This window comes from Cibotium barometz, chromosome 2 (genome assembly GCF_041138505.1).
Source record: "Cibotium barometz isolate CiBa-2024 chromosome 2, ASM4113850v1, whole genome shotgun sequence".
In the NCBI taxonomy this organism is placed as follows: Eukaryota; Viridiplantae; Streptophyta; class Polypodiopsida; order Cyatheales; family Cibotiaceae; genus Cibotium; species Cibotium barometz.
Genome location: NC_141047.1, coordinates 19,854,912 through 19,927,000, shown reverse-complemented (window position 1 = coordinate 19,927,000; position 72,089 = coordinate 19,854,912). Strand labels below are relative to the sequence as shown.

The window sequence follows — 72,089 nt, the reverse complement described above, 5'->3', positions numbered from 1 at the left end:
CAAGGATAGTTGCATTGGTATCATCATTTTCATTAGAAGATGTGATTCATTAGAATTCAAGCAAGTTTTGGGATGCTAAACATCCTCCTAAGTAGAATCAACTCCTCTACCATCCTCCTTAGGTGGAACCAACTCCTCTACAATGAGGTAAAGTGCATCCTCCTCCTGATGAGGTTCTAATTAGGTCTTGTCCACCAAATCTTTAATATTTACTTATAGTCTAGGATTGCCATCATAGTAATGACCCTATTGGCATCTTTATCTCTAAAGACCCCATTTGCTTATATCCTAGGATATTGACATCATATTAATGACCCTATTAGTATCTTTATCTCTAAAGAAAGAAATGAAATAAGGCTTTTACCTCTTGGGTGACTTGGTTTGTCCAATTGGCTCATAAAAGTATTATAGGGATGAAAAAATCTATGATGAGAAATATCCCCTTCTTTTGCAAACATTAGAGCCATTAGGTCAGTTTTGGATCAAATTCAGAGTCATGTACCTCTTCAACTTGTTCAAAAACAAGTTTAATAATATCTAACTATTTAGCCTCTTTGGTAACTTCAACATTTGGGAATACAATATCAGTTGCCTTAATAGCCTTTAGTCTTGCCTCAAATTTTTGCAGGTAACACTTGGACTAAGGCTTTAGCTTCCTTAAGCTTTTGGATTTCTTGCTTGGAGTTTGGGAATTCACCCACTCCGTGAGGTGCCATAGAGGTTAGCCTTTTGAACCTTCATAGGACTTTTGATCCTTTTATGCTAGGACCTACCTTGATTCCCCACATAATTGAATCATCTTCACTTGAGCTGAGTCGATCTTTTTTCTATGGTCCCTTCATCCACAACCATCTTGAATTCTGACCATAAATTCACCCCTACCCACCTTCTTAGCACTCCTTATTCAGCTTGGTTTAGATGTTGAAGCTATCATTTAAATGTATACCTTATCTTAAATTGCTCTATTATTCAGCTTGGTTTAGATGTTGAAGCTATCATTTAAATGTATACCTTATCTTAAATTGCTCTATTATCGGGTTTGGGCACGAGTTAGCATGGTCATTACTCATCCAAGTTGTAAACTCATCATGCGGAGACTCATTGCAAGATTGGAAAAAGATGAAAAATCTTCACTTGATTTAAATGGAAAATCCTTAACGAAATGGTCCACTCCACACTCTAAACATGTAAAGGATAGAGCTGCATCTAGTTTCACATGTGCTTATGGTTAGTTTGGTGTAATATTTTTGAGAAGCCAATCTGTTAATCAATGGGAACCATGGCAATCATAACATATCAATAAAGCCATCCTAACTTTAGAATTAATGTCACATCCCTTCCATTGTGCCATCGTCAAAAAAACTGTCATCTCTCGAACACCGATATACTAGTGTAGCACCTTTTATGATTAAAAGTTTGGAGAAGTATCTTGTGGCTCCCTCATATAACAATCAATATTATGTTTGGGATCATGAATAATCCCCTTCTTTGAGATGCTGTTGTAGATTTAGGTGGAGGTGGTAAGATCGGTGTACATTTAGGTGGAGATGGTAAGATCGGTGTAGATTTGCATGGTTGAGGTGGTAAGATCGATGATAGTATAAGAGCTTCATGTATTTTTTTTAATTTCCCTAGGTTCTACACATTCCATTGCACATTGGTCATTATTGTACATTGATCATAGTGGCATTCATAGGACCAGGTAAGTGTTGGTAAAGTTAAAGGTTTCCTTGGAACAAGCTATAGACTAGTGGTTGGTATTGAAACATGATGGTGTCATGATTTCCCAAGTGCATGTAAGCACAATAAAGAAATTATCTCTTAAATGCAGGCATTTAGTAGTTGTATTTGGTTTTACATATAAATCAAACACTATATTGTTGGAATTAGGGTTGCAAGAAAGCACACAAAGCTTGGAGAAGAAGAAGCAAGAATGCACACAACACAAAGTGTATTAGATTGTGTCAATGTACAAAGATAAGTTAGCCCTAGAATGATGGGCGTATATACAAGCCGGGGGAAAAAACCTCCTAAAGAGGGAAAAAGTACCCCGGTCGTCCTAAGTGTGTTCACACACATCACTGCCTATGTATATGGCAACAAATCCCCCCTGGGAGTGATGGTGTGAACGAGAGTTGGCACTCATGTATAGGGGAGTGCCATGCCCGAAGTAGATCAATCCACAAAGGGGAGCAAGCCCAAAGCTTTGCGAAAAGCTTCGAACTTCTCACGAGGAAGCGCCTTTGTGAAAAGATCGGCGAGGTTGTCCTGTGTTGGCACATAGGCCAAGCTGATCTCTCCTGCTGAGAGTCTCTCCCTGACATAGTGATAATGCACCTCAATGTGCTTTGTGCGAGCATGAAAAACTGGGTTTCTCGCAACTGCCAATGCGCTCTGACTGTCAGTGTAGATAGAGGTGGCAGACTCCTGTCCAACACCTAAATCAGCCATAAGCCGTCTGAGCCACACACACTCAACCGTAGCTCTGTGAAAGCTGCCCTGTACTCAGCTTCACAGCTAGAAGTGGCCACAGTAGGTTGCTTCTTGCTCAACCAAGATATGTATGAGCTACCGAGCATGAAACAAAAACCACTTGTGGACACTCTTGTGTCATAGCAACCAGCCCAATCTGAGTCCGAAAAAGCATGCAAATCTGGCGGCAACGATCCCCCCTTGGGATAAAACAACCCAAGATGTATGGTGCCACTCAAGTAGCGAAAGATGCGTTTAACTGCCTTCCAATGCTGAGACCCTGGGCTATGCATAAACCTGCTCACCTGTGAGACTGCAAACTGAATGTCCGGCCTCGTAAATGCATACATAAATGAGGCAACCAACAGCTGTCTGATAGAGTGTGACATCAAAGTGATCTCCAGCATCATGAAGACTCAACTTCAAACCTGTCTCCATTGGAGTAGCAATAGGCTTGCAGTCTTCAAGGCCAAATCTCCACAACAATGTCTCAATATACTTTGTCTGACACAAAGCAATACCTCCATCACACTGCTTAAATTGTATCCCCAAATAATGATGCAAATGCCCCAAATTTGACATCTCAAAAGAGGCATTCAAATCAGCCTTAAAATCAGCAATATGACTTTCATTTGGTCCTGTGAGCAGCATGTCATCGACATAGAGAGCAATGATTAGATGTACACCATCCACACGTTTAACATACAAAGTGCTTTCTGTTGGACTATTCTGAAAACCATGTACAATCAAATATGCATGTATCTTTTCATACCAAGCTCGTGGAGCTTGCTTTAAACCATATAAAGCCTTTTTCAACCTGCACACTCTGTTTTCCTGCCCTCTTTGAACAAAACCACGAGGTTGCGATACATACACCTCCTCATGCAAATCTCCATTCAAGAATGCAGTCTTGATGTCCAATTGATGTACATTCCAACCATTATGAGCTGCCAATGCACAAATGCTACGAATGGTAGTCATACGACAAGTGGGAGCAAAGGTCTCATCAAAATCAATGCCCTTTTCTTGAGCATAACCCTTTGCAACAAGCCTAGCCTTATAGCGATCAACACTGCCATCTGGCTTTCGTTTCAACTTAAAAACCCACTTACATCCAATGGCCTTTTTACCAATAGGCAAATCACACAAAGACCATGTACCATTCTTCATTATAGCATCATATTCATTTTGCATTGCAGCCAACCAATTTTCTGAATTTTGTGCCTCATCAAATGAAAGAGGTTCTTCCTCTTCACACATACTAGACACAGCCAAAGCATAACAATCTGATGTATAAGAGGCATGTTGAAAACCTAAACGAGTGTACGACTAGTCATAGGTGCATCAATCTTACTATCACGCAAGGTACCAGCCATTTAGGCATACCTCTAGCCTGCTCATTTTTAGCCCTATCCTCATGAATTACATCCTGTAAATCTGCATCAGAAATAGGTTGATCTATGATGTCGTTTGAAATCTGCATAGGCTAAATATTTGCCTCATTAGGACTTACATTTGAATTCCCACCTGTAAAGAGAGGCAACAACGTATCAAATACATCCCGTGAGCTCACACCTGTCTCTTTGGTACATGATAACAAGGGCTGCACAGCATCTTCCACAAATTCAACATCTCGACTAATCAAGATACGATTTGACTGCGGATAATACAATCTGTAACCCTTGCTCTCAGCACTGTAACCAACAAAAATGCATTTGACAGCCTTATCATCCAATTTTCTGCGTTGTTGCACAGGAACTAAAGCATAGGCCAAGCAACCAAAGATATGCAAGTGACTAATAGAAGGCTTCCTGCCATGCCAAGCTTCGTATGGAGTAATAGACTGCAAGGCCTTAGTGGGACACCTGTTGAGTACATATGCAGCACACATGACAGCCTCAAGCCAAAACGCATGTGGCAAAGCTTGGCTCTTGACCATACATCGTGCCATCTCCATAAGTGACCTGTTTTTCCTCTCAGCAACACCATTTTGCTGAGGGGTATATGGCACTGTACATTGGTGTTTTATTCCACGACTAGCCAGAAATGCATCAAACTCTTTAGACATGTACTCCCCCCCTCGATCAGAACGGAGGGTGCCCACAGTACAATTGGATACATTTTCAACCATAAGAAAAAACTGTTTAAAGTACAAAAACACTTCGGACTTTGCCTTCAGTGGATACCCATGCATGCCTTGAGTAATCATCAATGAAAGTCACGAAGTACAAGTGGTTACCAAATGACGGAGTTTGCATAGGCCCACATACATCACTATGTACAAGTTGCAATTTGCAAGTGGCCCGCACAGAACCATCCTTTGGAAATGCAGAACGCTGCATTTTGCCCAAAATACAACCTTCACAAACATGTTTCAATGGTGCCTCAAGAGGGGGCAATGAAGCAACCATATCAAATTTCTGCAAACGCAGCAAACTAGCAAAGTTCTGATGACCAAAACGAGCATGCCATAGTTTTGCATCTGAAACTGCCTTTTCATCAAAAACTGCATTTGCTGAATCTTCCACACACTTGTCATAAGAATTGAGCCTATACAGCCCACGAAACAAGGTGCCAGATACAATAATCGTATCACCAGAAGTCAAATCATGAATAGTACATCTGTCATCCACAAATTTGACTACAAATCCAAGTCTAGCAAGCGCAGAGACAGACAATAGATTCTTCTTTATCCCTGGCACATACAAAGCATCTGAAAGTGTGAAAGCGCTGCCATTTGCAGCAATAAGCATAATTTTACCAATGCCCTGCACTGGGTAAGAAGCATTATTGGCACATGTGACAGTATTCCCATTAGGGACAGCCTCAAGAGAAGTGAACATATCACGATGCGAGGTAATGTGCTTTGTAGCACCACTGTCAAAATACCATACATGAGAGTCAACAGAAACTGCCAAACATGCATCATGTACAGATGGGTCATACTGGCAATACACGCTAAACGCCCATTCTGTATCCTGCACAACATTTACAGAATCTGCATTTGTAGAAGCATCCGCTATTGTGGCTGCATTTGACTCTTTCTTCTTTGCCTCTTTAGCCTTTAGCTTAGGGCAATTCTTAACGACATGATCATTTGCCTTACAATAGTTGCACCTGGTCTTTTTCTTGCCTTTATCAAGAGCCTTCTCAGACTTATTGTTGCTACCTGTGGAAGGAGAAGAAGTTGCAGACCTACTAATAGGAGAAGAAACAGTGGGGAAGGGGCTGCCTTACCGCTTCTTCTCTGCTAAATGCTTGATCAACTGCACGCTGCCTGGCCCTATTTTGCCTGGACTGTGCTTCTTGCAAGAGTTTGTTGACTAAAGTATCATACTTGACAGCATCAGGTCTGTCCTCATTAAGAAGTCTCCACGTGGAAGCAAAAGTCTGATATGTCTCAGGTAAAGCATCAAGAACAGTCTGCACAAGAGAATGATCGGGAATAATCTCACCTGCAGAAATCAACTATTCTTTGAGATCTTTAATCTCAACAAGAAAAACATTCATGTCATCATCTTCTTGCATAATCTTCAATTCTAGCTCTTTACACAGGTAAGCGATTTTTGCCTCGTTATGACCTGCATACAAACCAGCTAGAATATCCCAAGCCTGTTTTGCTGTTTTAGCTGAACGAATATGTGGGGTGATGTTACATTTGACAGAAAGTGCAATCAAGGCATGAGCCTTCGCATCTTTACCATCCCAAAACGAGCTTGTTCAGCAGTGGATAAAACAGCACAACAGTAGAGCTGCTAGAACCTGCAACATCCTCAACAAATCCTACATCCACAGAACCTGGACGTACATCCATACCCTGCACAATGTTCCACACTCCTTTTGCAACCAAAACATGCTGCATCATGTATGCCCAAAGTGGGTAGTTGCTGTCTCCATCCAGTTTGTCTTCAGCAGACAACATGCGAAATACATCATTGCTGTTATCAGCCATGGCCACTGACTGAAACTGATGCAAAAGCTACCTGTAATGAAGCAAAGACTGAACAGAAGACAACTTGTGCTATGTAGCACGGTCCACAATAGAACACATATGCCTGTTTTACAGAAAACTGCACTGTCAAAATTTCTGCAAAAAATGACGAAAACACCTGTGCAGAACTTGAAATGCAAAAATGAAGCTCGAAATGACCTCAGATGCAAATTCTGAGAACGCTAAGCCTTACGGGCTTATTTGCAGAGTATAGGGACCTACAAGCGCTCGTGAAAACTCACCTCAATCGGAGAACGTGAGTCGGAGGGTGCTGGCGGCGTAGCCCTGGGAGCCGATGCCTGCTCTGATACCAATTGTTGGAATTAGGGTTGCAGGAAAGCACACAAAGCTTGGAGAAGAAGAAGCAAGAATGCACACAACACAAAGTGTATTAGATTGTGTCAATGTACAAAGATAAGTTAGCCCTAGAATGATGGGCGTATATACAAGCCGGGGGAAAAAACCTCCTAAAGAGGGAAAAAGTGCCCCGGCGGTCCTAAGTGTGTTCACACACATCACTGCCTATGTATATGGCAACATATATTAGCTCTCTTCTTGGATAAACATGCCCATTTCTTGGTGGATCTCTACTCTACTTTAGCTTTATCTTTTCCATTGGCCACTATGGAAAAGATAAACATGCTCATTTCTTGGTGGATCTCTACTCTACTTCACTTTATGTTTCCATTGGCTGCCTTAACTCATCACACAGTCATGTTTCTTACTTATTTATTATAAGCTCTTGTGAGCTCCTGAGTTGTGATGACTATAAAGATGGAGATTTGGGATCATTAGGCTATGGTAATTCCAACATGTTATCTTCAAAGCCAAAGCCAATTAGGTTATGGTAATTCCAACATGTATTCTTCAAAGTCTATGGCCAATTTGTAACATTCATTGACATTCGTAAGCATGGGAGCATCTATATTCATGCATTTTTATGTCACACACTCGCCTACAAAAACACGATAATAGTTGATCACTAGTCAACCTCCCCCAAAGTTAACATTATGAGTTTAGATGTTTTAATGAAGAGACATAATCTCTCATAGATTCATGCTCATGTTGTTTAATATTATGGAGTTGTGATACTGGATTTATTTATCACCACTTTTTTATGCAAAGCTCGATACCAAAACAATACATTGTTAAGCTTGGTAAAATTGACTTTACCCATGGTATAGCCTTCTATGCTCTCACCTCCCTTATATAAACTTTTGATTGTGTGTTTGAGTAGACTGAAGAGTGTCAACAAGCTTATGATAAACTCAAACAAGCGTTGCACTAATTTCATGTTGAGATTCTCAAATAAACATTGGCAAATACACCAATTTTACGAGTGCCACATTGGGATAAGTTTTTTTATTGCTACAATTTTATATGAGAACATCATTGCTCAATTTTCAAGTGTCCATTTGAACTAGTTAGTGAACACCATTTGCATTTTATTAATGAAATGGCGAAATGCCATGGTGGCTATAATTTTATATGAGAATGTCATTGCTCAATTTTCAAGTGTCCACTTGAACTAGTTAGTGAACAACATTTACGTTTTATCAATGAAGTGGTGAAATGCCACACACTACATGTCACCATATGGGCTAAATCTAAGGCTACACATAAGGAGAATGCAAGAACCCCATGACTACATTTTTATATGAGAATATCATTGCTCGGTTTGGTCATCCACACTTGATCTCAATGTTTACATTTTATCAATGAAGTGGTGAAATTCTTATTAGAAAAATTTCTAGTAGTTCACCGCAAGTCAATGCCCTAAGCAATGGTTTAACAAGTAAAGAGCATCAACAAAGACATTATGTAAAGAGAGTGGAGCCATTAGAAGTGATTGGAAGCATAAGCTTGAAAATGTCTATCAAAGAGATTAGCGACCCTTGAGAAGCTTGTGAAATAAGACTTAAGAGAGTTGTAAATTAAATGATTGTGATAATTGAGGCAGCACAAACAATGGTTTGAGCTGAACAATCTAAAAGATAAGGCTATCAACAAAGGAAACACAGTCCTTTTATAAACTATGTAAAAAGTTAAAGTACAAGGAACTTAAACCCTTTAGAGTCACTGTAGGGGTTGGTGAGAAAAAGATTAAGCTTAAGTGCTATTATTAAAGAAAAGGATCAAGAGCTTGATCTTAAAAGAGAAGCTTAATGAGAGGCTAAAGTTATGGAAGAGAGGTTTTCTGGACATGTCTCTCTTACAGTTAACAAGATCTTGGGTGTGATGACTTGGTAGTTGACTCACCAAAGTGATATTAATATCTAGTATAATCATGAACTCAATGGAGTGTATCCACTTTTTGACATAGGCGCCATATGTCTTATGAGACATGGATCAAAATTAGAGAGCCACCGCTTATGGAAACACAAGCATGTGTACAACATTGTTTGATAATGTGTAAATTAAAGGTGCCTTTAATCTCTCGTTCCTCATTAAATATAACCCCAAAATTTTATTCATGAATGTATGAATAATGAATGAGAAGGTAGGTTGGGATGGCAAATCACCAATGCTATATCCACTATAAGAGATAGCAAATTACATTACAGACCAAGGAGGGACAGAGAAGAGCTTCCAATGGAGCCTAAGGAACCTTATTCCCTTAGCGTATCCCAACCATTACACCTAATGCTAAATCCTCATCTTTAATTGAATCCTTATCCTCTTCCCCAATATAATTGTACCCTCTAACTCAGTTCACTCCAAACATGACACACATTTGGGAGTGATAGCTATAACACGACACACGTCTAGGAGTGACAACTAGTAGCCAAGAACCTACCCAAACTCATCATTCAAAGCTATATCTCACCCAAGCCTCTAAGGGTAAATAGTAGTGGGTACCAAAAAAGCTATTAGAAGCCCAAGTTTTCTACCATGGCAATGGTATTGTATGGTTGGTTTGCTAACGGGAAACCATGACCGTGCAAAATGGTAAGTCAACTCAAGTTGCCAAAGAAGCTCACAACATGCCACTAGTAGGAGGGCCATTTAAGTTCCAAAATAATTGTTATTAGCCCAAGGATTCTATCAAGGAAATATAGTGATTTGGGTACCCAAGGCACGCTACATCCAGCAAATACTACAATGAGCATAGTGATTTGGGTACCTAAGGCATGCTACATCACCTACAAACACTACAACATGTTACACTAGAACAATAGGAGGTAACCGCAATCGATAAGGCCTAGCTCAGCCTTCTCACATCCACAAAGGTTCATGTCCATAGTGAAAAACCAAGAGAAGGTTCAATAAAAAGAGGGCCATTTAAGTTCCAAAATAATTGTTATTAGCCCAAGGATTCTATCAAGGAAATATAGTGATTTGGGTACCCAAGGCACGCTACATCATAGCAAATACTACAATGAACATAGTGATTTGGGTACCTAAGGCATGCTACATCACCTACAAACACTACAACATGTCACACTAGAACAATAGGAGGTAACCACAATCGATAAGGCCTAGCTCAGCCTTCTCACATCCACAAAGGTTCATGTCCATAGTGAAAAACCAAGAGAAGGTTCAATAAAAAGAGTGGGTTGCTAAGGGCAAACAACCAATGCAACTGGAAAAAATAATTTCAACACCAAGGCATCAACAAGCGAAGGCCTCTTCAAACGAAGTAGACTAGAAGTTACTCCAACCTAAAAGGAGCCAACATAATGCAATGCCATCAAGGGCATCAGAAATACCACCAATCATCATCAGTTTTCTCATCTCTAGTAAGCCACTTGCCTATAAGTTAGATCCAAGGCATATCTATCAAAGCCTATAGTGGTAAATGATGCAAAATCTAGAAACACGTTTGAGGAGCAAGTATGAAAATCTCATAACACAACAACAACCATGTAAATCATCACAACAATCTGGCAACATAGTGGAGGAGCATATATGTCTATCTCAACAACCATGTATATCATTACATTACACTAAAAATGTTAAAGAAAGTAGTTAATTTGATGAAAGCAAGTTGATGGAGTAAATCTTGTCTAAACAAAAGAAAAATCTCAAGGAAAGACCAAGAAAGAGAAATGTCAAAGGAAGTAATTGAGTTGGAGTCAAAGGAAGTGGAAAAGTGTTGCAAGGAAAACAACTTGCTCATGGAGGACATGGGTAAGTTGGAGTGGATGAAGACGATCATGTGGCAAGCCACCTCCATCATCATCTTTTTCACCTCAAAGGTGAAGGTGCTTGCCATGTTCCGTGCACATAGCACCCTCGGGATAAAGAAGCCTTCCACTACACGTTTTGTGTACAAGTGGCTTCTCTTGGAGAGGCTATCTGATGCGAAGACACACCTCTGACCAAACGGTGGGGTCGGCTCGGACTAGATGGATTGGGATGAGAGAAAGAAAAGTGTCACAAACACAAAGGACATGCAAAAATTGTGCTTGCATGAGGCTTTTTGGGCTGAGGTATGGAGCATTGTCATCGCCATAACCCCCTTCTATAGGGTTTTGTGCATGACCGACATGGAGGGCGCTACCTTGGGCCTCTTGGTCCACTTCATGTGAGAGGCCACCATCGAGTTATGCGCTTGTTCTTCACTCGATGAGGACAAATGCGAAGATCTTTTGCACACTGTGGATAGGAAATGGAGGTGGATGAAAGGACCTATCCATGGTCATTGCATCCATTGTGGATAGGAGATGGAGGTGGAAGCAATGACCTATTCATGGTCCTATCGCCTTGCTGAATCCGGCCTACAAATTACCCGCCCTCTTCACCAACATTAAGGGATGTATGATGTGATGTGGTTCTAAGGCTTAAAAAGCAAGATGTTATGCATAAGGAGATATTTTGAAATCTTAAAACTAATTAGTTAGAATTACAACAAAAATACCTTTATAACATCATTTTAAAGTAGATATTCCTACATGACTAGGGTTTAAAATATTGTAGATTTACTGTAGAAATCTTGTCGATGATTCTTTTTTTAAAATATTGATAAACTTTAATGAAATGTTGTTCATTCTCAAGCTCAAATATTTAAACAATTGTTAACTTGGTTACTACACGTCTCACAACTGCCTTTCCTCATGGGGTAAAGCACCACTAGCCATGTATGTAGCAACAACAATGTTGTGGTAGTGGTGATAAAGACCTAAGGTGGTTTCTTTCTCTATTGATTATGATTAAGAAGAGATGGAATCCACTTTTTGCTTTCTCTAGTTTTTTGGTTTTACAATGTTTTAGTGGCTTTCTACACACACTCATCTTCATAGTTCCCTTGGGAATGGAGGCAATGTTTTACCAATAGAAAATACATATTGTGGGCTACAAATTCTAGAAGAAAGTTTGTTTATAATTCTCACTATTTATGTGTAACAATGCAACAAGAAGCAACTTTAAAATTTGGGAAATTAAGATCCACTTGAAATATTTGAACAAGACTTGGTGTGAAGGAGTAGTTACAACATGGTGTCTCATCAAGAGAAGGCCCTCATGAGCTTGACATTGTAGTACATAATTATCACCATGTCAAGTAAAAACCTCATATACAACATGGCTTCTCATCAAAAAGGTCCCTTAAGAGCTTGACATTACTGTACATAATTGTCACCATGTCAAGTAAAGACCTTCTCAATAGAGAGAGAGACACACACACACACACACTCTCTCTCTATATGTATATGTATATATATATATATATATATATATATATATATATATATATATATATATATATATATATATCACCTCTTAAACATTACCTCCTCAATGGTGGGCGGTGACTAGGTAAACTTGAACGGCCATATCACGAAGCGTGTAACCACCCATCCTTCACTCCTTTTTTACTCTTTTAGCACTCGGGTACATCATAATACGGATCACAAAGTGTGTAACCCATCCTCAACACTATCTCCCATGGGGTCTTAAAGACCCTTGTTAGGCGGCATCAATGGATGACATTGATCAAAATCGCGATGCCTTTTTGGGCCGTCGGTAAAGTAAACTCGAATAAGTAAACTATGTCGGTGCATTGCGAAGTAAACTGGGGATAAGAAACATAGAATATAATGGCTTGAAACCTCACGGTTTTGTTGCTTGAAGGTATAGTGTAGTGGTAAGATGTTTCCAATGGTGACCCAAGGTCTCAAGCTCAAATGCTCAATTGCACATAACATCTTGCTCCAAATCTTTCTAAATCCCAAACCCAGATTCACCCTCATCCTCATCCCATGATATAAACTACGAAGTATACTATGATTTGTTGAGTAAATTAGGACGTAAACTATGCCCGCTTAGTAAACTAGGAAGTGAACTATGCTTGCTTAATAAACTACAAAGTAAACTAGGAAGTGAACTATGCTTGCTTAATAAACTACAAAGTAAACTAAGATAAATTTTTCTTAATTTTTTTTTGTAGTTTACTCGACGTAGTTTACTTGTTCGAATTTACTTTATCTGACGACCCCAAAAAAAACATGGTGATTTTGATCAATGCCATCCATTGATACCACATAACAACGGACTGTGAGGGATAGTGTCTAGGGTAACCCGCCTTCACTCCTCTTTTACATGATCCGTATAAGCCTAGGCATTGTGATGTGAACATCAAAGCAATAAAAAGCTTCTCAGCGATGGTGCTAGCGATACCGACTGCTACTTGTACACCATGCCGGGCACTCCTGAGCCCTTCTCTCTCCACATCGCCTCTCATCAGGCGCTTTTCTTCAAGCTTGTTTTCTCTCCCCGGCAGAATCCCGATCACCAACAGTAGCAGCAAGAGCAGAACACATGGCTGTCCTCAACGTCTTCTTGTCCGAGCAGCAAGAGTAGAGTCTCGAACAGTGTCTTTAGCTTCTCGCGCTCCTGATTTCGAGGTTGGTGTGTGTGTGTGTGTGTTTTTTTTTTCCAAATGTAACGTTTCTATGTGCTCTAGCCTATAAACACTTCTTGTTGAACCACGTGCAGCTGACAGAGCCATTGACCGGGAAAACATGGAAGCTAGACGATTTTGAAGGTCATCCTGCCTTGCTGGTAAGTTTGAATCAAACAATTTTGTTAGAAAATTCTGAATTGACCTTGAATTAGTTTTCTCTTGTCTCAGGTAGATTTTGATGAGTCTTGATGAATAAGGATCCTTGTAGCAATGGTAAGTCTAGATGATTAAGGACTCTTGTGGCTACCACTGGACTGCATTCCTCCTACATCTTGATCACACGCTCTATGTACAAAACCTATCAAAATGGCTCAAGTTTGAAAACTGAAGAGAGAACCACTCAAGAAACAACCCATGTTGCACGAGAACCTATGTAAGTGCAAAGCAAATGTTGGCTGAGTATACCCAATCTGCAGGGAACCTAGGCTCTGATACCAACTGGAGAACACTTGTGCCTATGTGGGAGGGTTTCTAGAGATAGAGAGAAGAGTGCAGCAGAATCACACATACAACACACACAAAGAGTCCTAAACTACAACCCTATGTGACCTACTATTGTGTACACTCTTGGCTAGCATTTCGTCTATAGAGAAACACACTTTGAAGTCCAACGTTGAGGAAAGCTGATGAATATGATGATTTGGCTACCCACGTATATATATGCACCAATGCTCCTAGTCGGCTAGCAACATTGCTGTCGGCCAGCTGTACCCAAATGCCACGTCACCATCGCTTCGTCATCATTTCCATGTGGTAGTGCCAACCTCCGCTGTCCAAACTTTGCCTCATGAGCATGGTGAATATGCCATGGACTATGATACTTATGTGGTGCCCAATATACAAAGGCTGTGTGGATAGAATGCTCAACATAGTGCCCAATCTACAAAGGCTATGTGGACAGCATGCATTAATGCTCGAACAATTGTTTAGATGGTGCGTTGGGTAGATGAGTATATGTAGAAGTTGGTGTTAGAAATTGTGCATCTCAATGTGTTGTGTGGGACCGGACCTTTTATTTCATTGGCTAATGCGTCTTCATCTTCCTAGATGACATCCTTATCTTCTAAGGGACTACAGAGCAGCACGAGCAAGATGTGGCACAAGTTTTGCAACTATTACAAGACAATGAGTTGTTCATCAATGGCATGAAGAGTGAGTTTGGAGTATTGGAAATCCATTACTTGGGATATATCATCGGTTCGTCAGGTATTAGCCTCGATCTTGAAAAGATACAGGTCATTCTTAGTTGGGATATTCCCCACATATCCCAGGAAATCCGCTCATTTGGGGGTCTTTGTTAGGCCTACAACACGCATATGGACAAGTTTTATGACCTTGCAGTACCTCTCATTGACTTGCTCAAGGGCGCGAAGAATCGTCGCCAGAAAGTGTCCGTGTATGGGCAAGGCTTTAGAGGCATTCTAGGCAATGAAAAAAGGTTACGGGCAAGGCTTTAGAGGTATTCTAGGCAATGAAGAAAGTTGCCTTTGAGTCACCAGTTTTGAAGTTGGCATCATGGGATGATCCTTTGGAGGTGATTACTGATGCCAATAACCTAGCCATTGGAGCTGTTTTATAGCAAGATGGTAGGCCAATGACTTATTATAGCCGCAAGTTGAATAACTCCAAAAGGAATTATTCGGTGTATGACAAACAGCTTTTGGGGTTCTGACCTCGCTTAAACATTGGAAGCACTTCCTTTACGGGAGAGATTTCACAGTTAAGATAGATCACCACGTACTTAAATTGTTGCAAACCTTGCCCAGTGCCCAATGAAGTCCAGATGGAGTCAATTGTTCCAACAATTTAGGGGAATGATTGAATGTGTCTCTGGTAAGAACAATCCGGTTGCCGATACTCTCAACCAAAAAGGCACAATCCAAACATTACAGGAGTCCACTGTGTTGAAAATTCACGACAAAGACTTGGACAGCATGAAGGCACAATATCCGGATTCAGAAGAATTTGAGACTTAGTATTAGTTGGCCCTCAATTTAGAACCAGGCCACTACAGTATACAGGATGATTGGTTGTTTCTCAAGAACTGTCTTTGTGTACTAAAGTAAAAGCGCCAAGTTCTCCATGATGCATGATTTTCTTGTCTGAGGTTATAGGGGTATCAACAGTACCATGAAGAAGTTAGAGAGGCCATTCTATTGGCTTAAAATGTGATGGGATGTCTAACAACACGTCCAAGCATGTCAAATATGTCAAAAGATAAAAGTTCCTTATACAAAACAGGTAGGGTTACTTCAGCCTTTGCTTATTCTAGAGGGACCTTTTCACGACATTAGTATGGACTTCGTAGGCTCTCTTCTCGCCTCCGTCGGATCTAGAAATACACAATGTATGACAATTGTGGACATATTCAGTAAGTTTTGCATGCTCATTCCATGCAAGCAGACAGCCATTCAAGGGCATAGCTCGCTTGTTCGTTTGGTTTTGGTATCCCATTGGTGGTTTGCCATGGACAATCACATTAAATAGAGATCCTAAATTCACATCCCATTTTTGGAGAGCATTGTTTGACAATTCTGGGACTAAGTTGCAGCTGGTGTAATATGCAGGGGAAGTCTTTGCATTGGAAGATCCTGTCACACAAATGCTCACACCGTCTTTTGTATCTTGAGTTTCGTGAGTTTAGCAATCCACTTTAATACTCTAAACTTTAAAGTGAGAGATATATGAGAATTGTACACCACATTGGGTCCCGAATTACCCACTGAAGGGCCCCCTATTGTAACGGGAGGCGGACGCGTGTAATGGAATCGTATAAATGTGAACAAGATTCTGAGCACTTAACACTTGAGCATTACAACCACAAAGCTGAAAATGACAGTACACCACATAAAGGGGCCGATGATAGGCGTCAATGACCCCCCCCCCCCCCTTAGGTTATATTACCAAAAGAGTCTGCAAAGTACAAGATTACGGGTGCCTGGGGATCCACCACCAGCTTGCACCTGATTCTTCCAAATACATCATGAATGAATACATTTCAAACAAGAGAATCTGTAGGTACATCCCCCCTACACACAGGTACATCCGCCCTGCACAAGCCTCTTCACAGGTACATCCGCCCTGCACAAGAGTATCACAATCCTCACAGGTACTCCGCCCTGCACAAGATGTAAATGGATCTTTAGGCCCTGTTTCCACGCGAGAAACTGATCCAGAAACCTGTGTTCTCCGCGAGCAAGTGTTCCCAATGCTTGCCCTAAACACCTGTTACACCAGGAATCCTTGAGACACATCCATGCTCACATATTCCATTGCTGTCCGGCCTGTTTTGTGCAATAACCAGTCCAAAACAGCAACTTTCTATCGCGAGAAATCCACCTGTAAGGGGTCCTACAGCCCTGTGGAGGTCCCTAGAGCTGTCCTGTACTGTCCAAGTTGACTTTGGACACCTGTAACCAGCCCAAAACTCGCAATAACCAGAAATTGCAGGTCTGAAATTTACCAACCAGCCCTTTAGAAGAGTGTGGGGATCATTATCCAAGCTTGTGTGAGTCCGGGAAGCAAGCAACCAGCCGTGTAGCAACTCCCAAAGCTCCAACCAGCTCTCCAATGTGTTGAATGATAAATAAAACAGCCCAAAAGGCCTCTTGAAGGAGGCGCCTTTCTCCAGTGCCACCTAAGGGGCTTGGTGGGTACACATACAGGCTGACAAGTGTCCCCATAAGGTGTCCAGGTAGGTGTCCAGCCCATAGTGCTCCATTTGTCCTGTTTGTATAAGTTTAGGTCCAACCAAATGGGAAATGGCCATAAGTTGTCCGGACTTCATTAATTTTGATCCAACCAAATGCGAACGCATTATAAGTTGTCCGGCCACTTATTAATGAGTGTGGACCTACAAACCAATAAACTTTAGTAGTAAATGAAATAAGCTGTAAATTGAGTGTGGACGCACTTACCACCTGCAAAACCCATAAGCCCACAGTTTTAGGCCCAAACAGGAGTGCACACACGCGTCCCCAAGGTGCCCGGGCGTCCCCGGTCCCTCGGACTTCACAAGCCAAAATAACAAGCATTGTCCAGGCAGCAAGACAATGTCACACAAAGTAAAATAAAGTTATGGCATGCATCATTTATGCATTGTGCACATGTAAACTTGGAGAACCACCTATCATCATTCTTGTACTTGAAAATATTCCGCCTGCCATCATAACACACCATGTGTGCATGGCCGGAATCCACACGGGCACCGCCCGAAAGTCCACAAATGTCGTGCCATGTCCTTGGACTCATATGCATCCACTCGTATGATCCATACACATGCCCAGGTATAATACATACATGCATCCGCATGCTTCTAGGCCTGACACGCATCCGCATTCCCTAGAATATAGGGATTTGTGACATCCCCCCTGCTTCTAATCAGTTGACCGCAACTGAAAAGCCTCCAGATAGGCCTTCAAAAGATCTGGGTAATCCTCGAAGTAGGCCTCATCCATCCATTTCGCATCCAAAGCTGAATAATTCTTGAACTTCACAAGGTACCTACGAACAAGTTTGCCTCCCGCAAGCTTTCGTTCCTTGTGAAAAACAATCTGTTCAGGTTGAAGAATCTCTTCCAGCTCATCCACGTCGGGTGGGTCTTCCAAAACCAGCTCAAACGGTGTCGGTCCCACATAAGGCCTCAATAGGCTCACATGAAAAGCATTATGCATGTTCCAATGATCTGGGAGTACAAGCCGAAATGCAACATCATTGATCTTCTCCAAGGTCCATAATACCTGTTGGAAAGTTTAGGGTACTTTCCCTCTTTTCCTGGCCTCTTCCGAAGGCGTGCCTTTTCAAATTTCAGCAAGACCCAATCAGCTTGTTTGAATTGTACATCCCTTCTATGCTTATCAGCTGCCTTTTTATTCTTGGTTTGAGACCTCTCTATGGCTGTCCGTACCTGTGCAAATGCAGTATCCAAGTCTCTGACATACTCATCTGCTGCAAAAATCTCATCCTTTGTACGAAGGATGGGTGGTAGTACCACCTTGCCATAGATAATCTCAAAGGGCGCCTTGCCCGTAGAAGTATGTACCGTGTTGTTGTAGGCAAATTCCACAAGTGGTAAATACTTCTCCCAATCCGATTTGCGGTCGGATACATAAGATTTCAGCAAGTCGAGGACGGCTGAATTTGCTATTTCACTTTGCCCATCTGTCTGTGGATGGTAAGCTGATGAGAAGTTCAGCTTTGTACCCATATTGTCAAACAATGCGCGCCAAAATAAGCTTGTGGTTCTAGGATCTCTATCCCCCACAATAGATTTAGGCATGCCATGGTGTTTGAATATCTGTGCCAAAAACATCCTAGCCATATGATCTGGCTTTATTGTCTTGCGCACGGGAATGAAATGTGCCTGCTTGCTAAACCTGTCAATAATGGTCCAAATAGCATCATTTCCCTGTGGCGTCCTTGGCAAATCCATAATGAAATCCATAGCAATGCTTTCCCATGGTTCATTTGGTATAGGCAAAGGTTGAAGCAATCCAGGTGCTTTATGTCTGTCAAATTTGACCTTTTGACATACCATACATTCACGTACATATGCTTCAATATCCTTGCGAATATGTGGCCAAAAGAAATACCTCTCCAAAGCTTGTGCTGTGGCCAAAATGCCTCTATGACCTGCATATGGAGGAGCATGGCACTCATCCATAACCTTATGGCGAAGGTTCTTTACCACACACATACGATTTTGCATCATGAGATATCCATCTCTTATGGCATAAGATGGGACAGCAATACCCTCTTGCAAATCAGCCCATACATGTGCAAAATCCTCATCCAAATGATAAGTATTACGCATATCCGATAAGTCCTCATGGTATGCAACTGTAATAGCATGAACCTGTGGTGGTCTAGATAAGGCATCTGCCACCACATTCTTTTTCCCTGGAGTGTGTAAAATCTGAAAATGAAACATTGAGAGAAAATTTGCCCATCTCATATGCTTCTCTGAGAGCTTACTTTGAGTCAAAAAATATCTCAAACTTTGATGATCAGTTTTGACCATAAAATCAGCCCCTAAAAGATAGTGTTTCCAAATAGTAAGGGCATGAATTACAGCCAACAACTCCTTCTCATAAACCTGTAAGTGAAGCTCTGCATGTTGCAAGCGTCTGCTCTCATAGGCAATGGCATGTCCTTCTTGGTTCAAAACAGCCCCTATGCAGTCCCCACTTGCATCACATTCCACGACAAAAGGTTTGTGCAAATCCGGAATAATGAGTACCGGTCCCGAGATGATTGCACTCTTCAACTTTTGAAAGGCATCTCTCTCTTCTTGTGTCCATTTAAAGATTGCTTTCTTCTTCGTTAAATCATGTAACGGAGCGGCAATGAAAGCAAAATGCTTGACGAACCTCCTGTAGTAAGCACATAAACCAAGGAAGCTCCTGACTTCATGGACTGATTTCAGCTCTGGCCATTCTTGCATGGCTTGTATCTTTGCGGGATCCATGCGCACACCATCCTTTGATACAATGTGACCAAGATAGTGAATCTCTGGGAGGAAGAATTCACTCTTTTTTGCATTTATGTAGAGCTGATTTTCCTTAAGCTCTTTAAACACAATAGCCAGGTGCTCACGATGTTGGGCTTCATTCTTTGAGAATACAATAATGTCATCAAAGAATATACCTGTGAACTTTCTATGCTTTCTGAACACCCTGTCCATCATCCTGTTGAAGGTAGCGGGTGCATTTGTAAGGCCAAAAGGCACCACCAAAAACTCATAAAGACCAAAGGCTGTCCTGAATGCAGTCTTGTGTACATCTTGAGGTGCCACTCTCACTTGATGATACCCACTCTTGAGGTCTATTCGGCTGAAACATGCCGAACCTTCAAGCTTGTCCAAGATGTCATCAATACCCGGAGTGGGAAACCGATTCTTGATGGTTATGTTATTGAGGGCACGGTAATCAACACACATCCTGTAAGTACCATCCTTCTTTTGAACAAGAAGTACCGGCGAGCAATATGGCGAGGAACTAGGCCGAATCAAACCCTTTTCCAAAAGTTCATTCACCTGTGCCATAATCTCTTCTTGTTGACTAGCACTCACCCTGTATGGTGGCCTATTAGGTGGAGAGCTACCGGGAATTAGATCTATGCAATGATCTTCCGGCCTCTCTGGTGGCAACCTTGCTGGCAAAGCATTTGCAAAACAATCTTTGAACTCATTCAAAAAGTTAAGCTTGTCTTGATCTAATGCACTAACATCAACACTAGAATGTTCAATGGTATCACGTACAAAAACCAAGTAAGAACAAGCTGATTTCTTTATTGCCTTATTAATTTGTACATGGCTTACAAGAGGTATGGTACTTCCAGTAGTACCAGCATCTATAGAGTGCTCACGGCCTCTATGTACAAAGCTGATTTTCTTCTCTTTGTAAGCCTTAACAGGCTCTAAACGGTGATGCCAGGGCATCCCCAACAAAACATCACAACCTGTAAGAGGAGCCACTAGAAAGCTCTCATAGTCGAGGTAGTCCTGTATATGTACACGGAGCTTACCAATGACCGGAGTTACATCAACCTGTTTGCCCTCAAAGGCGGCATCTGCATTCATTTGCATTCCGATGTCTTCCACATTGAGACCTATGGCGGCAGCCATTTGTACGGATATAAAGTTATCTGTGGAAGCATCATCAAAAAGAAACAAAGCGGGCTGATCCTTCAATTTGCCCCAAGCCTTGCATATGACTCTACTCTTGGGCTCATGCCCTGTATTACCCTGCACATCGGGTACAACATTCACAAGAGGCTTTTGCACATTAGGCTCAGCATTCTTAGGATTCTGGGGGCATTTAGGATATATATGATCTTTACTGCCACACTTAAAGCATTTTCCAGCCTTCCTGTACTCTTCCAATTGCTGTTTTGAGAGCCCAAAATTGTGGCGTTTACCCCCCGGCTTCTTTTCGGAGTCATCCTTTGCATCTCGGCCATCTTTGGGAGCATTCTTAGGTGGCTGTCCACCCTTTTTCTGGTCATAACCAGCCCTGAATTTGCTCTTGTTTTGACCTGCAAATGGCTTATTTGTGGGTGCTTTTATGTGCAAGTTCTCCGCAATCATGGCTGAGTGTATAAGCTCTTGTATGGTCTTATTTGGGTACACTCCCAAGCTTTGTTGGATGATGTGATGGAGCCCCGATTCAAACTTTCTCTTCTTCTCGTCCTCTCCAATCTTCATGAAGGGGGTAACCTTGAGAAGGACTTTCCAAAACTTTGCTATGTATGAAGCAACGGACTCTCCCTCATCTTGGGACAGCCAGTCCCACTCCTTGCGTACATCCTTTGCAAAGTTTGGTGGTAAGAATTGATCATAAAACTGAATTTTGAAAGAAGACCAAGTTGGGGCAGCACTTCCATCAAGTATTTTTGCAAGCCACCAATCACTTGCCGTATCCTTGAGATGCATTCCCACATGCCTGAGCATAGACTTTTCCGAAAAGTCTTCATTGCACAAAGCTATCTCAAACTGTCTAATGAAAGCAAGTGCTTTGGTAGAGTCCATCCGTCCCTGAAAGTTTTCAAACTTTACATCCTTGTCACCGGACTTGAACTCTCGAGGCTTCTTCCTTCTATATGCATCCCTATGTACATCCTGTTCATCTGCATCATGATGATGCCGCGATGAAGATTCACGATCCCTCTTCGTTCTCTCTTGAGCCACACTCTCCAAATGAGTGGAAAGCTCAACACGAGAATGGACATGTCTTCTTGGAGTAAAGCGGGAATGAGTAGAGGATCCCTCATCCTTACTCTTCTCTTGACCTGCATCAAGCCTAGCACCAGGGACTCTTGTCCTTTCAGCATTTGGCACTTGCTGTGCTCTTTCTGCTTGTTGTGTATCATGTGCATCACCACGGGCAGCCATGAGGGGTGGCTTCTTGAAAGCCAAACTACCATCTGCTTCAGTGTATACATCACCCTTAACCATTAGGTATGCAAGTGCAAGCTCTCGGGGTTTCTCAACATCCATTTCCTTTGCAATTGCTTCAAAAGTGACTTCATGGACCGAAGCCTTTGCCTTCGCAGCCAACACCCTTTGTACATCCGGGTCATTTTTCAATGACCTAAGCTCTTCGGTTTTAGCCCTATAGCGTCGCACTTGACGCCTCAAAGATTCCAAATCAGAATGCATAGTGTCATGAGTACCTGCATCTCCATAGACATCATTGCCTGCAGCATCTCTTGCATCCCTTGTACCATGAAATTCACGGTCCTGTGTGTTCTCCACACTGTCAGAAATGTGGCTGTCCATGACACTCAAATCAGGTCACCACTTATGATTCCAAGCCTCAAACCGTTTTCCAATGAGGGGAAAAACTGAGCTCTGATACCAATGTAACGGGAGGCGGACGCGTGTAATGGAATCGTATAAATGTGAACAAGATTCTGAGCACTTAACACTTGAGCATTACAACCACAAAGCTGAAAATGACAGTACACCACATAAAGGGGCCGATGATAGGCTGACCCCCCCCCCCTTTAGGTTATATTACCAAAAGAGTCTGCAAAGTACAAGATTACGGGTGCCTGGGGATTCACCACCAGCCTGCACCTGATTCTTCCAAATACATCATGAATGAATACATTTCAAACAAGAGAATCTGTAGGTACATCCCCCCTACACACAGGTACATCCGCCCTGCACAAGCCTCTTCACAGGTACATCCGCCCTGCACAAGAGTATCACAATCCTCACAGGTACTCCGCCCTGCACAAGATGTAAATGGATCTTAAGGCCCTGTTTCCACGCGAGAAACTGATCCAGAAACCTGTGTTCTCCGCGAGCAAGTGTTCCCAATGCTTGCCCTAAACACCTGTTACACCAGGAATCCTTGAGACACATCCATGCTCACATATTCCATTGCTGTCCGGCCTGTTTTGTGCAATAACCAGTCCAAAACAGCAACTTTCTATCGCGAGAAATCCACCTGTAAGGGGTCCTACAGCCCTGTGGAGGTCCCTAGAGCTGTCCTGTACTGTCCAAGTTGACTTTGGACACCTGTAACCAGCCCAAAACTCGCAATAACCAAAAATTGCAGGTCTGAAATTTACCAACCAGCCCTTTAGAAGAGTGTGGGGATCATTATCCAAGCTTGTGTGAGTCCGGGAAGCAAGCAACCAGCCCTGTAGCAACTCCCAAAGCTCCAACCAGCTCTCCAATGTGTTGAATGATAAATAAAACAGCCCAAAAGGCCTCTTGAAGGAGGCTCCTTTCTCCAGTGCCACCTAAGGGGCTTGGTGGGTACACATACAGGCTGACAAGTGTCCCCATAAGGTGTCCAGGTAGGTGTCCAGCCCATAGTGCTCCATTTGTCCTGTTTGTATAAGTTTAGGTCCAACCAAATGGGAAATGGCCATAAGTTGTCCGGACTTCATTAATTTTGATCCAACCAAATGCGAACGCATTATAAGTTGTCCGGCCACTTATTAATGAGTGTGGACCTACAAACCAATAAACTTTAGTAGTAAATGAAATAAGCTGTAAATTGAGTGTGGACGCACTTACCACCTGCAAAACCCATAAGCCCACAGTTTTAGGCCCAAACAGGAGTGCACACACGCGTCCACAAGGTGCCCGGGCGTCCCCGGTCCCTCGGACTTCACAAGCCAAAATAACAAGCATTGTCCAGGCAGCAAGACAATGTCACACAAAGTAAAATAAAGTTATGGCATGCATCATTTATGCATTGTGAACATGTAAACTTGGAGAACCACCTATCATCATTCTTGTACTTGAAAATATTCCGCCTGCCATCATAACACACCATGTGTGCATGGCCGGAATCCACACGGGCACCGCCCGAAAGTCCACAAATGTCGTGCCATGTCCTTGGACTCATATGCATCCACTCGTATGATCCATACACATGCCCAGGTATAATACATACATGCATCCGCATGCTTCTAGGCCTGACACGCATCCGCATGTCCCTAGAATATAGGGATTTGTGACATCCCCCGGCTTCTAATCAGTTGACCGCAACTGAAAAGCCTCCAGATAGGCCTTCAAAAGATCTGGGTAATCCTCGAAGTAGGCCTCATCCATCCATTTCGCATCCAAAGCTGAATAATTCTTGAACTTCACAAGGTACCTACGAACAAGTTTGCCTCCCGCAAGCTTTCGTTCCTTGTGAAAAACAATCTGTTCAGGTTGAAGAATCTCTTCCAGCTCATCCACGTCGGGTGGGTCTTCCAAAACCGGCTCAAACGGTGTCGGTCCCACATAAGGCCTCAATAGGCTCACATGAAAAGCATTATGCATGTTCCAATGATCTGGGAGTACAAGCCGAAATGCAACATCATTGATCTTCTCCAAGATCTGAAAAGGTCCATAATACCTGTTGGAAAGTTTAGGGTACTTTCCCTGTTTTCCTGGCCTCTTCCGAAGGCGTGCCTTTTCAAATTTCAGCAAGACCCAATCACCTTGTTTGAATTGTACATCCCTTCTATGCTTATCAGCTGCCTTTTTATTCTTGGTTTGAGACCTGTCTATGGCTGTCCGTACCTTTGCAAATGCAGTATCCAAGTCTCTGACATACTCATCTGCTGCAAAAATCTCATCCTTTGTACGAAGGATGGGTGGTAGTACCACCTTGCCATAGATAATCTCAAAGGGCGCCTTGCCCGTAGAAGTATGTACCGTGTTGTTGTAGGCAAATTCCACAAGTGGTAAATACTTCTCCCAATCCGATCTGCGGTCGGATACATAAGATTTCAGCAAGTCGAGGACGGCTGAATTTGCTATTTCACTTTGCCCATCTGTCTGTGGATGGTAAGCTGATGAGAAGTTCAGCTTTGTACCCATATTGTCAAACAATGCGCGCCAAAATAAGCTTGTGGTTCTAGGATCTCTATCCCCCACAATAGATTTAGGCATGCCATGGTGTTTGAATATCTGTGCCAAAAACATCCTAGCCATATGATCTGGCTTTATTGTCTTGCGCACGGGAATGAAATGTGCCTGCTTGCTAAACCTGTCAATAATGGTCCAAATAGCATCATTTCCCTGTGGCGTCCTTGGCAAATCCATAATGAAATCCATAGCAATGCTTTCCCATGGTTCATTTGGTATAGGCAAAGGTTGAAGCAATCCAGGTGCTTTATGTCTGTCAAATTTGACCTTTTGACATACCATACATTCACGTACATATGCTTCAATATCCTTGCGAATATGTGGCCAAAAGAAATACCTCTCCAAAGCTTGTGCTGTGGCCAAAATGCCTCTATGACCTGCATATGGAGGAGCATGGCACTCATCCATAACCTTATGGCGAAGGTTCTTTACCACACACATACGATTTTGCATCATGAGATATCCATCTCTTATGGCATAAGATGGGACAGCAATACCCTCTTGCAAATCAGCCCACACATGTGCAAAATCCTCATCCAAATGATAAGTATTACGCATATCCGATAAGTCCTCATGGTATGCAACTGTAATAGCATGAACCTGTGGTCGTCTAGATAAGGCATCTGCCACCACATTCTTTTTCCCTGGAGTGTGTAAAATCTGAAAATGAAACATTGAGAGAAAATTTGCCCATCTCATATGCTTCTCTGAGAGCTTACTTTGAGTCAAAAAATATCTCAAACTTTGATGATCAGTTTTGACCATAAAATCAGCCCCTAAAAGATAGTGTTTCCAAATAGTAAGGGCATGAATTACAGCCAACAACTCCTTCTCATAAACCTGTAAGTGAAGCTCTGCATGTTGCAAGCGTCTGCTCTCATAGGCAATGGCATGTCCTTCTTGGTTCAAAACAGCCCCTATGCAGTCCCCACTTGCATCACATTCCACGACAAAAGGTTTGTGCAAATCCGGAATAATGAGTACCGGTCCCGAGATGATTGCACTCTTCAACTTTTGAAAGGCATCTCTCTCTTCTTGTGTCCATTTAAAGATTGCTTTCTTCTTCGTTAAATCATGTAACGGAGCGGCAATGAAAGCAAAATGCTTGACGAACCTCCTGTAGTAAGCACATAAACCAAGGAAGCTCCTGACTTCATGGACTGATTTCAGCTCTGGCCATTCTTGCATGGCTTGTATCTTTGCGGGATCCATGCGCACACCATCCTTTGATACAATGTGACCAAGATAGTGAATCTCTGGGAGGAAGAATTCACTCTTTTTTGCATTTATGTAGAGCTGATTTTCCTTAAGCTCTTTAAACACAATAGCCAGGTGCTCACGATGTTGGGCTTCATTCTTTGAGAATACAATAATGTCATCAAAGAATATACCTGTGAACTTTCTATGCTTTCTGAACACCCTGTCCATCATCCTGTTGAAGGTAGCGGGTGCATTTGTAAGGCCAAAAGGCACCACCAAAAACTCATAAAGACCAAAGGCTGTCCTGAATGCAGTCTTGTGTACATCTTGAGGTGCCACTCTCACTTGATGATACCCACTCTTGAGGTCTATTCGGCTGAAACATGCCGAACCTTCAAGCTTGTCCAAGATGTCATCAATACGCGGAATGGGAAACCGATTCTTGATGGTTATGTTATTGAGGGCACGGTAATCAACACACATCCTGTAAGTACCATCCTTCTTTTGAACAAGAAGTACCGGCGAGCAATATGGCGAGGAACTAGGCCGAATCAAACCCTTTTCCAAAAGTTCATTCACCTGTGCCATAATCTCTTCTTGTTGACTAGCACTCACCCTGTATGGTGGCCTATTAGGTGGAGAGCTACCGGGAATTAGATCTATGCAATGATCTTCCGGCCTCTCTGGTGGCAACCTTGCTGGCAAAGCATTTGCAAAACAATCTTTGAACTCATTCAAAAAGTTAAGCTTGTCTTGATCTAATGCACTAACATCAACACTAGAATGTTCAATGGTATCACGTACAAAAACCAAGTAAGAACAAGCTGATTTCTTTATTGCCTTATTAATTTGTACATGGCTTACAAGAGGTATGGTACTTCCAGTAGTACCAGCATCTATAGAGTGCTCACGGCCTCTATGTACAAAGCTGATTTTCTTCTCTTTGTAAGCCTTAACAGGCTCTAAACGGTGATGCCAGGGCATCCCCAACAAAACATCACAACCTGTAAGAGGAGCCACTAGAAAGCTCTCATAGTCGAGGTAGTCCTGTATATGTACACGGAGCTTACCAATGACCGGAGTTACATCAACCTGTTTGCCCTCAAAGGCGGCATCTGCATTCATTTGCATTCCGATGTCTTCCACATTGAGACCTATGGCGGCAGCCATTTGTACGGATATAAAGTTATCTGTGGAAGCATCATCAAAAAGAAACAAAGCGGGCTGATCCTTCAATTTGCCCCAAGCCTTGCATATGACTCTACTCTTGGGCTCATGCCCTGTATTACCCTGCACATCGGGTACAACATTCACAAGAGGCTTTTGCACATTAGGCTCAGCATTCTTAGGATTCTGGGGGCATTTAGGATATATATGATCTTTACTGCCACACTTAAAGCATTTTCCAGCCTTCCTGTACTCTTCCAATTGCTGTTTTGAGAGCCCAAAATTGTGGCGTTTACCCCCCGGCTTCTTTTCGGAGTCATCCTTTGCATCTCGGCCATCTTTGGGAGCATTCTTAGGTGGCTGTCCACCCTTTTTCTGGTCATAACCAGCCCTGAATTTGCTCTTGTTTTGACCTGCAAATGGCTTATTTGTGGGTGCTTTTATGTGCAAGTTCTCCGCAATCATGGCTGAGTGTATAAGCTCTTGTATGGTCTTATTTGGGTACACTCCCAAGCTTTGTTGGATGATGTGATGGAGCCCCGATTCAAACTTTCTCTTCTTCTCGTCCTCTCCAATCTTCATGAAGGGGGTAACCTTGAGAAGGACTTTCCAAAACTTTGCTATGTATGAAGCAACGGACTCTCCCTCATCTTGGGACAGCCAGTCCCACTCCTTGCGTACATCCTTTGCAAAGTTTGGTGGTAAGAATTGATCATAAAACTGAATTTTGAAAGAAGACCAAGTTGGGGCAGCACTTCCATCAAGTATTTTTGCAAGCCACCAATCACTTGCCGTATCCTTGAGATGCATTCCCACATGCCTGAGCATAGACTTTTCCGAAAAGTCTTCATTGCACAAAGCTATCTCAAACTGTCTAATGAAAGCAAGTGCTTTGGTAGAGTCCATCCGTCCCTGAAAGTTTTCAAACTTTACATCCTTGTCACCGGACTTGAACTCTCGAGGCTTCTTCCTTCTATATGCATCCCTATGTACATCCTGTTCATCTGCATCATGATGATGCCGCGATGAAGATTCACGATCCCTCTTCGTTCTCTCTTGAGCCACACTCTCCAAATGAGTGGAAAGCTCAACACGAGAATGGACATGTCTTCTTGGAGTAAAGCGGGAATGAGTAGAGGATCCCTCATCCTTACTCTTCTCTTGACCTGCATCAAGCCTAGCACCAGGGACTCTTGTCCTTTCAGCATTTGGCACTTGCTGTGCTCTTTCTGCTTGTTGTGTATCATGTGCATCACCACGGGCAGCCATGAGGGGTGGCTTCTTGAAAGCCAAACTACCATCTGCTTCAGTGTATACATCACCCTTAACCATTAGGTATGCAAGTGCAAGCTCTCGGGGTTTCTCAACATCCATTTCCTTTGCAATTGCTTCAAAAGTGACTTCATGGACCGAAGCCTTTGCCTTCGCAGCCAACACCCTTTGTACATCCGGGTCATTTTTCAATGACCTAAGCTCTTCGGTTTCAGCCCTATAGCGTCGCACTTGACGCCTCAAAGATTCCAAATCAGAATGCATAGTGTCATGAGTACCTGCATCTCCATAGACATCATTGCCTGCAGCATCTCTTGCATCCCTTGTACCATGAAATTCACGGTCCTGTGTGTTCTCCACACTGTCAGAAATGTGGCTGTCCATGACACTCAAATCAGGTCACCACTTATGATTCCAAGCCTCAAACCGTTTTCCAATGAGGGGAAAAACTGAGCTCTGATACCAATGTAACGGGAGGCGGACGCGTGTAATGGAATCGTATAAATGTGAACAAGATTCTGAGCACTTAACACTTGAGCATTACAACCACAAAGCTGAAAATGACAGTACACCACATAAAGGGGCCGATGATAGGCTGACCCCCCCCCCCCTTTAGGTTATATTACCAAAAGAGTCTTCAAAGTACAAGATTACGGGTGCCTGGGGATTCACCACCAGCCTGCACCTGATTCTTCCAAATACATCATGAATGAATACATTTCAAACAAGAGAATCTGTAGGTACATCCCCCCTACACACAGGTACATCCGCCCTGCACAAGCCTCTTCACAGGTACATCCGCCCTGCACAAGAGTATCACAATCCTCACAGGTACTCCGCCCTGCACAAGATGTAAATGGATCTTAAGGCCCTGTTTCCACGCGAGAAACTGATCCAGAAACCTGTGTTCTCCGCGAGCAAGTGTTCCCAATGCTTGCCCTAAACACCTGTTACACCAGGAATCCTTGAGACACATCCATGCTCACATATTCCATTGCTGTCCGGCCTGTTTTGTGCAATAACCAGTCCAAAACAGCAACTTTCTATCGCGAGAAATCCACCTGTAAGGGGTCCTACAGCCCTGTGGAGGTCCCTAGAGCTGTCCTGTACTGTCCAAGTTGACTTTGGACACCTGTAACCAGCCCAAAACTCGCAATAACCAGAAATTGCAGGTCTGAAATTTACCAACCAGCCCTTTAGAAGAGTGTGGGGATCATTATCCAAGCTTGTGTGAGTCCGGGAAGCAAGCAACCAGCCCTGTAGCAACTCCCAAAGCTCCAACCAGCTCTCCAATGTGTTGAATGATAAATAAAACAGCCCAAAAGGCCTCTTGAAGGAGGCTCCTTTCTCCAGTGCCACCTAAGGGGCTTGGTGGGTACACATACAGGCTGACAAGTGTCCCCATAAGGTGTCCAGGTAGGTGTCCAGCCCATAGTGCTCCATTTGTCCTGTTTGTATAAGTTTAGGTCCAACCAAATGGGAAATGGCCATAAGTTGTCCGGACTTCATTAATTTTGATCCAACCAAATGCGAACGCATTATAAGTTGTCCGGCCACTTATTAATGAGTGTGGACCTACAAACCAATAAACTTTAGTAGTAAATGAAATAAGCTGTAAATTGAGTGTGGACGCACTTACCACCTGCAAAACCCATAAGCCCACAGTTTTAGGCCCAAACAGGAGTGCACACACGCGTCCACAAGGTGCCCGGGCGTCCCCGGTCCCTCGGACTTCACAAGCCAAAATAACAAGCATTGTCCAGGCAGCAAGACAATGTCACACAAAGTAAAATAAAGTTATGGCATGCATCATTTATGCATTGTGAACATGTAAACTTGGAGAACCACCTATCATCATTCTTGTACTTGAAAATATTCCGCCTGCCATCATAACACACCATGTGTGCATGGCCGGAATCCACACGGGCACCGCCCGAAAGTCCACAAATGTCGTGCCATGTCCTTGGACTCATATGCATCCACTCGTATGATCCATACACATGCCCAGGTATAATACATACATGCATCCGCATGCTTCTAGGCCTGACACGCATCCGCATGTCCCTAGAATATAGGGATTTGTGACATCCCCCGGCTTCTAATCAGTTGACCGCAACTGAAAAGCCTCCAGATAGGCCTTCAAAAGATCTGGGTAATCCTCGAAGTAGGCCTCATCCATCCATTTCGCATCCAAAGCTGAATAATTCTTGAACTTCACAAGGTACCTACGAACAAGTTTGCCTCCCGCAAGCTTTCGTTCCTTGTGAAAAACAATCTGTTCAGGTTGAAGAATCTCTTCCAGCTCATCCACGTCGGGTGGGTCTTCCAAAACCGGCTCAAACGGTGTCGGTCCCACATAAGGCCTCAATAGGCTCACATGAAAAGCATTATGCATGTTCCAATGATCTGGGAGTACAAGCCGAAATGCAACATCATTGATCTTCTCCAAGGTCCATAATACCTGTTGGAAAGTTTAGGGTACTTTCCCTCTTTTCCTGGCCTCTTCCGAAGGCGTGCCTTTTCAAATTTCAGCAAGACCCAATCAGCTTGTTTGAATTGTACATCCCTTCTATGCTTATCAGCTGCCTTTTTATTCTTGGTTTGAGACCTCTCTATGGCTGTCCGTACCTGTGCAAATGCAGTATCCAAGTCTCTGACATACTCATCTGCTGCAAAAATCTCATCCTTTGTACGAAGGATGGGTGGTAGTACCACCTTGCCATAGATAATCTCAAAGGGCGCCTTGCCCGTAGAAGTATGTACCGTGTTGTTGTAGGCAAATTCCACAAGTGGTAAATACTTCTCCCAATCCGATTTGCGGTCGGATACATAAGATTTCAGCAAGTCGAGGACGGCTGAATTTGCTATTTCACTTTGCCCATCTGTCTGTGGATGGTAAGCTGATGAGAAGTTCAGCTTTGTACCCATATTGTCAAACAATGCGCGCCAAAATAAGCTTGTGGTTCTAGGATCTCTATCCCCCACAATAGATTTAGGCATGCCATGGTGTTTGAATATCTGTGCCAAAAACATCCTAGCCATATGATCTGGCTTTATTGTCTTGCGCACGGGAATGAAATGTGCCTGCTTGCTAAACCTGTCAATAATGGTCCAAATAGCATCATTTCCCTGTGGCGTCCTTGGCAAATCCATAATGAAATCCATAGCAATGCTTTCCCATGGTTCATTTGGTATAGGCAAAGGTTGAAGCAATCCAGGTGCTTTATGTCTGTCAAATTTGACCTTTTGACATACCATACATTCACGTACATATGCTTCAATATCCTTGCGAATATGTGGCCAAAAGAAATACCTCTCCAAAGCTTGTGCTGTGGCCAAAATGCCTCTATGACCTGCATATGGAGGAGCATGGCACTCATCCATAACCTTATGGCGAAGGTTCTTTACCACACACATACGATTTTGCATCATGAGATATCCATCTCTTATGGCATAAGATGGGACAGCAATACCCTCTTGCAAATCAGCCCATACATGTGCAAAATCCTCATCCAAATGATAAGTATTACGCATATCCGATAAGTCCTCATGGTATGCAACTGTAATAGCATGAACCTGTGGTCGTCTAGATAAGGCATCTGCCACCACATTCTTTTTCCCTGGAGTGTGTAAAATCTGAAAATGAAACATTGAGAGAAAATTTGCCCATCTCATATGCTTCTCTGAGAGCTTACTTTGAGTCAAAAAATATCTCAAACTTTGATGATCAGTTTTGACCATAAAATCAGCCCCTAAAAGATAGTGTTTCCAAATAGTAAGGGCATGAATTACAGCCAACAACTCCTTCTCATAAACCTGTAAGTGAAGCTCTGCATGTTGCAAGCGTCTGCTCTCATAGGCAATGGCATGTCCTTCTTGGTTCAAAACAGCCCCTATGCAGTCCCCACTTGCATCACATTCCACGACAAAAGGTTTGTGCAAATCCGGAATAATGAGTACCGGTCCCGAGATGATTGCACTCTTCAACTTTTGAAAGGCATCTCTCTCTTCTTGTGTCCATTTAAAGATTGCTTTCTTCTTCGTTAAATCATGTAACGGAGCGGCAATGAAAGCAAAATGCTTGACGAACCTCCTGTAGTAAGCACATAAACCAAGGAAGCTCCTGACTTCATGGACTGATTTCAGCTCTGGCCATTCTTGCATGGCTTGTATCTTTGCGGGATCCATGCGCACACCATCCTTTGATACAATGTGACCAAGATAGTGAATCTCTGGGAGGAAGAATTCACTCTTTTTTGCATTTATGTAGAGCTGATTTTCCTTAAGCTCTTTAAACACAATAGCCAGGTGCTCACGATGTTGGGCTTCATTCTTTGAGAATACAATAATGTCATCAAAGAATATACCTGTGAACTTTCTATGCTTTCTGAACACCCTGTCCATCATCCTGTTGAAGGTAGCGGGTGCATTTGTAAGGCCAAAAGGCACCACCAAAAACTCATAAAGACCAAAGGCTGTCCTGAATGCAGTCTTGTGTACATCTTGAGGTGCCACTCTCACTTGATGATACCCACTCTTGAGGTCTATTCGGCTGAAACATGCCGAACCTTCAAGCTTGTCCAAGATGTCATCAATACGCGGAATGGGAAACCGATTCTTGATGGTTATGTTATTGAGGGCACGGTAATCAACACACATCCTGTAAGTACCATCCTTCTTTTGAACAAGAAGTACCGGCGAGCAATATGGCGAGGAACTAGGCCGAATCAAACCCTTTTCCAAAAGTTCATTCACCTGTGCCATAATCTCTTCTTGTTGACTAGCACTCACCCTGTATGGTGGCCTATTAGGTGGAGAGCTACCGGGAATTAGATCTATGCAATGATCTTCCGGCCTCTCTGGTGGCAACCTTGCTGGCAAAGCATTTGCAAAACAATCTTTGAACTCATTCAAAAAGTTAAGCTTGTCTTGATCTAATGCACTAACATCAACACTAGAATGTTCAATGGTATCACGTACAAAAACCAAGTAAGAACAAGCTGATTTCTTTATTGCCTTATTAATTTGTACATGGCTTACAAGAGGTATGGTACTTCCAGTAGTACCAGCATCTATAGAGTGCTCACGGCCTCTATGTACAAAGCTGATTTTCTTCTCTTTGTAAGCCTTAACAGGCTCTAAACGGTGATGCCAGGGCATCCCCAACAAAACATCACAACCTGTAAGAGGAGCCACTAGAAAGCTCTCATAGTCGAGGTAGTCCTGTATATGTACACGGAGCTTACCAATGACCGGAGTTACATCAACCTGTTTGCCCTCAAAGGCGGCATCTGCATTCATTTGCATTCCGATGTCTTCCACATTGAGACCTATGGCGGCAGCCATTTGTACGGATATAAAGTTATCTGTGGAAGCATCATCAAAAAGAAACAAAGCGGGCTGATCCTTCAATTTGCCCCAAGCCTTGCATATGACTCTACTCTTGGGCTCATGCCCTGTATTACCCTGCACATCGGGTACAACATTCACAAGAGGCTTTTGCACATTAGGCTCAGCATTCTTAGGATTCTGGGGGCATTTAGGATATATATGATCTTTACTGCCACACTTAAAGCATTTTCCAGCCTTCCTGTACTCTTCCAATTGCTGTTTTGAGAGCCCAAAATTGTGGCGTTTACCCCCCGGCTTCTTTTCGGAGTCATCCTTTGCATCTCGGCCATCTTTGGGAGCATTCTTAGGTGGCTGTCCACCCTTTTTCTGGTCATAACCAGCCCTGAATTTGCTCTTGTTTTGACCTGCAAATGGCTTATTTGTGGGTGCTTTTATGTGCAAGTTCTCCGCAATCATGGCTGAGTGTATAAGCTCTTGTATGGTCTTATTTGGGTACACTCCCAAGCTTTGTTGGATGATGTGATGGAGCCCCGATTCAAACTTTCTCTTCTTCTCGTCCTCTCCAATCTTCATGAAGGGGGTAACCTTGAGAAGGACTTTCCAAAACTTTGCTATGTATGAAGCAACGGACTCTCCCTCATCTTGGGACAGCCAGTCCCACTCCTTGCGTACATCCTTTGCAAAGTTTGGTGGTAAGAATTGATCATAAAACTGAATTTTGAAAGAAGACCAAGTTGGGGCAGCACTTCCATCAAGTATTTTTGCAAGCCACCAATCACTTGCCGTATCCTTGAGATGCATTCCCACATGCCTGAGCATAGACTTTTCCGAAAAGTCTTCATTGCACAAAGCTATCTCAAATTGTCTAATGAAAGCAAGTGCTTTGGTAGAGTCCATCCGTCCCTGAAAGTTTTCAAACTTTACATCCTTGTCACCGGACTTGAACTCTCGAGGCTTCTTCCTTCTATATGCATCCCTATGTACATCCTGTTCATCTGCATCATGATGATGCCGCGATGAAGATTCACGATCCCTCTTCGTTCTCTCTTGAGCCACACTCTCCAAATGAGTGGAAAGCTCAACACGAGAATGGACATGTCTTCTTGGAGTAAAGCGGGAATGAGTAGAGGATCCCTCATCCTTACTCTTCTCTTGACCTGCATCAAGCCTAGCACCAGGGACTCTTGTCCTTTCAGCATTTGGCACTTGCTGTGCTCTTTCTGCTTGTTGTGTATCATGTGCATCACCACGGGCAGCCATGAGGGGTGGCTTCTTGAAAGCCAAACTACCATCTGCTTCAGTGTATACATCACCCTTAACCATTAGGTATGCAAGTGCAAGCTCTCGGGGTTTCTCAACATCCATTTCCTTTGCAATTGCTTCAAAAGTGACTTCATGGACCGAAGCCTTTGCCTTCGCAGCCAACACCCTTTGTACATCCGGGTCATTTTTCAATGACCTAAGCTCTTCGGTTTCAGCTCTATAGCGTCGCACTTGACGCCTCAAAGATTCCAAATCAGAATGCATAGTGTCATGAGTACCTGCATCTCCATAGACATCATTGCCTGCAGCATCTCTTGCATCCCTTGTACCATGAAATTCACGGTCCTGTGTGTTCTCCACACTGTCAGAAATGTGGCTGTCCATGACACTCAAATCAGGTCACCACTTATGATTCCAAGCCTCAAACCGTTTTCCAATGAGGGGAAAAACTGAGCTCTGATACCAATGTAACGGGAGGCGGACGCGTGTAATGGAATCGTATAAATGTGAACAAGATTCTGAGCACTTAACACTTGAGCATTACAACCACAAAGCTGAAAATGACAGTACACCACATAAAGGGGCCGATGATAGGCTGACCCCCCCCCCCTTTAGGTTATATTACCAAAAGAGTCTGCAAAGTACAAGATTACGGGTGCCTGGGGATTCACCACCAGCCTGCACCTGATTCTTCCAAATACATCATGAATGAATACATTTCAAACAAGAGAATCTGTAGGTACATCCCCCCTACACACAGGTACATCCGCCCTGCACAAGCCTCTTCACAGGTACATCCGCCCTGCGCAAGAGTATCACAATCCTCACAGGTACTCCGCCCTGCACAAGATGTAAATGGATCTTTAGGCCCTGTTTCCACGCGAGAAACTGATCCAGAAACCTGTGTTCTCCGCGAGCAAGTGTTCCCAATGCTTGCCCTAAACACCTGTTACACCAGGAATCCTTGAGACACATCCATGCTCACATATTCCATTGCTGTCCGGCCTGTTTTGTGCAATAACCAGTCCAAAACAGCAACTTTCTATCGCGAGAAATCCACCTGTAAGGGGTCCTACAGCCCTGTGGAGGTCCCTAGAGCTGTCCTGTACTGTCCAAGTTGACTTTGGACACCTGTAACCAGCCCAAAACTCGCAATAACCAGAAATTGCAGGTCTGAAATTTGCCAACCAGCCCTTTAGAAGAGTGTGGGGATCATTATCCAAGCTTGTGTGAGTCCGGGAAGCAAGCAACCAGCCCTGTAGCAACTCCCAAAGCTCCAACCAGCTCTCCAATGTGTTGAATGATAAATAAAACAGCCCAAAAGGCCTCTTGAAGGAGGCGCCTTTCTCCAGTGCCACCTAAGGGGCTTGGTGGGTACACATACAGGCTGACAAGTGTCCCCATAAGGTGTCCAGGTAGGTGTCCAGCCCATAGTGCTCCATTTGTCCTGTTTGTATAAGTTTAGGTCCAACCAAATGGGAAATGGCCATAAGTTGTCCGGACTTCATTAATTTTGATCCAACCAAATGCGATCGCATTATAAGTTGTTCGGCCACTTATTAATGAGTGTGGACCTACAAACCAATAAACTTTAGTAGTAAATGAAATAAGCTGTAAATTAAGTGTGGACGCACTTACCACCTGCAAAACCCATAAGCCCACAGTTTTAGGCCCAAACAGGAGTGCACACACGCGTCCACAAGGTGCCCGGGCGTCCCCGGTCCCTCGGACTTCACAAGCCAAAATAACAAGCATTGTCCAGGCAGCAAGACAATGTCACACAAAGTAAAATAAAGTTATGGCATGCATCATTTATGCATTGTGCACATGTAAACTTGGAGAACCACCTATCATCATTCTTGTACTTGAAAATATTCCGCCTGCCATCATAACACACCATGTGTGCATGGCCGGAATCCACACGGGCACCGCCCGAAAGTCCACAAATGTCCTGCCATGTCCTTGGACTCATATGCATCCACTCGTATGATCCATACACATGCCGAGGTATAATACATACATGCATCCGCATGCTTCTAGGCCTGACACGCATCCGCATGTCCCTAGAATATAGGGATTTGTGACACCTATCCCGATAACGAGAGAGTATTTGCTTTATTACTTTAGGGAGAATGACTGTGGACTGTAGATAAGCCAAACGCAAGATCTCAGAGGATCGGAAGCCTAGCTGAACTGTACACGGCTGTAGAAATACCTCAATGAACTGATCTCGAGCCTATGCACTCTTCCCAAGGGCATGAGGAAGGGCTGCACACTAGAGGTTGAGAAAGGACTGCGGTGGACTGTTCTAAGCTATGTGAATATGCTGTAAAAGCTTATGAATGATATGTTACCTTCACCAGATGACTGTAGCATGTATGGATGATGCACAGAGGGCGGAGGCACTACTGTAGGGCTGAATATGAAGGTAAACTGTTGTAGAACTGCAAACGCAGGACTGAACTGACCTGAATACCTACTGGTGGTGATCTATGCTCAAACGCTTCTGAAGATTGAATGAATGTCTAAGCCCTATGCAAGCCTATTTATACTAACTAGGGGCTGGTCAAGTTGGCTGGTCATTTATTTAATAAAGTTTATGTTTATAAATGACAATAAATGCTAAATAAATACCATAAAATATGAAAAAAATACGAGATAAATCCTAGTAAATTCCCTAAGGCTTCTGGGATGTTCTAAATGATGCACAGGCATATGAATGCATATTATACAGGATGCAGAGTGTTTTCTGATGCAAGCCCTAAGGCTGGAATGGCGCAATGGCTAAAGCAAGTGGGCAAGCATTGTTCCAAGCTTTCATTCCGAATTTTCGGCCCATTTACCATCATTCAGAAGTTAAGTGATGTCTCTTTAAAGTTAAAGTTGTCGGAAAGTTGGACTATGCACAATGTCTTTCATGTTTCTTGGTTGAAGCCATATGTAGGTCCAACATTGCAAGATGTATTTGCAGAGCAACAACCAGATACGATCGATGAGGCAGAAGTCATAGAGCCAGAACAAATTCTCCTCCACAGATAAAAGCATGGTTCCGGTTGAAGAATACGATAGTTTTATACGAAGTTTAAGGACCGAGGAACCCATGAAGCAGTATGGCTAGATGAAGAGTTCTTTCAGGAATACCCCCAGTTATTGGCAGACTACTGGGAAGCCTTGAACTTGCTACCAAGTTAAGGAGGAGGGAATGTCACTTGCACCTTGCAGTGGGGTACACAGTGACACACTGGCATGATCATCAGTGCAAACATTTGTATAGAAGTAGTACCTTTTTCTAGGAATATTTGTCGTGCGCGGTGACCCCATTGTGAGCCCTCAATCTAGGGACAATCAGGCACGAGCTACATAGGTCAGTCTCCGAGCCATAGAGGTCATCCGGGAGTTGGCCATAGTCTAGGTCATGCATTAGCAAGCACATAGTTTCTTTAGTTGCTCTATGGGACAGCCAAGGGCCATCCCATAAGCATGGTAGCCCATAAAGGGTAACATCAAGGCCTTGGAGGGGGCCTAGGCAGCCAATCGACTGCCAACTCTTGCCCCGACGTATAGTCGGCCAGCGATGGGAGCCCTAGAGCATTAGTTGGCCTGCATAGAAGAAGGCAACAGCAGGTTGGCCAGATAGTAGGGAGTCGGCCAAGACTAAAGATAGCAAAAGGATGTTAGCGCATCATTGAATGTTGTAAAAACAACATTTTTTGTCCAATTGAAATAGGCCAACAGGCTCTGGATGGACCGCCCAGTAGCTTGGTAAATATAAAAGTAGACACCTCATTCCCTCATTCATGGTTTAGAATTCAGCAAAGTATTCAGCAGTTCAAGCATCAGCCTACTCTCCAGGTAGTCATTGAAGCTCCTCTTCAGCATTCAGCCAACATATGTGTAGTCCTACAGCTATTTAGACTTGCATAAGTGGCCCGAAGAGTCTTCTACAGTGCCTCAGATTTGGTGGATACTCAGCCGACATACGGTCTTCCTCGTCCTTGCGTTGGGTAGTCATATCGCTTGTTCTCAAGCATTGTACAGCATTCTCCAAAGAATTAATATAAGCAAATACTCTTGATTGCAGGGAGGGTCCTTCAATGGGTAAATTGGGACCCAATACTGTGTTGTCTACTTCACTTCTATTCTCTTCTCTGTAGCTACTCTGTGAATTGGATGCTAAAGGTCTCACGAGTCACCACATAAAGGTATAAAGAAGGCTTTGTTGTGCGTTACCACGATCAACCCCAATGCATGTAACAAGCAAACATGTTGTCTCTTCTCCCTACCCTGGCGCACCAAGGACCGAGTTCCTCCACCATCCCTACTACCACCGTATACGAGCTCAACTGAACTTTAGTAAGTATGATGGTAAGTGTGATCATGATGCAGTCATGCAATTCATTCATCAATTTGTAGCATATTTTCCGTTGGCTAAGCTTTTGGATCCTCAAGATCGCGTCCACCTGGCGGTACCTCAGCTAATTAGTCATTCAAAATTTGTTTAGCTTGTTTGTTAGAAATTCTTTTGTTGTGGTATTATTATTATTACTTCTTCTCGGGTGTCTATGTTAAGCTTTCCTATTTTTGATTTGTTTGTTTTTAGTAATTCTCTTCTTTCTTTTAAAATTATTCATAAGTTCATATTCATCTGGCCTTATGATGGTATATATACATATAGACCTAGTCAGAGGGGAGATGGGACACACCTCAAAAAACCGTTTCTACCTCCCCAATACATGACTAACCTTGAGGATGAGTTTTACACTCTCCCAAAATGGGTCTCCCGTATTGACATACTCTAATAGAGTTATCACATCAGCACAACAGTTAGGTATATCCGAGGAGGATAAATTGAAACAGTTCATTAGAGGTTTGGATACTAACATTAGGTTTACGGTACGTAATTTTGAGCCACAGTCATATGACAGGCTCTCACTCTTGCTCAGAATTAGGAAATGATGTTGAACGGAGGTAAGCCCAAGTAGATCAAGGCTAGCTCCAAACCCCAACAATAGTCAACAGTCATTATCCCAAGGGGGGAAGGGAGCTTAGAATAGCAAAGATAACAAGAAAGTTTCCTAGAGCACCTTAGGAGGCAAGAAAGATAAAGACTTCAAGTCTAAGAAAACACTTGAGGAAAAGGCCAAGGAGGGCATTACTGGTGGATATCTTCAACTAGAAGAGCAAATGCGATATAAGGGGGACACTATATGTTTCTTCTGCCACACCGTGGGACATGGTAAGAAAGAAGACTTCATTGTCTCACCTCTTTTGGGGTGTGATATTATTCTCGGCATTTAGTGGTTTAGGGATTATGCATCCATTCTTGATTGGAGGAAGGACATGTTCACTATTGTTGATGGTGTTCTTGAGCTTGTCTTGATTCGCAGGGATAGGAACATTCTAGGTATTCCACTCATCTCACACATCCAAGCCCAAAGAGCTATGAGAAAAGGAGCCGAGTGCGCCTTGATTTATGTTTGTAGTTAGCAATCTGTTGTTAACCAGCAACTCCTTTGATGCTAAGATTGGATGGTCTCCTAGCAGAGTTTCAAGACATCATGCTAAAGGATGATCCCCCGCCGCAGCTCCCACCTAGTCCTTTTGAGGATCATCGCATTGAGTTGGGACAGAACCGCCCAATAAGTTCACCTATCGCCTTTCTAAGGCATTGGAGGGCGAACTGGAGCAGCAGGCTACTCCAAGTTGGATTTATCTTGCTCTCATCCTCGCCCTTTGCTGCACCTTTCTTGCTTATTATGCAAAAGGACAAGTTCGCACGATTATGCGTGGACTACAGGACACTTGATAAGCTCAAAGTGAAAAATAGGTTCCCAATGCTCGGGATTGAGTATATCCTTGAGCGACTCAATGGTGCAAAGTTCTTTTCGAAGATAGATGTCAAGAGTGGCATCATTAGGTTCGGATCTTTACAACTAACATTTCAAAAACAGCCTTTAGGACTGACTATAAGTTTGTGGTGATGCCATTTGGCCTCACCAATGCACTAGCCATGTTTAACAAGATGATGTCTTGAGTGTCTGTGGAGCTTATAGGAAAGTGTGTGTTCATCTTTTTAGATGATACGCTCATTTTTTCTGTTACCGCAGAGCAATAGGAGAAGGATGTTGAAAAGGTCTTGCAACTTTTGCGAGACAATGCACTCTACATCAATGCAAAAAAGAGCAAATTTAGAGTAGAAGAAATTATTATCTGGGATAGGTTATCAGCACAAACAGGATTAGCCTCAACCTTGAAAAGGTAAGGGCAATTCTCGAATGGAATGTTTCCAAAAATGCTCGAGAGATCCGCTCTTTGTAGTTCTCTATCAAGCATATAGCTCGCATATGGACGAGTTTTCCAACCTTGCACCACCTCTTACAGATCCGCTCAACATTGACAGAAAGTGTCCGTCACGGGTAAAGCACTCAAGGCATTCCATGCAACGAAGAAAGTTGCCTCCCGAGTCTTCGGTTCTCAAATTCGCTTCATGGGATGATCCTTTCATGGTAATTATCGATGCCAACAATTTAGCCATAGGAGCTGTCCTCTAGCAGGAAGGGCGCGAGTGGCTTATTATAGCCGGAAATTAAATGACACAGAAAAGGATTATTCTGTGTATGACAAAGTTATTGGGGGTGATGACTACCCTTAAGCATTGGAAACCTTTCCGTTACAGGAGAGAGTTCACAGTTAAGGCAGATCATCAGGCAAACCATGCCTAGTGTCCAATGGAGTGATAGACAAGCTAGATGGAGTCAAATCTTTCAATAGTTTGGAGGTATAATTAAATATATTCTTGGCAAGAATAACCCCGTTGCTGATGCTCTAAGTCTTAAAGGCACCATTCAAAATTTGTCGGAGTCCAATGTGCTTGAAATATATGGAAAAGATCTCGACAGTATGAAGGCATAGGATGAGGATTCTTAGGAATTTGGGACTCAATAGATTGGCCCTTGAGTCGTAATGTTGCATGCGTGGAAGCCTTGCTGTATTGATCCATAGCCGTAAGCTTGATTGAGAACAAGATGCTAAATAAACATGATTAAGACAGAGGAGAGAGAAGAAGTGAGAGATCATTGGTAGCAGGGTTTTCTTTACTCATATGGTACAAAAAGGTGGCTGAATGGTCGTACATGATTTAGGGCCTTGGTCTACCCCCAAAGGGGTGACCTCTGTTAGAAGTCATCTCCTGTCCAGTTTTATACACCAGGGCCTTTGTTGTGGGTGTGCCCGCCCTTATGAGGTGTTTTATCATTTTTCCCCATTCTCCGCATTTTTCCCTTATTTTTTTCATTTTTTCTGTGGCTTGGGAGGCAGCCCTGAGTAGGCAGGAGGATCTATTTGCTGGCCGACTACATCTGGATGTGTGTACTGGAGCTGGCCGACTGTACTTGACCAGTCGTGGACCCTCAGTGCTGGCCGACTGGCTGCATGCTACTGGCCGACTTGATGCAGTCGTGGAGTGCCCTTTTCAGCAGGCCGACTGCTCATATGGGGGCATATAAATAGGCCCCAGCCCCCATACCACTTGTGTATCATACCCGGGATTTTCTTGTGTATATAGAGAAGAGTTACACGCCTACATCTCTCTCTCTCTTGTGCTGTTTTTATTCTGCATGCGTTTTGCTCTCGTGTTCCCAGATCTGGTCATCATCTCCGCTGCGTATTTTGACATGGTATCAGAGCCTAGGCTCTAGATAGTTCTTGGGATTTGTGTGAGCAAGAGGGGGACTGTTGTGTGGCTGATTGGTGGACTGTTCTGGGCTGATTGGGAAGAGAAGGTGCAAGAGGAAGGCGGGCTGATTTGCTGGACAGCCACTTGCAGGTTTTAGTTCTTCTTTTCCGACCCACCTACCCTATTCAGAGTACATCCCCGCAATGGCAGATCTGTTTGAGATGGCCGAGAGACATGTGAAGATCCCGACACTCCCCACGTTCCCGGTGGACCGTCAGTTGGACGGGAGTAACTACGGCATATGGAAGGTTATGATGGAATCTGTTCTGGAGTCTTACGACCTCGCTGATTTCATCGTTGTTGGTGTTCCATGGCCGGAAGTAGAGGAAGGGGAGTTACCGTCGATTTGAAAGGACCTGGAGGCCCAAACACAGATGTGGGATCGTGTCAACGCCAGGGTCCGTTCGTTTATCTTTCTCAACTGCACACCGCAGGTAATCAATCATGTGAAGCATATGACGTTGGCCAGAGGTATATGGCAGCATTTGGCCTCACTTTACAATAGGGTATCGCCCATGAAGAGGATTTTCTTGGAAGTACAGATGCGGGTTATGAGCCTTGCAAAGTCGTCGACGATGCGGGAGCATATTACCAAGCTGCAGGCTCTTCAGCAGGAAGTTCTTCAGGCTGGGAAGGAGATATCGTCAGAGGACATGGCCATCACGTTGCTGTCACATCTGCCCTCCTTGTACTCAGCATTTTACTCGTCTTTGATTACCAGTGGTGGCAGGCTCAGCACCATCACGTGGGAGGAGCTTTTGCCCATGGTCCTAGACCAGGAGGAACGATTCACGAACCCTCCTCAGGCTGGAGGTTCGGAGGCCTTAACTGGCCAACGGTCGAAAGGCCGTAACTTGGGCAAAGGGAAGGCTTCATCGGAGAAGTCTTCTGAGAAGAAGTCCGACGCTGACCGCGAGAAACTAAAGGCAGAGAGGACCTGTAATGATTGTGGCGAGAAAGGCCACTATCGGAGGCAGTGTACCAAGCGAAAGACCGAGAAGGGTGAAGATTCCTCAGCAGCAATCATGAAGACTCCGGCCTTTGTGCACCTGGAGGTGGTGGACACCGATGTTTCATTTTCTTCATGCAGGGAGGAGATTGGAGGACTCTCCGCAATGGATACTCGGGAGTGGATTCTAGATAGTGGTGCTTCCAGGCACATGACTCCTTCCCGTTCCGGTGTACAAGATCTCTGCAGGCTTTCTGGTCACATTCTTACTGGGGATAGTCCACTATCCCAGTTCATAGTGAGGGCAGGATGGAGATAGTTCTCGATGACAGAGGGGGGAAGCATTCCTCCCAGGTGTTATATGTTCCGGCACTTGGTTTTCATCTGTTGTTAGTGCATCAGGTTTGCAAGACTGGCGTACGGGTGGAGTTTGATGAGCATTTTGTTGCTCTCCGGGACAAAGCAACAGGCCAAGTGGTTTGGGAAGGCGGAGTGGAGAATGGAGTTTACAAGCTTTCAGCACTCTCTCTCCCAGGTCCTCGGGTTTGTGATGAGTGGCAGTCTGGTAATGGCTACTCAAGTGTGGATACGCTGCAGGTACAGGTTTTCCGGGACCAGATGGTGGATAGCTTACCAGTAGATGGCAGTAGTTGGCAGGAACTTTCTAGTACTGATGTTGGTGGTTTTTGTGTTCGTGAGTCAGAGGAATCTGAACAGGTCACTTATGCTCTGATGTCTCGTCGTGTTCGGGACAACGAACCTCCAATTGATGAGGATGTTCTTTCCACGGGGACCTTTCGGAAAGCCAAGCAGGTGGCAGCTGATTACTTGCAGAAGGAGGTGGTTTCTCCAGGCTTTGTGGTTCCGGATTCAGAGGGGGTGGTTGACAGGTTTCAGAAGGCCTTGCGTGGTCTTCAGGAGGTTTCCAGGACTTGTTTATGCACCGTAACAGGTGCTGATCCTTGTGAGCAGTGTGATGCCTTTTTGACTCAGAAGCAAAATGGTTCATTGATTTGGTTGATGGACACCAGATTGGACGGGAGCTTCCTGATGAGGCAGTTGAGCTCATGGTTGCGGATGACTCCTTGGGAGGCAGGATTGTGTTTCCTGTGGTTTCTGCACATGCGAAGGATCATGGACTCTTGTACATAGGAGGGGGATTGTTGGATGGAGTCCGACTCCACGGTGGGAGTGTCAACTCCCCACGGATCCCCTCGTGATCGATCTTGGTTCGAAACTCGAATCCTGCAAACAAACGAACAACAAACAAGCAAGGGGGTGCAGGCCTGACTCACCTCCCAACCATGACAGCCGTGGGCGAGCCCACAGTCTTGGCTGTCCCCACCGAGCCACGAGCTGAGCTAACTAGGTTGACGTACCGACCAATCTCCTCCTCGTGACGTCCCATACCGCCGCGAAGCTGCCCTCGCGGGCCTCGAGATTGCTGCCGGCCTCGGCTGCATAAAGCAGGTGCACGTCTGCACTAGATCCAGGCTCCAAGACCATAGAGCTCTCACAAACTCGCGACTCTCTATATCCAATAACTAACCTTGGCCACCCTTTTATAGGCTCTTGGCCGGTCATCGGGCGTCCACACTTGGGTGCCCGCCCGTCCATACTTGGGTGCCTGCCCGTTAGTATAACCCTAACTCAGCTCGTCAATCAGCCTGCCTAGTTCCAAGCTTCCCCAAGCCTCGAAACTAGTCTTGCATGCGTATAGCACACGGTAGTTACCCACTGTGCACATGACATACTCCCCTTCCTCTAAGAGCTCACTCCTGAGCTCACTAAAAAGCCAGGGTAATCTCTCTGAAGAGAAGTCAATGTCTCCCATGTAGCGTCCTCCTCAACACGATCCTTCCACTTGATCTTGTATTCCGTGATAAGCGTATGACGCAATCTTCTTTCACGAAATCCAAGAATCTTTTCAGGCTTGTGCGGAACATATGTCATGTCCTGGACATCTATGATTTCTTGAGGAGTAACTAACTGATCTGCTCCACCCAGTACTTCCTTAAGTCTACTGACATGAAATACAGGATGAACTTTCACATGAGAAGGCAAATCCAATTCATATGCAACTGAACCAATCCGTCGTGAAACACGAAATGGTCCACAGTATCTAAGGGATAATTTCGGAGATCTACCTATCCTCCGTAAAGTCTCGGAATCTTTCGGAACTCGCAAATACACCATCGTTCCTTCAGAGAACTCTCTGGGTGAACGATGTCTATTAGAATAAAACCTATCTCGGTCTTGAGCACTTCTAATAGATTCCTTTGCAACTTGTAACATTTCCTGCATATCTTGCAAAAAATTACGTGTTGCATCATGCTGAAGTCCTGAGAATCCTACTGTAACAGGTGATCTTGGTTGAAAACCATACATAAGCATGAAAGGACTAAACCCTGTACTCGTATGCTTAGTACTGTTATATGCAAATTCTAACATAGGAAGATAATCCTCCCATGAACTTTGTCTTTTGGATACATATGCTCGAAGCATATCCTCCAAAATCTGATTCACTCTTTCAGTCTGGCCATCGGATTGAGGATGATCTGAGGAACTCAAATTCAAAGTTGTTTCCAACTTCGCGAAAACAAGTTTCCAAAAATCACTCGTAGTCCCTATCACTGACTATGTCCTGCGGTAACCCGTACAGTCTAAACAATTGCTCGATAAACTGTCGGGCTAATTGCGTAGCTGTAATAGTCTTCCGGGTTGGTAAAAATCTAGCCATTTTTGTCAAGCGATCTACCACAACCCAAATAGAATCGTGGCCTTGATGTGTTCTTGGCAATCCGGTAATAAAATCCATGGAAATACTTTCCCATTTATTACCTGGGATTTGCAAAGGATGCAACAACCCAGCCTGTCTAAAGCGTTCAGCTTTATTTGCCTGACAAATCTGACACTTGAGAACATAATCTTCTACATATCCTTTCATCTTCGGCCAATAAAAAGTGTGTTTCACTAATGATAGTGTCATGTGTACCCCAGGGTGTCCAGCAGAAGGGGCGTCGTGACACTCCCTCAGAATCTTGGACCTAATGTCCGGGATCTGTGGTACACAAATTTTGTCATTACGGAATAGCAAACCATTCCGAATCATCCACTGGCCTCCTGCAGCCTGAATGGTAGACTGCTTAGTCACCGAGTCTTGGTCAATCAATGAGCTCCCGTCCTGGATCTTCTGCCAAAATGGACCAAAATAACTATTAGTCCTGCAAAGCCCTCTCAATGACTGAAATAAGTCAGTAGAAATCTCGGTGAATGACAAAGTATTCACCTCTCTAATCCGACTAAGCGCATCTGCAATATTATTCATGGACCCTTTCCGATAACGGATCTCAAAATCAAAATCTTGCATTAACTCTGCCCAACGAGCTTTCCTTCCTCTCAAATCATCCGCATCACACACATACTTGATTGACTGATGATCAGTCAATACCACAAACTTGGAGCCATATAAATAATGTCTCCAACCCTTGAGAGCATGAATCACAGCATAAAGCTCCTTCTCAAGGGTTGGCCAACGAGATTGAGTGTCGTCTAGCTTTTTACTTTCAAAAGCAACCGGTCTACCATCTTGAAATAAAGCAGCCCCGATAGCATAGTCACTGGCATTAGTTTCAAGAACATAAGGCCGACTAGGATCAGGCAATGCTAAGATAGGTGCTTCCTTGACTTTATCTTTCAAAAGTCTGAAGGCCATATCCAAATCGTTATTCCAAGTGATAGGCTGATTGGACTTACGTCCACGACCTTTCAATAAGTCGGTCATCGGTAGTGTGAGCTGAGAGTACTCCCGTGCAGATTTCCGAAGAAAGACAACAAAACCGAGAAAAGAACGAAGTTGTTTCACTGTTCGTGGTATAGGCCAGTCCAAAACCTTCTGAACTCGGTCATAGTCAATGCTCAATCCATCTCTAGTGATCTTGTGTCCCAAGTAAATGATGTCGGTCATAAAGAACTCACATTTATTGAACTTAGCATATAGTCGATTCTGTCTTAAAATAGATAAGACAATCGTGAGGTGTCTGACATGATCCTCAAGAGTACGGCTATATATCAAAATATCGTCCAAGAACACCACCACAAATTTTTTCAAATGTTCGCGAAAAAGATCGTTCATCATTTGCTGGAAAGTGGCTGGAGCATTGGTTAACCCAAAAGGTAATACGAGAAACTCGTAATGGCCATACCTAGTCCGAAAGGCGGTTCTTTCGACATGCCTTTCATGAATACGTATCTGGTGATAGCCAGTACGTAAATCTATCTTCGTGAAATATTTCGCTCTTGCTAACCGGTCAATTAGGTCATCGGATCTAGGGAGAGGATAACGGTTCTTAATTGTCAGCTTGTTCAATCTTTTGTAATCTATACACATTCTCCAAGTATTGTCCTTCTTTCTCCTAAGCAACACAGGTGCACCCCAAGGTGATTTACTTGGACGGATCTGGCCCATCCTCAAATAATCTTCGAGTTGTTTAGCCAACTCATCTTCCTCAGCTTGGCTCATCCTATAAGGTGGAATACTCACAAGATGAGCACCAGGGATCAAGTCAATACGATGATCTACTGCCCGTTCAGGTGGTAAATCCGATGGCAGTTCCTTAGGAAATACATCTTGAAACGAATCAAGTATCTTCTGTAATTCTTTGCTTTCAAACACACTTAATTCATTCACATCCATGGAAGGGATGAGAAAAGAAGAAAGTGGAATCAATATACAATGGAAAGCGGTATACAAAGAAGAATTCATTATATTTCCAAAATCAATTGTATTTACAAGAGGTCCCTGAGAGGGATGAATACAATCACCTAAAACACTATACTTGGTGTCCCTATGCTGAAAAGAAAAAATATGACTAGACCAATCTATCTGGACGTCAAGAGTCTTAAACCACTTAATCCCTAATAACAAGTCTACATTTTCCAGATGCATGACATAGCATTCCAGAGTATCTTTGTAGTCCTGAATCTGGATTGGAAGCATCTCCACTTTGCGATCCCAAACTTGTCTTTCCTCAGGTAGACGTACCTCATAGGTATGGTTGCTGAGTGTCGTGTCAAGACTCAATTTCTGCACAAGTTTGTAGTTAACAAAGTTATGCAAACTGCCAGGGTCTAAAAGAATGTGAATTTTATGGCCATTCACTTCTCCATAAACTCGGAGAAGATCATGCAAGCCAAATACCTTAGAATTGAACAGACAATCAGAACAAGTACTAGGGCGAGAAAGTACAGTAATTGACGTACCTGTCAAAGACAACTGGTTAGCTGCCTTTGGCTTGGGTCGTGCGTTTGACTTGGTACCCTTTTGCTTTGGGCACTCGAAACTGAAAGTGAACTTGCCACTTGTGTAGCCACGTGTCCACGATCTCCTTGGTTCGCTGCTTTTGCTCGCCCCCGAACGGTTCCAGAGTAATATTGGGGCCTAAAGCTGAAGCCAAGGTATCCATTCCCGAGAAAGTAGAGAGGGTACTGGTCAAGAGAGCGATGGAGTTCTGCAAAGCCTGCATCTGGGCTGCGATTTGTGCCTGACGTTCCGTCGAAGAAGCTTCGAGAGCTACTTTGAACTCTTGGAAATCTGATTTTGACACAAACTCGTCAAAAAGATCGGCATCAGTGCCTTCCGTAGCCGGCAAGCCTTCGCGTTCCACGAGGGGCTCCAACTCCGATTCTTGGGTCGACATCGTGAAGAGGGTACGTGGAGAGAAAATTCGATCTTTGCACAATGAAAGTGCGAGCGAACTTGAGAGCTTGAGAGCTTGAAAACTTGAGAACTTGAGAACTCGAGAGATGTGTGGCAAGAAGCCCACTAGAGGGGTTTATAAAGGTTTCCCAAAAGCCAAAAAAAACTCAAAAAGCTAGGCTTAGCTTTTGCTTTAGCTTTTGTGTTTTTTTTTGGTGAATAAATATATATATATATATATTTTTAATATATATATATATATGGATATATATATTCTCTTTTCTACCAAAAAAAAAACATCTTGAAACCTTTGAAACCCTTGAAACCATGGAGGATTCTTTTAAAACTTTGAAAGTTTTAAATTCTAAAAAAAACGAAAGCTAAGAAAAAAAAACGTGCTTTCCTTATGTTTTTTTTTCTCAATCTCCTGGATTAGCCTGACGATGAGCTGCCGGCGCATGCTTTTTCGCCGGCGGATGCTGACGTCGCCAGAAGAGACTACCGGCGCCTTCACGCGTGTCACCCACGTGGCTGTTGCCTGCGCTTTTGCGCCTCGCGAGCCTGATGTGTTACCTGCGCTGGCCGCCTACAGGGCCTAGCTGGGCTCCTGCGTAGGCCTGGGCTGGCCTCGCTGCCTGGCTTGGGCGCTGCCTGGCTGGCTAAGCAAGCCTGGCCGCATGCCTAGCGTAGGCCTGGGCTGGCTGCGCAGAGCTGGCCACGCAAGCCTGGCCGCCTGACTTGGCAGGCCTGGCCGCCTACAGCATCTACGTATACACGACCAACCGCACACGTCCAACGCTAACCAGCCAGCATACCCACGCGCCAACTCAATACACGATCCCGTTCTTCTCTCGCTCTCTCTCTCTTGTTCGAATCTGAAAAGCAAAAGTGCTTTTTCTCTTTTTTTTTTTTTGTTTCTCTCCCTGCAGTTTATGCGACTGCACATCATCTTTCCTCTTCTTTGCAAAAGCATTCAACCCTACTACACTACCATCTCCCATTAACGTGGGGTTCTTTGATGAAGAAAAAACACATACCAAATCTGAAAACTGCAGTATGCACAGAAAAAACAGCAAGTTTTTTTTAACACATACCGTTCTTCGACCTCTTCTTCTCTACCTACCGACTTGCTCATTCACGAGGTATGCTCTGATACCACTGTCAAATCCCCACGGATCCCCTCGTGATCGATCTTGGTTCGAAACTCGAATCCTGCAAACAAACGAACAACAAACAAGCAAGGGGGTGCAGGCCTGACTCACCTCCCAACCATGACAGCCGTGGGCAAGCCCACAGTCTTGGCTGTCTCCACCGAGCCACGAGCTGAGCTAACTAGGTTGACGTACCGACCAATCTCCTCCTCGTGACGTCCCATACCGCCGCGAAGCTGCCCTCGCGGGCCTCGAGATTGCTGCTGGCCTCGGATGCATAAAGCAGGTGCAGGTCTGCACTAGATCCAGGCTCCAAGACCATAGAGCTCTCACAAACTCGCGAGACTCTGTATATCCAATAACTAACCTTGGCCACCCTTTTATAGGCTCTTGGCCGGTCATCGGGCGTCCACACTTGGCCGCCCGCCCGTCCATACTTGGGTGCCTGCCCGTTAGTATATCTGATGGGGAGAAAACAGAATTAGGGTTTAGAGTTCATTCATGGGAGACATACACAGAGAAGCAAGGGAGAGAGAGAGAGAGAGAGTTGTGGGGATAAGTCAACTCATGAGGCATGAGTGTGTGACTCCCCTATCACACATGTATATTGCACTAGTACACATAGTGCACTTAGTACATTAAAAGTACTAAGTGTACTATGTACTATAACTTATGGGCTTGTACACACTATAAGGGTGGGCATAGTGCCTTTACCCCAACAACCTCCCACTTAAAGGCAAAGTGCCCTTAAGTAAAGAAAAAAAAAATCAGCATGTACATGATAATATACAAGGCCATATCAAGGCTGAAACTGGCCTCATCCAATGCCCATCAAGTGTCTGCAATGAGCAAACCGCTCCGGAGGCAAACTCTTCGTCAACAGGTCAGCCGGGTTGTCATCCGTGTGAATCTTAACAAGCTGAATTTGCTTGTTCTCTATCACCTCTCTGATGAAGTGATACTTCACATCCACATGCTTCGTCTTTGCATGAAAAACAGGGTTCTTTGCCAACTGAATGGCACTCTGACTGTCACAATGCAACAATGGAATATCCCCTGTATAACCCAAATCAACCACTAACCGAGATAGCCATAATGCCTTCTTGCAAGCCTCTGTGGCTGCAATATACTCGGCCTCTGTAGTAGATAAGGCAATGCACTTCTGCATCCTGGATATCCATGACACAGCACCTCCTGTGAATGTAAATACATAACCGGTAGTAGACTTCCGGTTATCTGGATGACCGGCATAATCCGAATCCGTGTAACCATGCACTAATGCATCCTGTTTGCCAAAGCAAATGCACATATCCTGTGTGCCCTTCAGGTATCTCATGACACCTTTCACTGCTTCCCAATGCTTCTTGCCAGGGTTGGCCATGTATCTAGAAACCACTCCCACTGCAAATGCAATGTCCGGCCTAGTAGCAACCATGGCATACATGAGACTGCCACAAGCTGAAGCATACGGAATCTTGGCCATATCAGCCCTGTCTCTATCTGACTGTGGGCTGTCCATAGCACTGAGTTTCACATATGGAGGCAAAGGAGTACTAGTCTTCTTCCCCCCGTCCATATTGAACCTCTGCAAGACTTTGCCAATGTATTCCTTCTGAGACAAATACAACACATGCTGATTTCTGTCCCGAAGTATCCGCATACCCAAGATGTGATTTGCATCACCCAAATCCGTCATATCAAAGGTTTCATGCAGTCTCTGCTTCAAAGCATCCATCTCTTTACGAGATTTCCCGGCAATCAACATATCATCAACATACAAGATGAGGATCAATAGACTGCCATCCAAAGCTTTCTTGGTGTACAAGCAGTGATCTATGTCACTTCTCCTGAATTTCTGAGATTTCATGAATGTATCAAATTTGTGATACCATTCTCTTGGTGCCTGTTTGAGTCCATAAAGACTCTTTTTCAGCTTGCATACAAGCTTCTCCTTTCCACTTACTGCATAACCCTCTGGCTGCTGCATATATATCTCCTCATGGAGATCACCGTGAAGAAAAGCAGTCTTCACATCCATCTGAATCAAGTCCAGATCATCATGCGCAACCAAAGCTAATACAGCTCTAAGTGTGGTCATTTTGACCACTGGAGAGAAGATCTCATCAAAGTCCACACCATATTCCTGCTTGAAGCCCTTAGCCACTAACCTGGCTTTGTATCTTGGCTTTGCATCTGGTGCAACTTTGAGCCTGTATACCCACTTGCATGGCAAAACCTTCTTGCCTGCAGGCAAATGCACCAACTTCCAAGTTCCATTTTTGTGCAGAGAATCCATCTCTGACTTCATGGCACGCTCCCATAGAGCCTTGTCTGCCCTCTGTAAAGCCTCTTTATAACATGAGGGCTCCCCACAGTCAGTAAGCATCAAATAGTCAACCCCTGGAACAAACCTGTCAGGGGCTCTGGAGGGTCTTGTGGACCTCTGTACCCAATGACCATCATTTGCAGGTTGCTGTCCAGCCTGCATATCACCCATTGGTGGCTCCTGTTCCATGCCATAAGGCTGAAAAATCATGCCCGGTATCTCCTCTAACTGTGGTATATCCATAGGGATATCTTCTGCCATCTCTGGCTGTCCATTTGGACCATTTTCAGCACCATTTAAGGGCTGGTTTTCCTGCTGTAATGGCTGATTTACAGCCCTTTGTTGTTGTCCATGATGTCCATCATCATCAAAGATGACTCTGCCAGGCTCCCGTTGCCTTGCAGGCTCTTTATACATGCATGTTTCATCAAAAATGACATCATTGCTGCGTATGATCTTTCTATTCATGGGATCCCAAAGTCTATACCCCATTTCACCTCTGTCACCATATCCTAGGAATATGCATTTGTGAGACTTAGGATCAAGTTTGGTGCACATTTCCCTGCGTATGTGCACGTACGCAACGCAACCAAACACTCTCAAGTGCTTGTATGACGGAGGCTTCCCTGTCCATACTTCCTCTGGCACTTTCCCACCAAGCCTCGTATTAGGTGACCTGTTTATAAGGTGAACGGCTGTCATAACAGCTTCAGCCCAAAAACCATGAGGTAATGCAGCATGTGACAACATAGAACGGACCTTCTCCTGTATGGTCCTGTTCATCCTCTCTGCTGTCCCGTTTTGTGGAGGATCATAAGGAGTAGAGAGCTCCCTCTTGATGCCTTTAGCATCACAAAAGTCCTGAAACTGTTTGGACATATACTCTCCACCATTGTCGGAACGCAAAGCCTTCAGTGTTTTGCCAGTTTGATTCTCAACAAGAGCAACAAACTTCTCAAACACTGAGAATGTATCACTCTTCAAACGAAGAGGATAAACCCACACCTTGCGTGTGGCATCATCTATAAAAGACACAAAGTATTTTGCCCCTCCCAAAGAAAGCTGAGGCATCTCACATACATCTGTATGCACAAGCTCTAACTGAGCATCTTTCTGTCCAAGAGCTTTCTTGTGGGGGCACTGTAGTTGCCTACCATATATACAATGCTCACAAAATTGAAAACTTGAAAACTTTAGAGAAGGCAAGAAACCCAAACGAGACAATTGCTCCATTCCTTTGACACTCATGTGTCCCAACCGGCTATGCCACATAGAGATTTCCGGCAGCTCGGTTGCATGTACATTAGCATGGTGACAAACACCTGCATGCATAAAGTAAAGAGTGTCCACCTTAGAGCCTCTGGCAACAACCAGTGAGCCCTTACTAATTTTCCACTTTCCACTACCAAATGTGGTAACATAATCAGCATCATCAAGCTGTCCAGTAGAAAGCAGATTCTTCTTGATCTCAGGCACATGCCTGACATCATGGAGCATAAGCTGTGAGCCATCTGAAAATACAAGCCTCACATCACCTCTGCCAAGTATCTTGCATGCATGGTTATCACCCAAATAAACCACTCCTTCATTGCCAGCAGTGTACCTGACAAACAAGTCTCTGCAACCTGTGACATGAAAGGAGGCACCTGAATCAATGATCCATGAGTGCATACCATGACCACCTGTAAGAAGTGAATGGGTATCAAGTGAAGACGTAAAGAGGACCTCATCCTCACTGCCACCTGCATGTGACACATTGATTTCTTCAATCTTGACTCCACTTTTGCCCTTTGGCTTTACATCTTTGGCTTCATCTTTCTCTTTGTCTTTGCCTTTTCCCTTTTCTTTTTGATCATTTTTCCATTTGTAGCATTGCTTTTTAATGTGTCCCTTCTTGCCACAATAATGGCATTCCAAATCCTTTTTGGAGCGAGACTTGCTCCTTCCCCTTTCTTGGCTTTTCCCCCTTTGCTGGGATCTCCCACGTGCATTCATTGCATTGGACTTTCCAACAGAGTTGTTCTTCCTGTTCATCTCTTCTTGAAGAAGAGCACCCTCAACATCTGCATATGATAGCATAGCATGCGAATTACTAGTGGCTGTCCTGAATGTGTCCCAACTCTCTGGCAAAGTGCATAACAAAAAAGTGGCTTTGAACTCATCGTCCATTGCCAACTTTTGATTAATGACCTGGCTGACAATACCATTAAACTCATTTAGATGGGCTGTCATAGATGCCCCTTCCTTCATCTGAAGACCTATGAGTTTCTTCAACCAATACACTTTGCTTGAGGCACTTTGTTGGGCATACAAGTCCTGCAATCTCTGCCACATTCCCCAAGCTGTCTTCTCTTCACGAATGCTGAAAAGTAATGAGTCTGACACAGACAACATGATAGTAGATCTTGCCAGCTCATCCATGTCTTCCCACTCTTCAGCAGTAAGAGAAGCGGGCATCACACCCCTTTCTTTGATAGGCTTGTGCTGCTTTTTCTGAAGCAACACATTGTAGCATTGGGTTTGCCAAATATCATAATTCTGCGAGCCTTCAAGCTTCTTGATGTGAAGCAATGAAGAGCTCTCACCTGTGGTTGCCATAGCAAAATGCAACCTATCAATGCCTGACTCCCTGCAAATGTGCAAACACTGCACCCAAGATGTGCAAACACTGCACCCAGAGCACACAAAGTGCTCACAAATGTTCTCCCAAGCTTTATCTCCCACTGCGGAAGCAAGAATGCAACTTTTCTCCCACTTTATGTGATGAAAACACCAAAATCTGGTTGCTGCAGATTTTGGACAGCACCTCAAATGTGCTCTTTTGCCCTTCCAAAGTACTGAACAGCAGTACCAAGTGCTCACCAATGATGTACCAAACCTGTCCCGGCAAGTTCAGCAGCTGAAATTGAACCTTTTGGTCACTCAAAACAATGTACAGCCATGCCAAAACATGCACAAAGCTGTGCCAAATCTGTACCAGCAGGTACAGTAGCAATAAATGCTCTCCTGGCTGTCCAAATGAGTGAAAATCAGACTTTTACAGTCCCGAACACTGCATACAACAGTCCCGAACAGAAATTGGGCAAAAGCCCCTTGACTGCAAGCTGATTTTTGAGGATTCAAGGCATAAATGTCTTGCTTGCTGCTTTGCCAAGCTCAACAAGCATGAAAACTTGAAAAGCCCCTTGATTTAAGATCAATTTCTGATCATACATGGTACATTGACGCACATGAAGGCATCCAGAGTGTTCACGATGCTTCCCCTTGGCCACATATACATCAAATACATGAAAGCCCCTTGATTTACAGGCACATTGAGTGCTTGTAAGGCATCAACACATTATCCACAGCATCAAATGCGATTGCCTGCATGCAAATCAACCAAATCGGCACAAAAGCCCCTTGATTTGCACTGCAATTTGCTGCAATTTTGCCCAAATGTGCGATTTTTCACATCATACAGCATGTATGAGTGCTTAATTGCACAATTACATCAAAAGCCCCAAATTTCGACATCCAATTTCCTGCAAATTGATCCTGATTTGACCAATTTCCTGCAAATTTATCCTGATTGTGACCAATGTCACCTAATTTTGCCAATTTTGCTCAAAAATTGAGCAATTGGGCACCTGTACCTGCTCAATTGCTTGAATTGATAAGAAATTCGCAAAATTGAAGCAAAAAATACCTCTGAAATTTTTGATTTTTCTGAGTTTCTTGACTTGCAGGTTGAGACGGAGGCGGTGGTGGCGGCGACTTCGATGCTGGGTAGTTTCTGAAGCAGCTGGGCAGCCCCACTTGGCTGTGGGCAGCCAGTTGTGCTGGTTGGGCAGCCTGGGCAGCCACGTAGGCTGGCTGCGTGGGTTGTCCTGGGCAGCCAAGGTCAAGGGCGAAGGGCCTAAGGAGGGGGCTACGCTTCCGGCGACTTCGCTCGCTGCTCACGCTGAAGGGCCACCCGCTTCGCTTGGTTCACTCGCTACTGAGCGCCAACGCCTGCCTTTGACGCCTACTGTTGCTTTCGCCTAGCTTCGCCTAGCGCATCTACGCTCGCTTCAGTGGTTAACACGCCTTTCGTCACTCGCTCGCCTCCACGCTTGACGCCACGCTTTGTGCTGCTGCCTTCGCATGCGTATTTTGCCTGCGCCGTGTATTCGCCTAGCGCCTTCTATGCCCAGCGTATGGCTGAGTTCGCCCAGTCTATATGACGGGCTCCGCTCAGCGCTAATACGCTTTGTGTGTCCAATGTGGAAGGTGCTCTTCTCAACACCTACAGGCTCCGAATGAACCAGGCAAACCTCCCTCTAGCTCTGATACCAGTTGATGGGGAGAAAACAGAATTAGGGTTTAGAGTTCATTCATGGGAGACATACACAGAGAAGCAAGGGAGAGAGAGAGAGAGAGAGTTGTGGGGATAAGTCAACTCATGAGGCATGAGTGTGTGACTCCCCTATCACACATGTATATTGCACTAGTACACATAGTGCACTTAGTACATTAAAAGTACTAAGTGTACTATGTACTATAACTTATGGGCTTGTACACACTATAAGGGTGGGCATAGTGCCTTTACCCCAACAATATCCCTAACTCAGCTCGTCAATCAGCCTGCCTAGTTCCAAACTTCCCCAAGCCTCGAAACTAGTCTTGCATGCGTATAGCACACGGTAGATACCCACTGTGCACATAACAGGGAGTGACTCAGTTCGGGGAGGAGATCCGGACACGAGGAGATCTACTTCAGGCCCAGGAGCAGTTTTTTGGAGCAGTAAGAGGCAGTCATCTTTTGCCTTGTCGAGCACAGAGGCAGAGTACCGGGCTGCTTGTGATGCTGCTTGTGAGGTGGTGAGGATGCAGAGGTTGCATTGCAGGTTTGGGCTTCCACTGGAGGAACCCATGGTCATCCAGAGGCACTTTGTTCGTGAACAGATCGTTGTTGCTGATGACATCTTGCTAGAGTTCTGTTCGACGGAGGACAGTACGGTGGACCTCTTCACGAAGTTGCTCTCTCAGGATTTGCTCAGGTGGCACCCCAGCTCCCTGTGGTTGGTTTCACGGCCAGGAGCTGAGAGGGGGTGTTAGAAGTCATCTCCTATCCAGTTTTATACACCAGGGCCTTTGTTGTGGGTGTGCCCGCCCTTATGAGGTGTTTTATCATTTTTCCCCACTCTCCGCATTTTTCGCTTATTTTTTCCATTTTTTCTGTGGCTTGGGAGGCAGCCCTAAGTTGGCAGGAGGATCTATTTGCTGGCCGACTACATCTGGATGTGTGTACTGGAGCTGGCCGACTGTACTTGACCAGTCGTGGACCCTCAGTGCTGGCCGACTGGCTGCATGCTGCTGGCCGACTTGATGCAGTCGTGGAGTGCCCTTTTCAGCAGGGCGACTGCTCATATGGGGGCATATAAATAGGCCCCCAGCCCCCATACCACTTGTGTATCATACCCGGGATTTTCTTGTGTATATAGAGCAGACTCCAGAGTTACACGCCTACATCTCTCTCTCTCTTGTGCTGTTTTTATTCTGCATGCGTTTTGCTCGTGTGTTCCCAGATCTGGTCATCATCTCCGTTGCGTATTTTGACAACCTCTGGCCCCTTCTACATGCTAGATGCTGGAGCTACTTCTTCAAATGATTGAATGCGCTGAATATGCTGAATGAAGGATGCAAAACACTGACTTATGTTTATATGCATGCTGAGGTTGCTGGTCGGCCAGTACTACTTCTTCAAATGATTGAATGCGCTGAATATGCTGAATGAAGGATGCAAAACACTGACTTATGTTTATATGCATGCTGAGGTTGCTGGTCGGCCAGTACTAAATGCTCTCGGCCTGCTCTGGACATGGAATATTCATGAAATTATGCTATAAATGCTGCGGTTGCTTTATTGTCTTGCCCACACCTGCTGGCCACTGTTTAGCATCTGGCCGCCTGCAGCTAGGGACCCCTGCTGGCTGCCGACTGAGGTTTGGGGGCTGCCGACTAGGTCCTGATGCCCTCCAACGGTGTTGGTGCTGATGCTGATGCTACTGCTAATGATGATGATGCTTATGCTATGCCTTAATTGCTGTCCTAATTGTTGTCGTAATCAGGGATTATTTTGTTCATGCTGGAGATTAGCCAGGTGTGCATGTGAACCGAACCAGGTCACTATACCATCCATGATGGTTAGTTATTTATAAGAACCGGCTGTGTATACTAAGGGAAAAACAACAGGCACTTCTTCATGATGCCCATGACTCTCTCGTCAGTGGTCATCGAGGTATCATCAACAGTACATTGGAGAAGCTAGAGTGACCATTCTATTGGCCTAAAATGAGACACAATGTCTATCAACATGTCCAAGCATGCTGGATATGCCAGAAAGTGAAGGTTCCTCATACGAAACAGGCAGGGTTGCTTCAATCTTTACCGGTTCCTGAAGGCCCTTTCCTTGAGAAAAAGATGATTGTTGTTTCCTAACATAACTTGACACAAACAGTTTTGTATTCCTGAGCCAAAGCTAGAGCTTCATCAAATATGGGAGGCTTAAAACGGTTCTCATTACACGCGAGTCCTAGTCTCAAGTTCAAAATGGTTCATGCTGGCTTTGTTATGTCTGTAGTAGCTGATCTTTCTTCACTCTTTTGGGATATTGTTAGTCATCCTTCACGGTGTTGTAGCTGTCTGCACTCATTATTCAGCTTTTGGATGTACAGTAGCAGAAGATAGGGCCTGCTTTTTGGGCATGGAACAAAAAAAAGATGCACAAATTGATCTTTTGCAACTTTTGTTTGGATCTATGCAGGTCATGTTTATTTGCAACCATTGCCCTTTTGTGGTGCATCTAAAGGCTGATCTTGTGAAACTGGCGAGTGCATATATTCCAGTAGGGACACTTCCATGTTCACCAACTGATGCGGGTGTGCAGTGCTCTTGGTTTTGTGTGCTAAGAATGACTGTATCATTACTGCGTGTAAAGATTGAAAGCTTTGTCTTCCGTTGCTGCTATGGTGTGGGGTGTTGTAAGCAAAGTGTTGTGGTCATTGACATCTGTTGCTTTTTCCTCTTAATGTACTCCTTCATGTATGACAGAAAGTGTGTGGGGTGTTGTAAGCAAAGTGTTGTGGTCATTGAAGTCTGTTGCATTTATCTCTTAACGTACTAACTGATGGATGCTGTCCCTTTCATGTATGACAGAAAGGGCTCGCTGTTGTGGCAATCTCCTCAAACTCAATCAAGACTCATCCACAGGTACGCCACTTTGACCTATGGTTTTGGCCCGCTATTTCTGCATGTGTTTCGGTATCAGAGACAAGCTGATGAAGTTGATATTGCTGCTTGAGCAGGATGGGCCTGAGTTCATGGCTGAAGAAGCAAAAGCACTGGGCTACCCGTTTCCTTATTTATATGATGAGGTTTTGTTTCTCTCTTCCATTCCCCTGTGTGATGCAAGAATTTACAGTGGCTAGTAAGCTTGTGAACGCTCTTGCTGTGCCTGTGCTCTTCCTCTTCACAGTTTTCTTCTTGTCCCAGTTGTTTGCTTTTCCTTTGCCTGGTTGTTACTCCTCTTAGCTGCCCATGACGACGGGAATGGTCGTGGGTTGACCATTCCCCCAGCTGGTGGAAAATGGATCTCACAGCTGACGTGGCTCCCTATTCTCGAGGGGGGATGCTCCCCAAAATTATTTTGGTATTGTTCATTGGCCCCACTTCAAACACGAGAAAATGTCTAGATGATTTCAAAGAGATTCTTTATGGCTATCAACCATGGGTTCCTTTTAACAACGTTGGCTTGCCAGGAGCCCTTTTTTTGACTGTCTTTAGCAAATTAGAGTGTTGTGGGTGCATCTGTCATGTGCATGCACATGTACATGCTAATCCCAGGGCTAACCCCTTAAGGGCAGCAGAAAAAAGACTTGATTCAGGAGCTTCAGCATCTGTAAAAAGGCATGAAGCCTTAGTGGTGGGATTCCTGTTGGCCAGCAGATAAGAGGCTTATCAGAGGATGTTGGCAGCATGGGATTATTTTGTGTCCAAGGACCTGGCCAACAGCAGGTTGGCCCATAGAGTAGGATTAGACTAGGTGTTACTACCTTTTCAAGGGCAGCCTATGGCTTGCCAAGAGTTGTACCCTTTTTGTACATTATGAATATACTGAAAATATAGCTCTCTCTCTCTCTCTCTCTCTCTCTCTCTCTCTCTCTTCTCTCCATCTTTTGTTTGCGTTTTGCATCTATGGGTTCTTGAAAGGTGTTTAGGGCTGAAAGAAGACTCCCATGTGACATTTGGTATTAGAGCATCAGGCTCAACAATGCTAAACACTGATGGTGTCCTAGATGAAGGTGCACAGTCCAAGGGGAGTAACACAAGACATGGAAGAAGTTCCTTGGAGGGTGGTTGGTGGTGTTCCGCAAGACCAAACCGGAATGGCAGCCCTGTGAGTCGGATGCCACTTGGGGCATACCAAGAAAGGTTTTTAGGAAAACGGTTCCAAGGGATGATGATCATCCAAGGGGTGGAGTGAGAGCGCTAGACTCGATACTTAGGAAAATAAGACCAAAGAAAGTGTTCAGGGACAGGGCAAGAAAGCAAGGGGACAAAGTGGAACAGATGCACAGATCTTCATCAGATTTGGAGTGGAGTCAACTGTTAGAGACAGAGGGCAGGATTTCTAGTGAAAAGGGTGCCAGGAAGGGAAGGATGACAAGTTGGGGAGTCCATGAGGAGACAAGGGGATGATGACAATCATCCAGTTTTAATCTGGTCATCAAGTTCAGTAGAACGGGATGTCATGTGCATGCAACCCACATCAAAGGCCCATAAAAATAGGGCAGTGCTACAAGCAGCCGAACAGGCCGTTAGATACTCCGCCTCAGTCGATGAAAGCGCCACCGTAGGCTGCTTTTTACTCGTCCATGAAATTGCTCCAGAGCCAAGAGTAAAGCAATACCCTATAATAGTAGACCGTCGGGTATCTGCATCTCGAGCCCATTCGGAGTCGCTCCAGCCACGTAAAGTGACCCCCTCTCCATAGAAAATACCAAAATCCATGGACAGCGTCAGACTGCTGCCTGCGGGGACACACCTCTACCTCCTGAAGCCACCTTAAATTGATGTATGAGTATATATGTCAACATTATGGTTTAGAGTCAACTGTTTAGTTGATGCTGCTTATAAAGATTGCTTTGATTGCATTCACATGTGATGTGTTCATTCAAATTGATTTGGGGCATGCAAGCTTTTCTCCAGGGGTATGCTCCACTTCATCTTGGGAACTTCTTTTGGGGCAAAAAAATGTGCAGAGTTATGTTGAATTACCTTTTGCATGGTCATTGCAGATGCAGGAGACTGCAAAAGCATATGGTGCAGCATGCACGCCAGACTTTTTCCTTTTCAAGAAGGTATCTGAAAGGTTTCATATGGGCTCCAGGATCTACTTAGTGTATTACATAATCTAATCATAACTGGCTACTTGTTTCTGAAGGATGGAAGGCGACCATTTGAGCTTGCCTATCATGGACAGTTTGATGATTCAAGGCCAGGCAACAACCGCTCCATCACTGGCAGGTTTGATCTATGTTTTTTTTTTCCGGCTTGCTGCATTGTCCTAGATAGTATAATTTTTCCTGAAAGGCTGTCGGGTAATGCTGGAATTGCAATCTCTTTGCATGTACCCTTTTGTTACAGGGACATAAGGAATGCCTTAGATTGTGTGCTTTCTGGGAGGCCAGTAAGCACAGTGCAGAGGCCAAGGTAAGCTTCAAAACATGCTTAATCAGCTGCATTTCAGCACATGTATATGCAAGTGTTTGGATTGGAGCTTTTACATTGCACGTTTCGGTTATCCACAGCCTTGGATGCAGCATAAAGTGGCACCCACAGTAATGGATTCAAAATATTCAGGTGGTCCTTGCGACCATCATCACAGAATAACAAAGATGTTGCTCAGAGTGGTTACTGCCAGAAGATGCTGGACCAGGTGGTGGGAAGAACATCAGTAGCATGGGTAAAAAACTGTTATTATTATTCAGGCTAACAGCTTGGTACTTGAATATATTTTGCTGAAGTCTGGCCAATAAAGAAATCAAAGGCCTCTCATATTGAAGGCTCATAGTGGTGGACTACATTGACACAGCTAATCTTGTTGTTAACACCAGATTTATTGAGTTGAAGGATGTCTGTGTAGCACAATGAGCAAGCTGTTGTAGACAGACATAAGGTTCAGTAATGTATTTGCAATTAAAAGAAGAGGGATTTAAAAATACATTTTTTGGCCTGCCTGGTGAACTGAACACCTGAGTGTCATTCGTGGTAACACCCTTGCTTGCCAACGTGCAGATACAGGGTTTGAACTGGCACCTACAAAAATATAGTTAGTTACAAAAAAGGAAGCTAGTGAAAAATATAAACTTTAATTTGAACACTTCTTTTGCACTGTGATTATGCAGAAGGTAGCAGTTTATATTCAAGACAGGCCTCTAGGTCAACGTGAATCTCTCTCTCTCTCTCTCTCTCTCTCTCTCTCTCTCTCTCTCACAGGCCTTGGCTTCTCCTTGAACCAACCCCACACAAGGCAAACGGATTTGGTCATGCTTCGCTAACCAAAGCCAGAGATTATGCCTATGCATGCTGACACTGACTCAACCAAGGCTCTAAAATTGGTGAATACGTTTGCTATTGTTGACTTTGTAAGGCTCAGCACATACGATGTCATTTCTTAGACGCCCTTTTAATGATGTTAATCCACATGACCGGGAAAGAGATGACATCTACATCTGCTGGAAGGATAGTACCATAAAGGTGTATCCAAAGAACTAATCCTATAGAGATGTGACCAAGATGTGACTCAAGGCATATGATATAATAGCACGCTCCAAGAGAAACACAAAACAACCAAGGACATCACAATTCGTGCCGTCTCCACTTCACCACCAATACCCAAGGGTAAACTTTGAGGAGTATGGGTTCCAAAAGTCGATAGCTCCTCTTGCCAAAGTCTTAGAATTTGCAATAGCAAAAGAGATGGACTCCACCATTAGATTTGGTAAAATTCAAGACATAGCCTCAACATTGACGACCCCTTGTGTGTGAATTGACAAGATCAAACCTCTAAAGAGGACATAGAAGAGCTAGTTACATGGGACTGGAATCATACACACCACAAAACCATGCGTTGTCATGTTGTGCATCATAGAATGTGGGCTACAATTCTTACGTCAATCTAAATATCAGGAGTTCTGAATGTTGACCTCCCATGGATGTTGAAATCAATCAATCACTCTTTCTCTCTCTCTCTCTCTCTCTCTCTCTCTCTCACACACACACACACACACACAAAATTTTCAAAATTGGAAAAAACTGGATCTCAAATTTTTCTAAAGCTAAAGTAAACAAAATAGTGCAAGAAAAGTCATACATACACATTTAGTATAACATCATTATCTATTTTTACTAGTCCAAGATCATTGACTATGCATTGAAAGTAGAAGGGTGATCGTGTTAAAGAATAGGTTAGTTAAGTCTTGGAGGAGAATGTTAAAGTCTGGTTTTGTAAGGAAAGAAACAAGGGTCTTTAAATAAGAAATTGGGTTGTTGTTAGCTCTACACTTTGAAAAAAAAAAAATACATTTTGATAGCTACTACATGATACCATGTACAAGGAACTTTTGATTCATCATGTGGGGAAGCAATGCCCAAGGTATAGCTATAAGAGGAGTGTAGGAGAAGATGTTGACTCTCCATATTAAACCAAGCGTTCTAATATCTAAATTTAAATATTCAAGAAAAATAAAATAAAATGCATTTTTGTGGAATAAAGTATGTATATTGAGAGAAAATATATACTAACATTTGGAAGATCAAGGCTACATTAAAAGAGCTAGGCACCCAAATGATTAATAAAGGCTATACACACACACTATAGCAAAGAAAGGCATATGAGCCTTATCTTTTAAAAAATGCTTATTTTTAGTACATCCCTTATTTTATCTCACTTGCACATTTTTTTTTAGTGCATTCCTTAGTGTTAATCCTTGATAAGTTGATTCACACATACGACCCTGTAATTCGGGACCATTCACATACAATGACTCTTGAATGATTAACCACACTTGATCTCATGCATGCGTGGATTAACTTGCCTGACAAGGTGTTCATCTCCTTTGAGCCCAACTCTGGCTGCATGACAATGCTTTCTTTCTGGTAAGCCAGCTCTATCTGGCTATTGTTTTATGACCTTGCACATTATTGTGGGAGCCGACGAAGGCGTGTTATGGTTCTGCAGATGCGTGGTGAGGTGCGGTTATGGTGTTTTGGAAGCTTCCTTCAAGCTCTACCTATATAAATGGAGCAAGGTGAGTGCTTAGACACTCACTTAGCTCGTGTATTGTATTCTTGTGGTTGTTTGCCATGTCTCTTGTGCTAGCATCAGCCGGGAGTTCCTCCTCTCAGGTAACTCTTATTGATCTACGTCGCATGATGGTTGAATCCTTTTATAATTAGAGATGGTAACTCTGTGCTTAGTACAGACTTATGGGTTAATGACTGTATGGAAACTGTATTGTGCTATGTCCATACGCCTGTGTATGACTTGTATTGCGTGATTGGATGATGAATCCTACACGGCATTCCGATAAGGAAATTGGCAAATATATTGACGTAATAATCTTTAAGATTATTGATAGATTGATGGATGTCTCTCTCTCTCTCTCTCTCTCTCTCTCTCTCTCTCTCTCTCGTGCGCGCGCACACGCACACACACACACACACACACACACACATATGTAATACACAAATAGTTACCCTTGCCTTTTTCTATCTATTTGGTATGAAACGTAGCTAGGACAGTGTGAGAAAAATAGAGAGACCATAAGTTTTGTGTTGTTTGGTGTTTGTGTGTGTGATTGTGTAGAGGCAAGCACAAGGACGTTGGTGGTTTCTAATACCGTTCTCTCTTCACCTTGAGGTTAGTGTTATTGTTTTCCTTTTTCTTTCTATATGTTTGTGTATTTGCAATTAATATGTGATGCATAGATAAAGAGATTTTTGGTTAGCTGAGAGAGAGAGAGAGAGAGAGAGAGAGAGAGAGAGAGAGAGAGAGAGAGAGAGAGAGGATACTGCACATTAAAATACTTTCTATATCTCTTTCTATCTCATCAAGTGGTTTAATGTTGATAATTTGTATTTAAATGTGAATGTCTAATACTTTAGTGTGTGCACATAAATACAGTTTAAGCTAGAAACTCTTCGTTTATTAGACCATTGCCATAAAGATTGTAGAGAGTGTTCTAGAGAGAGAATATATGAGTATGAGAGAATATACAGACTATAGTAGCCTTAAAATTAGCAGAGAAATGTTCTCAAAAAGAAAAAAAAACTCTCTTTATGATTTTAGAGAGACAATTATATGTCTCACTAAGAGTTGACAATTATATGTCTCGCTAAGAGTTGACGAGGTATCGACATGTATATAGTGTTGGTATTAAGGGGGGTTATTAGGGTTATGCTATATGTTGATAAAGATATAAAGAGATGTTTGAAGTGCCTTAAGATATTTGTTTTGGCTTTCAATAAATGGAGATCCAGAATGCTAACAACAGCTCAAATGCCGTAGTGGTTGTGAATGGAGATTCTAATTCAGAAGTAGCTTTATCTACCTCGCTTGAGTTGATGAATGTTCGAGCTGCAAAACACCTTGCTCGGTCAAGGTCTCCATCTGGACAATCAAGCTCTAAACGTCTTCAAACTATTGCGGACACATGCAAGCACATTGAGAAAAATCATGTTGCTTGCAAGGAGTACTTATGGGATGAGATCTGTGGAAGTGGCAGCCAAAGGGGAGATACGCTAAGAGATGAGTTTACACAATATCTCCATCGTGTTCTTGATAGTAGTGGTCATATGGAGGCTAACCAACATGATTTCTTTTATGGAAAATATACATGTTGAAATTGAGAAACGTCTAGGTGGATGTAATAGGGAATGTAAAGAACAAGTTGATTCTCTAAAAGACCAAGTAGGCAAATTAGGCTTGGAGGTATTGAGTCTAAAGACATCTGTTAATCGACTCAATGCTATTATGAAAAAGATGAGCCATATGTTGAAAACCAAGGCAGTTCCCTAGAGATTTTGTGAGTGTAATGATGTTTTTTCTCAAGGGACAAATTGTATTGCAACTTCCTAGATTTGGCTCTCCATGTGGTGATATCTATCAATCCTCTATTTTCTCAAATTCTTTCAATTTCGTTCTCTCACTCTTTGTATTTCTCTCTCTCTCTCTCTCTCTCTCTCTCTCTCTCTCTCTCTCTCTCTTTTCACTCATGTCATAAGGAGATGGATTGTATATGTTACACACGTATCTATTATAAATATCTCAAATAATTACATCATGTTTGCTACTGTGCGGATTCTATCTGTGAGTATGGTCACATGTGTGATAATGGCACTCAAAGTTAACAATGTTTATAAAAAGCAAATTAGTATTTGCTATTTTTTTAAAAAGGAGTTGAAGATGCTTAGGAGCTGTATATACCAAATTTGAACCAAGTTCATCGGCTTTGAATTTTGGATGTAACACACGTGTTTTGACATAATTGTTCGCGGACAAGGACTTGCATTCGAAAACAAATTGCCACTAATTTAACATAGTACTTTAATGAGGAGGAGCATAGAGAATTATGTGTGGTAGAGCAACTCCTAATGCTACGGTACGTCAAGAACCTATCAATGAACATTAAAATTTTCAAGCACATAGAGATATAGCACGAGGCCCTGCTTCTTTTGATTTAAATGAGCTACCCGTAGATGAGATTATTCGTATTGATAATTTTCAAGCTATTTGATGTGCCGTCGGTGATGTGAAAGGTATTAAATCTGAATGTCACTCTATAAGGCATGTGTTTTCATTTTCTCGGAATGTTAAGCACCCAGCAACTATGGTGGTATATTCCAGAGATTGTACTCTTCACTCATAGGAGTCCTTGCTTATAAGTGCCATTTTTGTGGTGCACTAATTTGGAAATGTGAGGCATCAAGAAAGCTTGGACAATATGTGGGTAAACATTGTTGTGGAAGTGGGAATATCTCTTTCCTGCCTTTGGAAAATCCTCCTCCTGCATTGGTTGAGTTGTTACTTGATAATGATAATGTAAGGGATACAAGAATATCTCTTTCCTGCCTTTGGAAAATCCTCCTCCTGCATTGGTTGAGTTGTTACTTGATAATGATAATGTTGTGGAAGTGGGAATATCTCTTTCCTGCCTTTGGAAAATCCTCCTCGTGCATTGGTTGAGTTGTTACTTGATAATGATAATGTAAGGGATACAGGAAGAATATACTCTCTTATAACAATGCCTTGGCATTCGTTTCACTAGGTGTTCACTTGGATAATCAGTTCACCTGGGGGGAGGAGTATTCAAATTTTGAATCCATGGTATCACCTATCATTGTGTTGGTTCTATAACACCTGATGAAACACGAGATGTGGCTCCTCAATTTTCCCAATTATATGTTTATGATACGGAGCATGAATTGGAGAATAGACTTCATGGGATGCCTTCTTTAAATCATAACGTGCTTGAAAGGTTGCAAACAATGATGTATGAACACAATCTGTACGCCTGTGCACTTCACGCAATGAGAGAAATGTTGTAGTCAAGTCCACATGTAGATTTGAGAATGGCCACGTTGAAGCCGGCGGATCAACCTCAAGGCAATACTTGGTTCCTACAGGAAGTGAGGTAATAGCTATCATGCCGGGTCAAGGAGATGATTTTCACGTGGGGCATAAAGATATTCAAATAATGTCTCGCACAGGTGCTATAATAAGAATATCTAACTTGCATATCGTTCATATATGCCTCTATTATATGTTCTTCTATATCCTCGAGGAGAGGATGGTTGGCATGTTGGAATTCTAATCCATGGTAGGAATAGACAAGGCTCAAGTGAGGAGACAAAGACTATAACTCAACGGCAATATTATGTATATAGACTACAGATAAGGGAAGATACCAATGCTTGCATTTTGCGCGGTGGTCGACTTTTGCAATAGTACATTGCTGATGCACATAGTAGCATGGAAGAATCGAGATTAGTATGGATAAGTAATAACCAAAAGCATTACGTGCTGAAGTATACCAAGGTCTTGCAAATATGGTTAATTTAAGCGATGGGGTGAATAAAATCTCTGGGGGCACTGTTAGACACGCAAGGTAGTTCTACCATCTTCATATTTGGGGGGTCTCGATATATACATCAATTGTACCAGGATTCAATGGTAATTGTTAGGAAGATGGATAAACCTGACCTCTTGATTACCTTTACTTGCAATCCTAAGTGGGATGAAATAAGCAATGCTTTACTGCCGGGTTATGTTGCCCAAGATCGACCTAACTTGACGGCATGGGTCTTTTATGAGAAGCATAAGGATATGATGCACTTATTGGTGAAAAAAGCATTGTTTGGAAGGGTAGTGGGATTCGTTTCTGTTATTGAATTTTAAAAAAGAGGCCTACCACATGCACATATATTATTGATATTGGAAAGTAGATGTAAACTGTCTGAGATTGCTCACTATAATATGTTGGTATGTGATCAACTTCTTGATAAGGTGATGCTTCCTGAGTTACACAACATAATCAGTCATTGTAATGTCCATGGACCATGTGGGGAACTAAATATGCGCTCACCTTGCATGGTTGATGGGTGTTGCAAACATCAGTACCCTCAAAAGTTTTCTGAGACTACTAGCGTTGATGACAATGGGTATCCAACTTACATGCGGCGAGATGATGGTAGTTTCATCCAAGTAAAGGATCATAAAGTGGATAGTCGATGGGTTGTCCCATATAACCTTTTTCTCTCTATGAGATACAAAGCCCATATTAACATAGAAGTATGCTCTTCCATTACAGCAGCAGTGAAGTATTTGTATAAGTATGTATACGAAGGGCATGATAGATCTACGATAGAGTTGCAAGATACTGTTACCATATTATAGTAGTGATGTGTGTGAACACACTTAGGACCGCCGGGGCACTTTTTCCCTCACTAGGAGGTTTTTTCCCCCGTGCATTGTATATACGCCCATTATCTTCTAGGGCTTGTTATCTTTCATTTTTGGCACTCATAATACACTACTGTGTTGTGCTCAAGCTTCCTCATCTTCTTGAAGTTGTGTGTGCATTCCTGCAACCCTAATTCCAACAATTGGTATCAGAGCAGGCTTCCTCCTCCCGGGCAGCATCACCGGCACCTGCCGCTTCATCTCCTCCGATTGCGACGAGGTTTCACGAGCGTCTGCAGGTTAGTATATGCCGTGGGTGAGCCCGAAGGGCTCGGTCATTTCAGAATTTTGATCTGAAGTCATTTCGGCCTCCGTTTTTGCATTCCAAGTACTGCGCAGGCAAAATCGTCCTACTGTGCAGATTTTCTGTCAAGATTAAAATCTGCAGGACAGGTGCCCATTCGTCTGTTTTGGGCTGTGCTGCATAGCACAGGTCGATTTTATACAGGTTTACCTCTTACAGACAGCATTTACATCTAGTAGTACAGTCATTGGCCATGGCTGACAACAATGATGTGTTCCGCATGTTGGCTGCTGAGGATAAGTTGGATGGCACCAACTATCCATTGTGGGCATATATGATGCGACATGTATTGGTAGCAAAGGGGTTATGGAACATTGTGCAGGGTATTGATGCACGTCCTATTGTGGCTGGGAATGCTGCAAACACATCAGAAACAGGTACTGTTGATGATGGTGCAGGCACAAGTGCTGTAGCAGCTGTTCGAGAACCACCACTTTCAGCAGAGCAGATTCGTTGGGATGGTAGAGATGCGCAGGCTCATGCCTTGATTGCGCTGTCTGTCAAACGTACCATTATCCCACATATTCGCTCCTGCAGGACTTCTAAGGATGCTTGGGATGTACTTGCCACATTGTATCAGGCAAGAAATGAGGCTCGTGTTGCTTATCTCCGAAAACAGTTGGAGAGTGAGCATATGAACGAAGGTGATTCTATGGATAGCTTTTTGACAAAGATCAAGGATTTCAAAGAGCAGCTCATTTCTGCAGATGAAATCCTGTCAGACAGTTCACTTGTGCAGACTGTTTTGAATGGTCTACCAGATTCTTATCAGGGTTTTGCTTCCACTCTTCACTTGATGATGAAAGGCAATCCCAATGCCTTATCATTTGAGGAGTTAGTTTCTGTTTTGCTGCAAGAAGACCAGTCAAGGCAAAACAGGAATATTATGCGTGTCGCAGATCAAGCTTTCGTTGCTAGTCAGAGAAGCGGGAAAGGTAAAGCTGGCTTTTCTTCTAGTAAGCAGAAATCTGCAAATGCTGCGCAACCAAAGAAGGAAGACAAAGATGAGAAGAAGGGTGACAAACAGAAGACATTTTGCAAGTACTGTAAGGGAAATGATCATGTCATCAAAGCGTGTCCTAAGCTGGCTGCGAAAGAGGCTAAGAAGAAAGAGGCTGGTATGGCTGTTGCAGATGCCTCTCCTTCTAACAATGAATCTGCTAATGTTGTGCTAGATACAGAATGGGCATTCAATGCGCAGTGCAGTTATGACCCATCTTTGCATGACACATGTATGTCTGCAGTGGATTCAGATGTATGGTACTTTGACAGTGGTGCCACTAAGCATATCACCTCGCAGCGCAGTTTATTCACTTTCCTTGAGTCTGCTCCCACAGGGAATACTGTCACTTGTGCCAATAACTCCTCTTATCCCGTTGA

The 72,089-nt window shown here is 43.6% G+C and overlaps 1 protein-coding gene across 4 annotated transcripts; it reads left to right on the top strand.

Annotated features, from left to right (window-relative positions):
- The first annotated feature begins 12,938 nt into the window (after positions 1-12,938).
- On the top strand, positions 12,939-63,606 carry LOC147640777 (Thioredoxin superfamily protein). Of its 4 annotated transcripts, none has more exons than XM_086815089.1 (9): positions 12,945-13,260; positions 13,400-13,465; positions 60,146-60,226; positions 60,538-60,591; positions 60,687-60,755; positions 62,679-62,741; positions 62,825-62,907; positions 63,028-63,093; positions 63,192-63,606. In XM_086815089.1, the coding sequence occupies exons 1-9, from the start codon at positions 13,066-13,068 to the stop codon at positions 63,223-63,225; spliced, it is 711 nt and encodes a 236-aa protein (XP_086671215.1). In that variant the 5' UTR covers positions 12,945-13,065; the 3' UTR covers positions 63,226-63,606. The 4 variants fall into 4 exon arrangements, with proteins under 4 accessions (XP_086671227.1, XP_086671220.1, XP_086671215.1 ...); XM_086815083.1 differs by having other exon boundaries at positions 12,945-13,308; XM_086815101.1 differs by lacking the exon at positions 60,146-60,226 and having other exon boundaries at positions 12,939-13,260.
- Positions 63,607-72,089: the final 8,483 nt, after the last annotated feature.

What these genes read in the sequence shown, in the direction of transcription:
- LOC147640777 (XM_086815083.1), top strand. Translation starts at nt 13,066, where the DNA reads ATGGTGCTAGCGATACCGACTGCTACTTGTACACCATGCCGGGCACTC. An exon ending in CAATCAAGACTCATCCACAG is followed by an intron (nt 60,592 to 60,686) that starts GTACGCCACTTT and finishes CTGCTTGAGCAG; the next exon opens with GATGGGCCTGAGTTCATGGC. An exon ending in AACCGCTCCATCACTGGCAG is followed by an intron (nt 62,908 to 63,027) that starts GTTTGATCTATG and finishes CTTTTGTTACAG; the next exon opens with GGACATAAGGAATGCCTTAG.